This window comes from Passer montanus, unplaced genomic scaffold (genome assembly GCF_014805655.1).
Source record: "Passer montanus isolate IOZ18808 unplaced genomic scaffold, ASM1480565v1 scaffold7, whole genome shotgun sequence".
In the NCBI taxonomy this organism is placed as follows: Eukaryota; Metazoa; Chordata; class Aves; order Passeriformes; family Passeridae; genus Passer; species Passer montanus.
The window spans coordinates 6,783,261-6,838,939 of NW_024372147.1; the positions used below are offsets into that span (position 1 = coordinate 6,783,261).

Genomic DNA, 55,679 nt, shown 5'->3' on the forward strand with positions numbered 1-55,679 from the left:
ACAAAATTCATGGCCAACATCTACACTAAGTTCCTATTTTTTTAAAGTAGACATGGAGTGCCATCTAATTCCCAAACCTATTTTTGTTTTTAAATATTTAGCATAGGATAATGCTTTCATAAATGATGTGGAATTTATTCAAGAATATGTTAGCTAAGTGTTTGTCCATGAGAAGATACCAAAATATTTTCATCAAAAAAATGAATGCATTGCTCACATCCAACTAAGAATTTAGTAAATACATATATAAAACTAAAAGTACTTACTTACGAATAGCCTTGGCTTGTGATAGATCCACTACCTAAACAATATTGCTAGCGATGGTAATTACAGGTACATTAAAAATGACTAGTGGAGGAAATTCAAGCGAAGTTACAACAGTAAGCAGAATTAAGAGGCCAACTGAATGAGGATAAACATGGCAAGGTGCTAGGTCTTTCCCTTGGGGCACAACAACCCCGAATAACACCACAAGCTGTAGCGGACAGTGTGCCTGGAAAGCCTCCTGGTGGGAAAGGACCTGGCCGTGCTGGCGACAGCAGCTAAACACGAGCGAGCTGTGTCCAAGTGGCCAGGAAGGCCAATGACATCCTGGCCTGTGTCAGCCATTGTGTGGCCAGCAGGACCAGGGCAGTGATTGTCCCTCTGTGCTTGGCACTGGTGAGGCTGTGCCTCAAATCCTGTGCTCGGTTTCGGGTCTGTCACTCACTGTAGGACAGACACTGAGGGGCTGGAGCATGTCCAGAGGAGGGCGATGAGGCTGGTAAAAGGTATGGAGCACAAATTTCATGAGGAGCAGCTGAGGAAACTGGGGTTGTTAAACCTGGAGAAAAAGAGGCTCAGGTGAGACTTTATCACTATCTATGACTATCTGAAAGGGAGTTGTAGCAAGGTGGGAATTGGCCCCTTCCCCTAGGGCAGCTAGTGACAGGACAAGTAGAAATGGCCTTAAGTTGCACCAGAGGAGGTTCAGGTTAGACATGACAGGGAATTTCTACCTGAAATAGTTATCAAGCATGGGAATGAGCTGCTGGAGTCACCATCCCTGGAAGTGTTCAAGAAATGACTGGAATGGTTCTTAGTGCAATGGTTTAGTTGTCACAGTGGTGTTTGGTCAAAGGTTGAACTCCATGATCTTGGAGGTCTTTTCCACCCTTAATGGTTCTATGATTCTGCATCAAAAAGCAAGAAAAGAAATTTAATCACATTGAATTATATATGTACTTTGAAGCTTTGTGAGAAGAGCTTGGAAGATCAGTTAAGGGTTAAGTTATGGGTTAAGACTATCAATAGAAAAATGCTGAAAAGCTGATAATGCCATAGCTGCTAAGAAAGAGGAAGATTAGTAGGCTTAAGAATTGTATACTTAGTGACCGTAACTGTCCACAGGTCACACCCACTCATTTTTTATTTAAATACAGATACTCTAGAGTTTGTCTAGAAGCCAGCAAACCTGAGCAGTTTAAGTTCGTAAGGGTTGTCTTTGAAAGAGGGAGGAGAAAGTAAGCATGAAAGTCATTCTATGAAAGAAAATACAAGATTGTGAGGCTGTTCCACCTGAAGGAACAGAGTGCATCAATGCTATTAAGTTGCATGTACTCTCATGGTTTATACTGATGCTGAGCTTACAAATACCAGCCTTTTCACAGCATGACATTTTATTTTTGTATTTTGATTCAGATCTGAATGAACCATTTTCTGCCAATAACCTAAGAAAATAGGAATTTTTTTTTTGTCCAGAAAAGGACTGACATAGAAGAGTGGCCTCCAAACCCTGAGAGATTTATTCAGTGCCTGTTGGAACCTGTGTCTGATCATTAAGGGATATTAGACAGATCACTTGCATTCTAATCCAAAGTTTAGTGAAGTTAATAACAAGTTTCTGATGTATCTTTTAAGTCTGAGAATTAGGACTGTAAGAAGTGAAATGCTTGTTTAATAATAACAACAAATTTAAAAGGCCCTTTTGCTCCTAATTAAGTTCTTCTACACTTTATTAATTATTGGTGCAAAATCATTCTGAATATCATTATTATTTAGTGTTATTAGCATAATTTCCATAAGGAGAACCATGTTTTGTGCTTTAAATAGCGTATAATACATTTGAGAAGTTCATATGGTTTTGGAAAGTTACAATTTTTTTCCTTGGAATTACATTTTCAGATGTCACTGTTAGTGGTTCCAAAATTTTAAAGTTCTTATGAAACAATAGCACAGAGTGGGTTTTGTTTTGTTTGTTTGTGGGTTTTTTGTTTGGTTGTTTTTTGGGTTTTTTTGGGGGGGAGGGGGGTTGGGGTTTTGTTTTGTTTTGTTTTTTTCTTTCTTTTTCTTAGTTTCAGCTGCTATAAGAAATATTACATGTCTGGAAAGGAAGCCATGATGTCTGTTTACTGACAGAAGCTCCATAATTTTGAAGCTTTATCAGAAAGAGAACTTTATAAATAGGCCATGCTAAAGAGATTTATCAAAAAGTGAGGTACTGACATTAACTATTTAGAGGAATAAATTAATGGATTTCTGCTACCTGACTAGTTCTGTCCTTACTATTTGTGTAAATGTAGTTACTGATCAGAGGGATCAGCAAGTAAAAATAAAAATCAGGGAGGAGATACCCTAATTTGTGACTCTGTTGTCCTTCTTTATTTTTAAAATCAAGGGTGTTGGTTTTGATACAAAAGACTAGAAATGTACAAAAAGAAAGGAAAGAGAAACTAGAGGAAAGGTCAAAGATGAAGTATTTAGCAATTCTGGTAAATACATACAGCAGTCTGGCAATCTTTCTGTCTGTCTGACACATCCCACTGCTTTACAGAATAGAGGGGAAATAGGGACTGCTGACTTCACTCAGGAAGCTTTTTGTCTGCTGACTCGCTGACTCACTGTTCACTTTGAGAAAAAGTGGTTCCATATGAGAAGAAGACTTCACAATTAGCTGAATTGTTCTGAGGAAAGTCAAGGAAAAAGACACCATGATTTTGAGTGTAAAGGAATAGGTTTTATCTCCACATGATATGGTTTGGTTTTTTTGGTTTTTTAAACGCAGCATAGCTAGAACAGGAATGATGACTAAGCCAAAAGCGTACCTGCTTAGTGCAAATAAAACCTGATTGTGATAAAGCAAGAAAAGTTAAAGAAACACAAGCTTTTGGTAGATATCAGGAAAAGACTAGACATATTTTTGTAAGTAAAGCTTAAAGTAGATTTCTCTTGCTTAGGGTACTAAAGAGAGATACCTCCCTTATAGGGAGATGTCTGTAGATGTTCAGAAAGTAGTTACCGTGGAACTCTCCCATTGCTGGAGTAGGAAGGGCATGGCTATTCAAATGGCTCTTTGCATGCCTTCAGATTCAGTGCCTGCTTCCTGGGATTTGAGTGAAAAATCGCTTGTTGAGGTCTCTAGTTGTTCATTCTTATGTGATGCTAGCAGTCATTTAATGAAATAATTGTTAGTGGCTATCTGTCATAATTATTGTTTGAAAGAGCAGTTATATCCTTAGCACTATTTACTTACTAAGCAGCTAAATTGGGGTGAATTTATAAATCTATTGTCCTAATCTCTTTAAGGAAGAGACATACTGTTACCTTTTTTTAGAAGGCATGGAGTAACTTAGAGAATTAATTTCTGTTTTCTCTTTGTGTCATCCTTCTGCTTTTAAACTTAAATACAGAAATCTTAAGTATCTGGCAGAAAAAGGAAAAAAAAACCTCAAAGAAATCTGGAAAGAGCAAGAAGTTGGCTTGACAGAAATAAGAAGAGCTCTCAGCCCTTGAGTTAGTTTTTTTTCTCTTCTCAGTTGTTGTTGGTTACTGGAGCTATGAAATACACTTGTTTAAAGGGCCCTGAGACCATCCCTCCTCCTGGAGGTTTGGCTTCCTCAGGGCTAATTTAAATCATTGAGGACTGTCCCTTCTCTCTGGTAAGCTTGGAGAGATCCCTCCAAGAGACATCCCTTGCAGACAGCACTGCAGAAAGTCCTTACCTTCCTGTGGGAATTGACCTAAGGTGCTGCTCTAGTGATTAGATCCTACCTGAGCTACAGGCGCTACTACATCACAATCCTGTCTATGCCTGGCCTTTAGCCTGCTAATCTGGGTCCAGACCCTTGGGCACTGGATGATGTCCCATCCTGACCTTGGACCTCCTCATCACTATGGTCCTGTCTGGTGATCACTTATCTGGTTATCCTTACAGTGCCTGGTCCTAACTCTGAATTGCTGGCTTGTATTCCTGGCTTTCCCCAGCCCTGTTTCATGACCTTGACCTTGCCTATGTCCTGGGCTCTGGGCAAACTTCTGGGGTCTCCTTCATTCAGCTCCCAGCTCCCCTCCCTAACAGAGTAGCTAGTCTGTGCAGCATGGTGACCTCAGACTTTCCTGAACTCACAGCCTGGTCAGCCTGTGAGGAGGGACACACTTACAGTACTTACACTGGCATACATTAGTGTGTCAGTTGACACAGGCAGGCAGAGGAAACAACCACAGACTTGTGACTTGAACACAAAGAGTGAATTAATTTCTGTTACCCTGTGAACTGGGGTATCCCCAAAGCAATATCTGCACAGAGGTATACAAGTGGACATGCACGCACTCTTAAACTCAGTCCATGCTAGAGGATCACTGGCCTGCCCTTCATATATGCTGTCCAGAATAATTCCCAGCTACAAAGTCATTTGAGCAGTTTACAATCCTCCTCTCCAGTCTTCTACTTTTTAATCTATTTGCCACAGTAATCACACTAATTAGTGTGTAAAAATTGGACAATTATTTTGGTATTTGAAGCAGTCATACTGAATAGGTATCCTGGGGGAAAACTGTACTTGTGAGCATACCTAACAGTCAGCACAATGGAAGGTGTCTCCAGAAAATTAGGAACCAGATTTCAGTCTGGTTGTAGAAAACTGTTGCCCAAAGAAGGGAACTATAACAGTCTGTAACTGGCACAAAGGTACACGTGTACCAAAGGCACATATGCCTTCCAGGAACAGCCAGGATTATCTAAGAAAAGATATATTTTAAAAAGACCCATCAAAATAGTCAATTTTCAGTTTCACCTGGCATTAATATGCTCCACAAAAGAGCCCAATAGTCTTGGTAATTCCATTACATTCTTCGCTTTTGTGTTGTACCCTGCTTTGTTCTTTACATGTTCCCTTGTAAGAATGGAAGATGTAGTTCCAACAAATGACCTTGTTCTGTACACATAATTCAAGCTGGCTTTACTTGAGTCCTGGAACCTTCTATGATCACAGTTTCACTGTCTTACTGCAGAGTTTTTCATAGACTCAGTACCTATTGTTCATTTGATTACAGAATAGGGCTTTACAAAGAGAGTAGCAGGGTACTGTGCCAAGCCCTCATTCCAGCTGTTCCAAAATTAAATCCTGGGAGACCATGTACGAAATTATACTTTGGTGAGAACGTCATTCTTCCAAGTTCTCTTCTGTGATGATTTTACTGCATGATTGCAATATTTTACAGGGGAGATACAGCTTCTTTTTGTTTCACCAATGCTGATGGAACAGATTGTTATCCTCTACTAAGTTACAAGGGTGTCAGATCTAGAGGTTGATCTTCTTGTGTAAATTATTCATTCATTAACCCACATGAGGCAATGTGAGATGAGTTAACAATGTTATTTAAGCTATCTGAAATAACCAGGTGTAATTTGATGGACATGGGTTGGGGAGAATTACACAATTCTCTCCTTTGGCAGATCTGAGAAGGTGTTGACTTCTCTATCTACAGAACAGGAGCCACCTGGGGAATGTTAAAGTAGCAATTTTTTCTCTATTTCTTTGTACCATTTTACCTCTGTATTTAACCTGCCAGGGCATCAGAGAAATAAGAACGTGGTGGTTTTGTTGACAAAAATGCCTTTCAGCTCCTCTTTAGTACACTTTGTACAGGCTTCAGAATATTGTCATCATACCCTCAAACAAATATGCTCCTCTCCATAACAAATGAGGCATTATTATCCAATTGTTGTGCTATCCAAATTCTGAAGGTTCATGAGTGATGGAATCCTGCCCTGGTGGGCACATGGGGAAGACCACATTTTTTAACCTTCAGAATATACTTAACAAAATAGTATAAATGCTAAATTTCTAACACTTTCAGAAATTCAACTAAGTTTATGGAGATACTATTTTTTTTTATCCTACATGCTTTTCTTCTCCTTCTGGACTCCATTTCAGTTTCTGATGCAGGTTTGGACCTTTGAGTATTTTCTGATGTCTGTTCTTCTGTTTTTTAAGAGGAAACAGAAGCAGGCAAAGAACAACCTTCAGCATCTGCCTGTTTTACTAGCTTTCCTTGAACTTCAGATGACAAAACATTGAGAAACATCATCCCACAACCTCATGCAAGTTGCTTGTTATCTGCCTTGAACCTGTCAAGGCAAGCTTAGCTAGACTTATCTTGCCAGAAGTAAATTAAGAAACACTCTCAGCAAGTCCTTTAAGGAAGAAGTAACCTCATATAGCAAAACAAAGATAAAGAGATTGGGAAAGAGTTTTCCACATGCTCTTAAAAAGAAAAGGAAAGAAGTATTCTTAAATTTGCCTACTGATTGTACAGTCAATGAAGGTATAGTTTTCACACAAATTTACAGTTTAACTGTCAGGCTTCTTACACTATCCCACTGATATGAAATCTACAAATATATTTGCTTCATTAGGACTTTTGGTTAGTTAGTTCAGATGAAGAATGCTTTCTTACTCAGATTAAGAAAACTTTTCCCCCTCCAGTTGTAAGATAAAACTGTAAGAGTGCTAGATTAGATCCAGAGCATAATATCAGAGAATCATAGGATAGTTTGGGTTAGAAGGTGTAGTGCAATACAACAAGAAGGGATCTTAAAGATTATCTAGTTACAAAGATATAAGACTACAGATCAAAACTTTCCCAAAGACTGGAGGTCACTGTGTGCATTTCATATTTATTTGTTAATAACAAAGTGAACTCATAATTTTAATTTTACAGTTGGGAAAGCAGAAGCACTAAGAGAGCTAGAATCCAGCTTCTAAGGCAATCTGATTTTGAATATCTGAATTGGACATGCCTTTCAGAGGTACTGAATATCCTGTTAGAGCTGAGGAAAATTTGCCCTTGTTCAAAGCTGTGTTAGCTACCAGCACAGGCTTGCCAATTTGAAAGAAAACACTACTAGATTGTGAAGCATAGTAGGCTATGAATCTGAAACCAGTTACATTAACATTCCTGGTTTATTGAGTTCATTTTACTTCTAGTTTTGAGCACTGGAAGTGAGTGCTCTGTTTCTGACTACAAGAATAGCATTCAGAAATAAGCAATTAAACAGAAGTAAGAATTTTTTGAGATTATATGGAGAAACAAAATAAGTAGTTATAAATTCTGTAACTTAGGGTATGTCAACACTCATCTGTGAAAACAGATGACCTCTGTTTTCACAGCATAATGCTCCAGTCTGACAGGAAGCCATGTGCCCCTGTTAATAAAATTGTATACAAAAACTCTGCTTCTTACTGGAGCTGGTGAATTTGAAATGAATGGCATGCTAACATAGCAACAGAAACTTCCAGATCACCAGTTTTGTGTTTAGCAAGTATGGAATCTAGGGGAGACCTTCATTGTTACCAGTGGATTTTGAACCTAGATCTGCTGCTTTTCACTCCCCTGAATCACTGACCAGAATACATAATCTTGTGTACATGCATTGCGCAGCACCATTAAGCAAGAACCTAATGCCTGATGTAATAGTGTAAGACAGTGTTTGATTTAGCAGGTTGGTGAACTCTGTACTGAAAAAAAGATGTGTCAAAACGGTCAAGTGGGCCTTAACCAGGGCATGTGAACATTTCCATGTATGAGTTGCATATCAGTAGCACATATTCAAAGTAAGTATCTTGTCAAGAGGACCATTTCCAGTGCTACCCAGGAATGCTAAAATGCTTCTAAGAAAAAGACATTTTCCTTATTCAAGGAAAATAAACCACTAAGGCGAGGAGCTTGTGGAATACTTAGAGTATCAGGAGTATCCTCCACAAACATGGCAGAGTAACATCAAGGCTTCCGTGGAATCCTCTTTGGGTTCAAAAGAAGAATGTCTTCCACACTGTCAAACCTGAGACTTGATTCTCTCTCCAAAGGCTTTTGCCACAGGATCTTTTGCAGCTAAATCAGAATAGAACCCAGGAAGTCAGTAACACCAAAATTATTTCCAGCAACTGTCTGGCTCTCTTTCCTCTTTTTGTATCAAGTCAAAGAAATGTAAGTAGAGAAAGCTTGGATGTTTTGTAGTGCATTCACCTTAGACTCTTAGGTAGTATACAAGAATAAATATACATCTAGTAAGGAACTAGATTTTTTGGAACTTAATAAAGGAAACTCTCAGATCCATATAAAGAGAAATTATTAGTTGCTAATAAGTGACTTGTTGATAAAACATTAAAAAAGAATGTGGTTTATTTAGACGGAGAGTAACATCAAGTATCTCAGGTTTTGTGGTGGGAAGGTCTTATAGTAGAGCCATTATAGTTTTAACAGCTACATTTTAATAGTTGCATTTTAATTAGTTATTAGTTATATTAATAGTCCTAGAAGTTCTACTTAGTTCTAGAACAGGCCTGGACATTTTTGTTCTGTGCATTTTGTATCTACCAACAAAATCCTTATCCATACCTACATCTCCTGACTGTTAATGAAATACAATGAAATAGTTACAGGATCTTAGCATAAATACAGTACTTGGTGTATTGTTTAACTGATAGTACCTAGATAAAGGCCAAACAAGGACATTTTCTTTCTGATAGTAAGTTATGAAGTAATTTGTCTTTTAAAATAGACTGCTTTATTGATAAGTCCTGTTATGGCCTCATCTAGTATGTTTTACTATGTAAAGGGTGAAAACTAAAGGGGTACACATGGGCTGATAGGATTTACATGTCACATGAGACATGAAGGCTTGCTGTTATCTTTCTGAAGTGCAGCATGACACTATAACAGGTTGCTGCCTAGCCTTCTGATGATATCTGGGAGGGTTATAGATGAACTGTAGTTAAATAAAAAAATCCTGTATAATATGTAAATATGTATAATTGACTCCCTGTCCTTATCAAGCCAGCATGAGTTAATTCCATTCCTGCTTCTTCTATCTTAATTACACACTGTGGGGGTGGGTTTATAGTGCCTGTCTGCCTGTAATTGATGATACTGTTGCTCACTTTTGCCTTTCTTTAAGTATTCAGAGGAGAACTAAGTTTGGCCCAGTTACTCTCTTTTGAATCAGATGTCAGGTTAATTCTGTTACAGACAACAAAATATAAGACACACTGAAAGACACACCTTCCAGAAAAAAAAAAAAAGTTAAAGTACATAACTTTTATTTATGTTATAAAGAAAACCTTCATGTTGTGTTACTCAGAAACAAAAGGTGGAGTGCTTTACTTCTGGGCAGAGCAGAATAAGGATGCTATTCTTTCCCAGTACAATTAGTGTGCACTTACAAAAGGAGGATCAGGCCTCACAAATGTGACATCTTCTTCTGGAGACAGGAAAACTAAGTGAGTCACAGCAGGAAAACTATTGACATGATTAATCAAGACAAGGGAAAAGCTTTTCATACAGGAGCATACAAAAGGCTTAATCCCAAGCCCAAGGAGTAAGGCAAATAAACAGTTTAGGTGAATAAGAAGTTAGTTGCAAGTTCCAAAACAGAATGGTGTAAGACAGGATTACAAAGACTAGAAAGGAATTACTGTAAGACTGGAAATAAAGGGGAACGGTGAGAAAGCTGAGAGAAAAGAGACTTTGACAATTGTGTTATTTCACAACAGTTTCAGGGTGTCCAACACAACTAAGTTGATTCCCAATTCAGTAGAATCACTTGCATCTCACATGACATCTCTAAACAAGTAAAAGAAAAATGTTCTTTGAATATTAGACATCATTAAGATCAAATGAATGGGTGTAATGAATTGAATTGATTATTTATGTTATGGACCCAGAACCATCCATCCTTCACAGCAGTAAACACCTTCTTTTCCTTTGTGTCCCTACAGCATTCCTGACTGCTGGGAATACTTCAGTGCTTGTGCTACTGGCAAGAACTTGAGGAAAAGAAGGCATGTCAGTTTTCTTGTGGCTCTAGCTCCCTACTGAGAGCCTCAAAAACTGTGTCTGGAGGCAATCCTTCAAAGCCTGCCAGCTTCCTAGGGCTGTGAGTGGACATAATTTGTTGACAGCTCCAAAAGGCCACCCTTCTCTGCTCTCTGTGTGCAGGCCAAACAGATAGTTTTTGGATAGTTTCTCATTACATGATCAGGAGTATGACACTATTTCATTGTTTGAACAGTCATCCTAAAGACTGAGAAGAGGCTATGGCTAGCTATCTTGATGTGCAAGCATGACTACATTCAAATAAAGTGACCTCAATTTGCGGGGATTCTCAGTCCCCCATTTTTTGAGTTCCCAAGACTTCCCTCCATCCACCAGCTGTGAGGTCCCTGTACAGGTGAAGATCCTTCTATCAGATCCGGTTAATACACTAGAACTCTTGCTGTCAGTCAGCCGTACATCCACCCACTAGACTACATCTTTTCCTAAAGGAATATTAGCAGACTACTCAGGTCCTTTCAAACTTAGCACTGCTCACCCCTTTGGCCTTTCTGTCACCTTGTTAGGGAACAGCTGATAATGTGGTCTCAAGACAAGTGGAAGTACCTGTCCCCTGCTGGATATGTTGGTGAGGGCCTCAATGGCATGGACAGGGCTTACTGTCCCTGCCCAGCTCTCCCTAGAGCATTCCACATCCTGCCATTTCAGCTTCCCAGGGCTGCCAGCCCCTGCCCCAGTGATGCCACAGGAGGGATGCTCTCTGGCTACCCTGAGCACTGCTAGACCCTGGGGTTGATGTTCCAGCAGCTCCTTCACTTGGCAGTACTATGATGGTAAGAAAAGCTGAAGGACCCAGTTATCTGTTGCTGCTATCTCTGTCAGAGCTGTGTTACAGAGATAGAAGACTGGAACCTGAAGGACATTAAAATAAGTTTAAAAGAGATGCATCAAAGGATAAATAGGTTTATTGTGTGATCAATTAACTCATATCTTTAATTTTTTTCTGCAGTTAAGGATCAGTAGGTGGAATTGTTTTCTAAAATGTTAATTAAATTGACTTGGATGGATGAATATACTGATGTATTACTGTGAGATACTTCTTCAAAGAATGAAACTTAGATGCATTATGCGACTTTAAACACTTGCCCTTGCCTCATGGAAGAGAACGGTAGGGTATACTATTATTGCCTTCCTCTTTTAGGAAAGGCTGGTGTGTCATGCTTTTGTGTTATCTGTTACTACTGCTTTTCTTGATACTCTTCTGCCTTCCTCTTCATCAGTCTTGACATGGACCACACCACTGCTCTCTCTCTTTTATGATATTTGAGGAATTTGGTCAATCCAAGACGTAATGCCATCCTCTCCCCCTTCCTTCCCTCTGCCTTCTCCCTGTCTGCCTGCCTGTAACAAAGGCAATGTTCTCAAGAGGCATGTTTGTAGATTTTCAAAACTTCAGATATGTCACAGACATATTTTAGAAAAATACTTTTGCCAGGACCTTTTCTCCTAAGAAGCTGGGAAGCTTCAGCTTCTCCATGTTTTGCTGCTTTGGAATGTGATTTGGAGAACTCTTTACACAGCATGTGAAATTATTTTTACTTGATGACCAATGATAACCACCTGTATCGACGCTGTGAGCAGTCACAAATTTTGTTTTCTTTTCCTTTCCAGCCTTCTCATGGATCCCTTTTCTCTATTCTTTTTAGTATAGTTTTAGTATAACATTTTAATGTAATATCATAACATAGTCAATCAGCCTTCTGAAACATGGAGTCAGGATTCTCATCTCTTCCCTTGGCCTGGGACCCTCGAACACAACCATACAGATAAACCCCTCCAAGTTTATAAAATACTGAAGGGCACAGTTGTGAAGAAAACATGACCACAATCTACATTCTTAGCTTGCCAAGGACTGTCGGGGGGTTGGTAGTATCTCTAGTTACTGCATTCTGGCAGAGTGTGTCACTGGGCCGTGAGAGTCTTGGGTGTTTCTGTAGTACATAAAATGGTGCTACTTATAAGTAAATAAATCCCTGAAAAAGTCTAGAATTCTCAATAGAGACCCTCATGACAAAGGGTGTTAATTTATTTTGTGGTAGCCACAGGCAAACTGAGTTGTTTACACTTGAGAAGCCACATGACTGGGAAAAGAAACAAATACAGTTCTCAGATGACAACCATGTAATGAAAAGAGCAGAGTGCATGTGAGTGTTTGGTATGCAGAGGTGTAATAAATCTGTTCAACTAAGTGAAAAATTCTGGTTTGTTCCACTTATTCTGCTCTGCTGCCAGGAGAGGTTTAGGTTTAATATTAGAAAAAGGTTGTTCACCCCTAGGCTGGCTGGACAGGTGAAAAGGGAAGCTCCCTGCTCCCCAGGGCAGTGGTCACAGCAGCAGTGTGCCAGAGTTCAAGAAACGTTTGGACAGTGCTCTCAGGCACACGGTGCGACCCTTGGGGCTGCCCTCTGCAGGGCCAGCAGCTGGATTCGATGATCCCTGTGAGTCCCTTCCAACTCAGCATATTCTGCGCTTCAGGGAGCCGGCCGTGCGCAGGACCGGCGGCCCTGGAGCCGCCCTCAGCAGGGCGCTCCGGGCAGGGCAGGGCAGTGCCCTCCCGCTGACCGCCGCCGCGCTCCCTACGTGTCCGGGCCCGCCCCGCGCCGGCGCTGACGCGCGGCGGCGGTGACGCCCCATAAATAGCGGGGCAGGCCGGCGCTCCCCACTCCGCGGCGGCAGCGCCCGTGCCCGCGACCCTGCCCGTGCTCTCGTCGGCGGCGGCTCCGGCTCCTCCTCCTCGGTGAGTACGGCCGGCCCGGTGCTCCGGAGCGACTCTCGGCGGCCGCGGCAGCGCCGGCCCGCCCGCGGGACTGACTCCGCAATATGGTGGAGCGGAGCGGGGCGGGCGGCGGCGCGCCCCGTGTGCGGCGCTGAGCGCCGGGCCGGCCCGGCGGGCTCCGCTGCGCTGGCCGAGGTTCTCCCGGGACCAGAAAGTTCCGAGAGCCCCGACCGTCCCCCGGAGCGGCGTTGGAATGCCCCATCCCGGAAGCGGTCCGTGGGGACACTTGGGAAGGTGGAGCGCTTTCCTGCTTTGGGTACCGCGGAGAGCCGGAGCAGGCGCCGCGGCTGCTGTGCGTGGCTCATCGCGCTGCTTTCCTGCACTTCTTTCCATAGGGAGGGGCGAGAGTAGGAATGAAGTTTGTGATGTAGCGTGTGTGCTTTAGTCTCCAGAAACTGTTGCTGTCTCTGAAATGTGCTTGGCCTTGGATTCCAGGCGTCTCACTCACCTGCTCCAGAGGATGGATCTGACATTTTCTAGGGCTGAACACACTTTCAGGGGGTCTCTGAAAGCGTGCAAGATTCTAGTTGTCTTTCTTGTCTTTAGGAGCAGGAATAACTTTACCAGCTAACTGGACGGGTTCATTGGCTAAAATTCAAATGCATGGCCTGTATGGATTGATTTTATGAGACACACTACGAATATTGAATAATCCTTGTAGTAACAGCCCTTCTTCCTTCGAAGGCGAGATTCTGTGGCATTAGCATCTTCTCCTGTTCTGTAGCATGCTTTACCATGTAGCATGTCATGGTGAAATACAGTTGTACTTCTAGTGATCTGATTTGTAATGCCATGTGAAAAACATAGCAAGTTCCTATAGTTATTCAAATACTTGGTAAATTAAATGAGAACTTCTTTGATGCCACCGTAACCATTGTCTGTTACTTGTTTTCCTTGTGTGTTCCACATACAGTGGTTAATCTCATTACCAGCATTACTTTATGGCACATGTATGTTAATATGTGCAAATATGCCTGCAAAATATTAACAGGATGCCTTTGTCCTCATTGCCTGTTATGTAATGGGTAAATGTTTTATTTTACCTCAAACTATTAACATGTTCCTTTTCTGCTGTCATACATATGAGACAGAAAACTGCTGTTGGCTCTTTGACAAACCTAGCAAACCAAACCTAGCAAACCTTGTAAACCACAATCCTTTTGAGCATGGACTCCTAGTTTACCTTTTTGTTGCCTTCGTTCATGCAGATTCTTCTGGAACTTCAGCATTTTGTGAAAGCATTAATGGAAAATGTGCTTTTTGCAGATTTAGTTCAGCCTGCATCTGTACATAGGATGACAATGTGTTTCAGTGTGTTCTCCTTATGTAGTACTGCAATACCCTGCCCCTTCTATTGGGGTTCTTGTGGTGATTTTTTCCATGGAATATGTGTTGGAATGCATGTTGAGTACTGTAGATTTGTTGAATGACCAATGTTTGCAAGGTTTTTTCAGTGGGGAATGTGTAATAATTTAGTCCAAATTATCATAAAGGAGATTTATTTTCTGCAGTAGAGAAATCCAGTGCTCTCTGTGTCCCAGGAATGCTAACTCCTTAGCAAGCAGAACAGAGTGAGCCTTAGGTGGGCTCCCTAGAAGATCGAATCTGATTAAAGCTATTGGTGGGGGGGGGGTTATTTGTCTGACTTGGACATTCTAAACTAGATTTTCAGTAACTTGCAGGCTGGCTTTTGTTTGTCATGGCTCAACAGATAAGTCTGTCTTAATTCTTCTAGAAAAAAATGACCCAACCACCTGGTTATTCATCAGTGAATTGCTGTGCCTTAAAGCCTGTCTCGTGCATATGCTAGACTTGCATTAACTAAACCAAGTTTTGGATTTGTAAATTGTTCCAATAAAATCTAATTCCTGTATGCATGAATCCTGATCCCAGTAAATGGGGTGGACCACAAGAAGGTTGTTGGTTTCAAAGTTTGGTGCTTAGATGAGGCAGATACGATGTCGTAACTCATATATATATGCTTCTTTCACAGGCTGTGTAAGGTTCAAGACCTGAAAAAATGGCATTGGCAGCAATTGATCCACAGCAGGTATGTCCAAGTTAGTCCCATAATTTCCTTGTCTGACCTCCTTCTAGGTCAGAAAATAGGAGTCAACTAATACCGTTCTCTTTTAAAACAGAACATTGTATCGAGGGTTGCCAACCTTCCTTTGGTGAGCTCCACCTATGATATGGTGTCCACAGCTTACATCACCACAAAGGATAACTATCCTTATCTGAAGTCAGTATGTGAGATAGCAGAGAAAGGAGTGAAGACGATTACTTCAGTAGCCATGACAAGTGCTATGCCTATCATTCAGAAACTGGAACCACAAAGTAAGGCAAAGGTTAAACTGTTGATAACTTTAGTTTAATTGATTGTTTTTTGTATTCAGATGCACTTATGGTTTAACATGGTCATGCTGGTCTTGAATGCCGTTTCAAGTAGCTGACTGAACCTGTTGCTCGACTTGCTGAGTTGAAAAGACTTTAAAAAAAAGAAGTAATAATCCAGAATGAAAGCAGATTCCAGCTTTCATAATACTAAATTGATTGAAGACTTTTAAATGTGAGACGATTACGCAATTTCTTGCTCAACGCCTTCCTCACCTTTCACCTAGTTTCAGATGCTACTTTTGTGCTTTCTTACACTGAGAACTGGTTAAATTTGGAAGCTGTGTCACAAGGGTGTTGTAACCAGAAGCCTGGTTTCATAGAATGGCAGAGGAACAGGTGTTTCAGATTCTGCCAGTTGCTTGTAAATTATCAAATGAATTTTCTTTGCCTGCAAGTGAGGATTTTTTTCCTGGCACTATAAATCTGCCTTTTTTTTTGCTTTGCTGACTCAGATCTCGCTGAGAAGAGGAGAAAACTACTTCAAGGGTGTTGCATGAATTCTTTTTCAAGGGGAATTTTCAGTTTGATTTTTGCTAGGTGAAGAATAATTAAAACCGACTCTTGTAATTTCTTTTATAGTTGTAGTTGCCAACAACTATGCCTGTATAGGTCTAGACAAAATTGAAGAGAGACTGCCTATACTGAATCAACCCACCGACAAGGTATGTTCTTTCCATTTATGTATGCTAAGCAGAAAAACTATAAACCCTTCTTTTCTATTATCACTAAAACCCAAGGGAGACACATTTCAAAAGGCTGTGCCTGAAGCACAGCTTGGAAGCAATAAAAAGTCAAAGATTTATATGTAAAACTATTTGTTGCCTTTGGGAAACCATTAAACTTTTTTAAAGTATTTTAAATTGCCCACTATGTGACAGCATTTCTCTACCAGTGCAGTTCACTGGTGGGTGTTGTTTTAAAACTTTAGTCTTTGTCTCTTTCTTGCGTGAAGTGCCTGGATTAAATTCACTGAAGTTTTTTGAAAATTTCAAAAGCTGTGTGGCAGTCATGTTCTTTTTTTCTCTTGTACTTATTTTTTTAGGGCAAATTTTCTCCTAGATAACCAATACTTGTACAAGCTTTAGCATATATTCATTATTCCTGGATTATGTAGCTCTCACTAGTTAATACTTTTAGTAAATGCACGTATGTCCTGCCGCAGGTTGTTGCCAATGCCAAGGATGTAGTTGTTGGAGCCAGAGAAGCTGTAACAACCACTGTGACTGGTGCCAAGGAAACTGTTGCTCACACAATCACTGGAGTTGTGGGCAAGACCAAAGAAGCAGTGCAAGACAGTGTAGAAATGACCAAGTCAGTTGTCAATGGCAGCATTAACACTGTCCTGGGAAGTCGTGTGGTGCAAATGGTGAGCAGTGGTGTTGACAATGCTCTCACAAAATCAGAGACCCTTGTAGACCAGTATCTTCCACTTACAGAAGCAGAACTAGGTAAGTTCACTTGAAGGTTTGATTTTGTCGGAATGCTTATATTGGAGAGAAGTGAGCAATCATCACTTATGCTTACTCATAGTGGGGAAGGGGGCACGTGCTTCCCTGTCTTTTGCCTTGCTGGTTGTAATAGCAGCATCTTCACAAGGAAGCAGAATGAAAGTAAGGATTTCTCTGTAAGGTTTCTCTGTATTTCTATCAGTCTAATCATGGTGCTAAAGGACTACTCAGTAAGCCCTTTATTCAGCTGTTACTAGGCAGATAAAATTGTCTCAGACCTCTTAATTTTTCCTCCAGTAATCGATTTGCTTCCTTTCTACGTACCTAGAGAAAGAAGCTGCAAATGTTGAAGGCTTTGAAGTCGGAGTCCAAAAGCCAAGCTACTATGTTAGACTAGGATCCCTGTCTTCAAAGGTCCGCACACGTGCCTACCAACAAGCCTTAAACAAAGTTAGAGATGCTAAACAGAAAAGCCAGGAGACAATCTCTCAGCTCCACTACACTGTTAGTCTGGTAAGGAAACTTCCACTTGATATATAAAAACCATATGTTGGCTTTGGTTTAGAGTGAAGAAAACAGCTGGAAGAATTGCAGGAAAACTGGGATTACTCTCTGACTAAATGCATGAATACATTATTACATTAAATACAAAGCATTTGCCATGAAGTGATATTTGTCACCATTCAGGAGAGTTCCAAATCAGGCTAAGCTGTGAACTAATGAGCAATTGCTTGTAGCTGCAAGCACTGCAGAAACAAAAGTGACACTTTTAAATTTACTCCCGTTTTGTAGTGCTGGATTTGACACATACTTCATTCAATGAAGAAAGTATAATGCAATTTAGAAACACATCAGTCCTTTAAATCCTTTTTATTAGTAAAGTTTCAACTTCTTTTGGGACTTGCTCTCTTGCTGCTTCTGTCTCTGAGCATTTCTGGTACTTCAGTAGGCTTACTGAAGTATTCCAGCAAGTACCTTTATGTACATGACAAACTGCACATAGACACGTGGCCTTCTATACAGTTTCAATTCTTCCTGTAGGATGCCAGCAGGGGATAGGGAAATAGTCGAGGCAGAGGGGGAACACTGCACAACATCTTAAAACTGCTTTCAGTTTTCAATTCTTTGATGAGACTAAACACACTCTTATACTCCACAAAGCTGTTTATACTGAAGTGTTTTAAAAGGAGGTTACAAAACAGTCACGGTAGAGAAGCCCTAAAGGAACTGTTTGGACTCTTGGCTCTACTTCCTTATTTGGTTGTATTTCAGATCGAGTATGCCAGAAAGAACGTGAATAGTGCCAATAAGAAACTTCTTGGTGCTCAGGAAAAGCTTTATCAATCCTGGGTAGAATGGAAGAAAAATACAGGCCAAAATGATGGTGATGATCTGCGTAGTGCTGAGGTAAACAGATGTAAATACACACCAGAAATAAATGTATTTTATCCTACCAAGGTAATGCAAACTAACAGTCCCTAAAGTGTGTAACAGAGAGGCTGCATGCTGAAGCTATGGACAGCTGACTTCTGAGAACTAGGGGACCTGAACTCATTTTATAAATGAGTCTGCTTGCTGCAAACACTCCGGTTCATTCTCAGCTCTTGAGAATACTCATCCTGTTTAGCATGTGAACTGATGTTGGGATATCTGTATGAAGATTCGCTAGAAACCATTTATTGATGTGTGCAGACCAGAAATAACAATTTGTCAGCAGTCTTAGGCACAGACTCACTGCGTCCTACACATAGCTTTCAGGAATAGTTCATTGTTTAGAAAGTACTTACCTGCTGTGACTTGTTACCCGGAGTTGAAACAAGAATCTGCTTGACTATTGCTGAGTAGAAGCTATCAGTTTCTTTTCACAAAGTACTTGAGTGTTGAAGAAATATCAAGTACATGTAAGTCTTTGATGCTTCAGACTTAAAACCTGGTTTATTGTCTGCTATGGCTTTATTTCACCTACGTCCCCTTTATTTTGCTTCTTTAGGTATCTTGAACAACATAAAGCTGCTTCAGTCATAAAAAGACACTAATGTGCTGTTTTGTTTGTTCTTTCTAGCACATTGAGTCAAGAACTTTAGCTATTGCACGGAGCCTCACTCAGCAGCTTCAGACCACCTGCCTCACACTGGTCTCAAGCCTACAGGGGCTGCCACAGAATGTACAGGATCAGGTTTACAGTGTTGGGTCAATGGCAGGTGATGTCTACCAGAGCTTTCGGTCAGCATCCTCTTTCCAAGAATTATCAGACAGCTTTATTGCAGCTAGCAAAGGACAGCTGAAGAAAATGAAGGAGTCTCTGGATGATGTGATGGATTATCTTGTTAACAACACACCACTCAACTGGCTGGTAGGTCCCTTTTACGCACAACTGCCTGGCATTCAGCATGCTGAAAGCAAAGGTGAAGGGAAGGAGAGTTCCAGCCAGAAAGACAAACAGCCTGAACACACTACTGAACAAGCTGCATAGCAGGCATGTACTCTGCTGACTGAGCAAATGAGTGGCTTTACTAAGTGTAGCTGTCAAAAAAATCTATTTTCACAATTTTTTGGTGAATAATTCATAAATACAGGAATAGGGGAATCTAGAGGCCAGGACACTTACACATGGGCTGTATTGTCCTGTGTAGTTAAGCCACTCTTAAAAATTCAAACAAGATTCAAGTGCCTAAGTGTTGGCAGCTGACAGTTGTCAAGATGCCCTGTTAGTCTGTCAAGCAGCTCGTTGTGCTTCAGTGGTATTAATACCATTAGTCTAAATGAAACCCACCATAGCTGAAAGCCTTTGATTTGTTGCTTAATCTCTATCGGAATGATATAAAAGCCTTGCATACCGTGAAATGCATTTAACAGCTCTACAGTCTAGCTGTGTACACTTAAGTGCTATATTTACTGCAGCCCATTTGATAAATATGCATCTGACTATTTCAGATTCTATTGTTACATCATTCCTGACAAAAGTTCTGTGAGTGTAGAATGCCAAAGCTGAAAGTAGGGTTTCTGAATGAGTCACCTGGAGTAAAATGCTGTGACAGTGTTAACATTAACTGTACAAATTTAATTATTGTATAACACAGTAACTTGACCACAGAATCATAGAATATCACAAGTTGGAATGGACCCTTAAGCATCATCAAGTTTGACTCCTGCTCATTGCAGGACTACCTAAACACTAAACCATATGATTAAGAGTATCATCTAGATGCTCCATGAACACTGTTCCAGTGATTGACCAAATAATTATCAACACATTTTTTAATATGCAGTATAAACACAAGATTCATGCTGTTTGTACCCAGGTGCCTGCTGTTGTGTGTGTGTGTTTTTGTAGCCATTGTTTTGTAACTCATTTTTTGTATGTTAGTAATAAATGCTTTAGTAGCCAAAGCCTGTCTCCTTTGTTTTAAAACAATGTAACTTGCTTTTCTGTGACGCTCTCAAACTGAGTCTAGCAGAAAGCAAGTTTGATGTGCAAATGATGTAGATGTGCATTGAAAATGTTTGATGGATAGGTAAGATACCACTGCAGCATTTCCTTCCTTTTGAATTTCTGTATGTCTGTCTTAGCTTTACTGCTGCTTTTGCTGATCCTTGCTGTTGTCATCTTTAAAGATGACCTAAGCTGTGAGCTGCTGTATGTTCTAATATTGAAAAGAGATGGATATGGACAAAAGAACCCTCTTGTCCCTTCACAGTACTTGTTGTATGTGCTTGGCCATCTACCAGCCTTGTCTTCTGACTCCCTCTAAACAGTGTTTGCTACATCACCAGTTTTAACTTAACTTTATTTTCCTCTTGAACTTGAGCATATATTAATGCTCAGCTACTTCAGAAAAATTGTTCTCAGTAAGTCCTTTGAACACCTCCACTGGAAAATAAGTAGTTACTAAGAAGTAAGCTTTCTTGGGTTAGGGCTATCCAGGTAAGTTGTATTGTTTTTCCTGATGCATGCCCTATACAACTTTGAGTTGTGATCATCTAGTGTAGCAATGCTAGCCACCATTTTCAAAGAAGTCACCAAATACTGAGGCAGAAATGCAGTTCAAAGAAAACTTATCACATAGTCGCACATTGCTACATGGAACAAATACCTCCACCTGGTTTGATGTAGGAATAAAGCGGATTTAATGTGAGAAGGTTAGCTGTTAGATCGGGGTTGGCCTAGAAGTGTGAGGAAGACTGTTTTAAGCACAGTATTAAATGAAACGGTAGCAAAACAGGATTGCAGGTAAAGGTTCTGTAGCTTACAGTTTTTAATACTCACTTTATATAAGGGTGGTGTTTAATATGAAATTAACATGAGATGGTGAGACTCCTTTCCAGCTAGGGCCTGAGTTAAGACTTCTGGAGACATAGCGCTTTCAGGAATTAATTTATGTTTACTTTATTATTGCATAGATCCAGCAAAAATAGCATCTTTATCTCCATTTGCAATAATATTTTTAGATCGCATCCACTATTGTAGATTGCTCAGAAACTGAATGGAACTAATTAGTGGTGGGAGCAGTGGGCTGTCCAAAGAAGGGAATTCCCATTCTATGCGCGTTTAGTTGCTCTGGGACTTCATTCTGATGTGATCAATCAAATAAAATATTCAAACTTTTCAATGTCTTTTAAGGACTGAGAAATAACATCATTTAGCATTAGTGCAGGAGCAGTCCATTGTGTCTATTCTGTCTTGTGTTACTGGTTTGTATCCTTGCATGGCTGTCCAGCTGTACTAAATCTCAGCAAGCAGATGAAGTGGAAAGCAAGGAAAACTTGTTACCAGCCTAAGACCTCCAAAGCATTTCTTCATTACCAGGCACTGTTGGGTGGCTTCTCTTCATGGCAGCTGCACTACAACTGGTGGCTGCAAACAGAGCAAGACCTGGCTTGTTAATGGTTGGGCTCCTGTGTCATGTTGTTGTGATAGGTGCTTGTTTTCTTGGATGCTGCCCACCCCCCAAATGTTTTTAAGTTTCTGTCCATACACACACAACCCCCCACCCCCCATCAGAATTAGGAACTCTTCCTTAGTGGAAGAGACAGCTGAGTGTAGCAAATTGCTATGTTCCTGTTTTTTTTTAAATATAATAAAGTTCTGTGGTTAAGATTATTAGTCTCTGCTAATAAGGAGAGCATTGTATGTTTAAACTGATTTGCAACTGATTTTGCATGGGTATCTCACTGCATGTAACTTAGCATAGCATATTCCACACTCCAGTCTAACTGCAGCTCTACGACAGAACTTAGGATTTTTCTCTAGTGCGGCTAGAGAGAGACTGTTGACATGTCCACTGGAGGCAAGAATGATGCCTTCCAAAGTCTTGTCTTTTTGCCGCTGTTTTTGACTGAAGCTGAGATGCTTCCTCACAAATAAAGAAGGGAAAGCTGAGATACTGCCATCTTACATGTTTAACACTATATATTATATAGCTCAGCTGTACTGCACAGAAGCTTACTTCCTCTTAGTCCAAAAGTCATGTTTGAGGATATAGCTTGGGCCACAAAACTGTGAGGTTTCTCTGGAACCTTATAAAAAACGTAAGACCAGATGTGTTGAAAATTACAGGAAGTAGATTCAACAAGACAGTTAAACTAGATTAAATGGAAGAACATCAAAGGCTTCTAGGCACACAAACTTGGGATGGTAAAGGTTAGAATACTAACCTGATAAAAAGATCGTTATCACTTACAAGGTTATTTAGGGTTTATGTAGAATTTAGAAAATTGTTTTTTCTCTTGCAGAGATCACTCAAAAATTGTTCATGCTAGTTGACATTTCCCAGGTACATTTAACAGAGAACAATTATTCTGTCATTGCTGATAATTGTTTTTTTTAGAAAAGCTTTCAATATAAGCATTTGTAAATAGCTCCCTATGGTATACAAGTTTTGCAGAGATATTTATAGCATTGGTCAAAGCCAAATTACAAGATTTGTATGAGGCCTGGAGTTGCAGTTAGTTTGCCTCAATCTGAGGAAAGGTGTAAAGGTTTGGAAATGTCTCCTTCAAGATTAATATTTTGCAATAATCTTTTCCAGATTTTAACTTAGGGTAATATTTTATACCTCATAAAATAGGTGAAAGGATTTGGGAACAACTGATGAATTATTTCTCATTATTTAAAAAAAGCAGTAACTACCACCAAAAGGCTTTTTTAAACCCTCAAAAAGATGAAATGGAACGGAACTTATTTTTAAGCATGTTTGGTTAGTAATTTGCATGATCAGAGAGTCTTACATGCATCAGCTTGCTGGAGGTATTATGCACGATGTTCATAAGTGAAGCTATATTTGTTTATTGCTAATTCATGGCAATTTTATTTCTTTTGGATAATACAGTCTCTTGATGACTAAAAATAAGTGCTTGTTCTGAAAGCTCACAAAATGAGAATGCTGTGTCAAAATGCTAATGGCTCAGTTCTAAAAACTTAGCAAAAAAACAAGAGATTAAATGCTGATGTCAATACTAACAACTTCATGTATGAAGACAGCAAAATGCCATAGTATTTTTTTTACACTGTTCTATGTAGGGATTTTGCAAGTGTTATATCTTTGTCAATGATTTACTGAATCATACAGAGAAATTGCATGAAGAAGAGCTTTATCTGGTCTTACTCTTTTATTCAATAATTGATAGGATCTACATAAGCAATCCCATAACATCATGGGCATTGTTTTAGTTAGACTGGTGCAGATTTGTTCTAATACACTCCAATTTGAAGTTCTCTCATGGCTATCAAAATCTTACTATTACGTTAAAGGAGTCAGGTTCTTCTACTGCATGCATTAAGGAGATGAAGAAAGCAGAAACTTAAATTTGGGCAATTACTCTGTTGTCACTAAGAACAAAACGGATGTAAGTAATTAAAATCTCTTAAATGCATGATAGAGAAAATTCTTACTGGTCAGACACACTTACTGAATATGACTGTGTCCTGATCAGTGTAAATATATAAAACTATCCATTTGGGCACATTCTTAAAAACTGCATATGGACTACTTAGTCTTTTTAGGACACCTGTGTTTGTACTGCAGTATGAAATACAAGATCATGTGCTGGTAATGGGGGAAGCCTGTTGCTTTCTCTAAGTGCAGTAATGAGAATTTTAGGAAAACTGCCATAAGTAGAAAGATGCCAGATAACTCTTGCTGGTAGAAAGATGTGTTTCCCTAGTGCCTTTTGATCTTTTGGGAAACAAAAATTACTCATCTTATTTTGATCAAGCTTAAGTTCCCAAAGTGGTACATGCATTTCATGGTATTCACAGCAGTGCCTGGTTAGTCACATGCTGCTTAAGTTCTTCTAAAGATCAGTTTTAATAAATAATTAGTATTTCAAAGATCCCTGGTGTCCAATGACAACCTACTCTGTAAGACCAGTAAATTGCTGTGTAGTGCTTCTGTATTGTGTACATTGTACCTGGTAGCGGAAGCAGTAGTCCCTTTATTTGATATATTGTCTGCCCTTCTGACCTGTCATCATAGCAGGCATAGCACATATTTTTCTTCCTTACTGTCTTTCGTTAAAGTAAGTCATAAGGTGTTTTGCAGTTAGGGAATGCATTAAAATGCCTCTTTAGTCAGTGCTGAGTTTAAGTTACAGAAATACCTACAAGCTGCTGTTGCTTTGAACATGCAGAACCAAGGTCTTGTCAAAATGCAGCAGTAGTTATTTGCTGATGGTGTGTTTGTCTCCAAGTATGTCACATCACCAACATTAAAACTAACCATTAATCATATTACAGATGTGAGTATTTTTCACTGGGGGCAAAAAACTTAGGAGTAAATTGCTTCATTTTATTCCATTTTTCAGAAGTGCCTAAGTAATCTAAGTCCTACTAAGGGGACTTAAGGGTTGGGACTTAAGCTCCTAAGTGTCTTAGCCAACATTTTTAGAAGTCTGTTAACATCCACGTATCCACTGATGTCTTTCTGGCAATTCCTGAAACCCTATGCTGCTTAGCAGTACAGAATACTATACATGTAGTTAAAACAGAGACCAAGGTGAGATTGCAGTTCCAGGTATTTGTTTTGTCAGAAAAGGTTTGATGCAGTAGGCAAGCAGAGCAACACAGAAATCCATATCAATCTCCTCAGGGCAGATTACTTTGTGTAGGGCATTGCTTCAGTGAAAAGAAGAAAGGCAAAATTAATTTGAAAACCTCCTTTCTTAATTTTCCAGTAACTAGTTTCACTACATTCAGTTCTTTTGCATCTCTACTATAAAATCTGACCTTCTTAGCAACTGATTTCCATTTTGTGTAGTATTTCTTAATGGTTTCTGTTTCCTTTGTGTCTGAGCATATTCCACTCTGTAATCAGGTGTTTGGTCTGATTTCTAGAGGTGCTGAGCACTTATGGGTCCTGTCTTCAGTGAAGGAGTACTGCAAAATTTGTTAAGTTTTACTTTTGAATTGATTGAAATTTTATTCCTACACAGGTTCCAGATTTCGCTATTACAGACCTGTCTTCAGAGTCAGATGATGTCCCAGACATTTTGGATTTGGATGAAGAGGATCAACAGGATTTTTCACGCACAAATGGTCCTTACACTACAGGGCAAAGAGCTGAATAGAGAAGCATGAAAATGTCTTTTTGATACAATGTACCCTTGCCATGTTTAATTTAGATTTCTCCTTTTTAAAGATGAACCTGCCTAGTTTAGGGATTATGGGGATACTTTTTTAAAAATCAGTACTGTTTCACTTAGCTGCATCAAAAATCTGGGTTTTTCAATGTAAGGAATGCACGCTACATTAATTGGTTATCACAGGTGTCAAGCTCCAATTCTACAAGCCAGGTATAGCCTAACCAGTATATCCAACTAATCTGATCTTTATTGATGATTTGTTCTCCTGCTGGTAGCAGCCATGAGAACACCCCAGTGCTTTGCATACAGGGCTGCCAACAAAAGGAGTTGATGAGGATTTGCCCACTTTCAGTCTATGTGAAAAACAGTGCTGCATCTACCTCTTTGCTGCTGGAAGGGGTAAGAGACTTTGTCTATCTCAGATTTTCTCAGGTTCTTTTGTTAGGCTCTGCACCTACAGAGCTTAGACGCTTAGAGCTTTCCTTTGGCAAGAGTGCTTTATGCACAAAAGGACTTCCATTCTTTCCACATGCCTTGTGTGTGCAGATATTATGGCGGGCATGATGCTATCAGTTGTGGCGCCTGAGACTAAATGGAGTAAATGCTTCAATATTAAAGTGTTTGGGGTATAAGAATAGCATTTAAATTAGAAAGGGGAAGAGACTGTAAAAAGAAAGGAAAACAGAGAGTAAAGAGATAAAGACTTTGGACAAAAGAAAATTTGAGAAAAAAAAAGGGAATTGAATGTAAGGAGAGTTGTGGCAACAGTGATTTTTAAAAAAAAATTAATAAAATCTCAATCAGTTATTTGCTAAGGGCTGGTGAGTCTGCATTTGCTCGCACACAGTACTTTTTCTAGGAATTGGGAAGGGGGGGAGCGGGACTGGAGGCGGACTTGTTAACATTTGTTTCGAGGAGCAGGCCGAGCCGCGGTGGCAGCGAGCTCTCCGTGCGGTCGGTGTGCGGGCGGCGCCGCGGCCTGCTCCCGCCACACCGGGCCTGCTGGGCGCCCGCGGGCCTGCTCACTGAAATGCCTTGCAATAAAAGTGTGAACCGCACAGCACACTTCTCGGCGTGAGTTTTTCTTGTTAGGGTTTGGGTTTTTTGTGTTTTTCTTCCTTTTTTTTTTTTTTTCCCCCCTTAAATTTGTTTTGTATTGTTGGTTTGTTTTGGTATTGGGGTTTTTGTTTGTTTGGGGTTTTTGTTTTGTATTCTTTTTGGTTTTGGGGTTTTTTGCTTGTTTGGTTTGGGTTTGGTTTGGTTTGGTCCCCACCCCCCCGCGTAAATTCTGCAATCCGATTATAAAAACGAAAGGCCCTCTGGAGGGATACCGGCACCGGGACTACACCTCCCGTGAGGCACCGCGTCCGGCTCGCCGCGACTTCGGGCGCCGGTGGCGGACGGGAGGTCTCGCGAGGGTAGGGGAGTGGTATGGGCGGGCCCTCGCGCGGGAGATTTTGGCGGGCTCGGGAAGATGGCGGCGTCGCGGAGTCGTTTGGACCGCTCGGCGCTGAGAGCTGCCGCGGGCGCTCAGTGGGAGAGCGATCACCTCTGGATCTGTTTGCTGGCCTTGGGCTTCGACCCGAAACAGCACTGTGGCATAAAACTAGGGAGGTTAGTGCTAGGGAGAGCCGGGGAGGGCGGAGGCGGGGGGTCCGAGCGGGCCCCGGGTGTCATTCGGGAGCGCGAGGCGGGAGCGTCTCGCCATGGCCGCCGAGGGGCCCGGTGCCCCTGGCGACAAAGAGCGCCCGAGAGGTGCCCGCAGTGCCGCCACAGTCCACATTGTCTCAGACTTTCTGAAGAAATGAAGCCCAGGAATGGTGAGAGCTCCTGCTCCCCCTCACAGACCTGTGGGGAAGGCGAGGTGAGGGGCTTCCTAGCGCGTGTTTTGGAAACTTGCCTTCAAAGATAACACTCTTGCCGGAATTGTTTCATAGCACCGTGACCACTGGGGGGCTGGAATGGACCTTAAAACATCACGCAGATCCACCCCTCCTCCATGGGCCAGGTTGCTCAAGGCCTTCCCCTGCCTGGCCTTAAACACTGCCAGGATCGGGGCATCTGCAGCCTCCCTGGGCAAACTGTTCTAGTGTCTCACTGCTGTCACAGTAAAGATTTTTTCCCAAATACCTATTTCATAGGCACGAATTTCTACCATATCTCTAACATACCTAACCTAAATTTTCCCTCTTTCAACTTGTATCCATTACTCCATTTCTTCCACTACAATTCTTGACGAAGAGTCCCTCTCCAGCTTCTCCGTAGGCCCCCTTCAGATACTGTAAGGTTGCTATAAGGTCTCGATGTAACCCTCTCTTCTCCTGAACTGCCCCAGCTCTCTCATCTTTGTAGGGGAGGTTCTCCAGTCTGCTTTTCAACCTCGTGCCCCTTCTCTGGGTTTGATCCAACAGTCCTTGTTTAGCTGGGGGCACCACAGCTGAATGCAGCACTCCAGGTGGGGGGGTCTCACAAAAGCAGAGCAGAGGGGCAGAATCGCCACCTTCGACCTGTTGACCACACTGTTTTTGTTGCAGCCCTGGATTTACCCGTGTTAAATAGGATGAAAGGTGTATACTTTTACATAGCAAATACAGCATTAAATTAATTATTCTGTAATGTAACGCTGTTTTGTAGTCTTTAGCAGTCAGTAAAAGTGCTCTGTTAATTTGTTGCCATAACTACTTCTGATGTGAGTATTTGTTTATTAGGAATATGTTTGCTAAATCGAACAGCAGAGCGTTTTCTGTCCTTGCCCACTTCTTGTTTACCAAGCTGGATAAGAACCGTGCAAGACAAATTTTCAAGTAAGTGTTTGGCTTCTGAGGTTACTGCTGTGCCCTTAATTAAGAATACGTTTTATATAGTTGCTGGAGGGGAAGGAGGTGGTTTCTTGGGCAGTACTTTGGAAGAAGAGCATACAGGCAGAGAATTTGTTTTATTTTGATCAATTTTGATCAGTCTGAAACCTTGCCTTAATTAGTTGTTTCTGTTACTTAGCAACTTTGATATAAATTTTAATAGCTGATAAATAATCTACTTCTCCCATTCTTTCTCACCAAACAGAAATTAACATTTGCCATTTATGGATTGTTTCCAGGACCTTCAACATGGCAAGAACCTTGTGTACTTTAATAGTTTTTTTATTGTATGACAGAGCTGTTTCAGCTTATGCATTTGAATGCATAAGCTGAAACGGCTCTGTCACACAAAAAAAACCTGTTTCCATGCATGGCAGGAGGAAAACCAGTGATATGAAAAAGGTCAGGGTTCTGCCCTCTTTTTTTTTTTCTCTTCTTCCTCTGTCCCAAGTTAGAAAAAGCTGCGGACAAACAATCTGAAATGATCTGTAATTAACTTATGGAAAGAAAACATTGTCATTTGACAAACCTTTATCTCTTCTTGGTCTAGGGTGTGTATACTCCTCATTTTCTGGCTTGGCATCAGTACGAAATCTGTGTCTTACTCTTGTTTTTACAGTGGTTAATTAGGAATCTGAATATTTGAATGTGTTTTGACATGGCTCTTTTTTTTTTTTTTCCTCCTCCTCCTTTTTAAATGAAAAGGCGATGTGGAGTCACAAAACTATCAAGTCCTAGATGTAGGAAGCACTGCTCTCTGTGGCTAAAGGAAATTTCAGTGAGTATGATGAAATTATGCTCTACTAGTTTCTGTGACCTTATTCTTTTTTTGAGGGAACTGTTTTATATCAGAGTTTTAAATAAGGATTTTTTTATCAAAGAATTCAGTTTTGCCTTGTATATTCTTTCATATAGTTTATCTTGGGCTTCCTTAAATAAAATATATTGGCATTGGGGAATTTACAAGACAGAGACCTGGGTGGGTCCTAAAACTGCTGTGGCTTTCTTTTGGGTAACAGTATTTGATTAATGGAAGTCTAGAGAGTTCCTTAGCCCTGGGTGGGTATAAGTTTCTTCAGCTTGAGGGTTTTTGTTTAAGTTGCCTGGGAAGGTGTTTCTTATTGTGAAAGCTGACTCAGATGCATGAAAAACTTAATTAATAGTGTTTCCTTGTATATGGGAAAGGGGCTACAATGTAAGGCAAGCTTTTTAAAGACAAAGCAAAAACGTTTCAAGTATTGTTGGTTATTATGTTGCTTTCTTATGCTGCCTTTGTTTTAATGATTGTTCTAAAAATTTTGTCTTTATGCTCCTCAACACGTCACTATTTTAGTAACAGTGGGTAAGGTGAAAACCAATGATGCAATATCTTTAAATATGATTAGAGTACACTAATTCATGACTTCAGTAGAAAATAAGAAAGAAAACTTGAATGTGTTTTCAAAGGTAGGTGTTAAGAATTAGGAATGAGGAGGGCACCAGTTTTTAATACTTATCCAACAGTGATTTCATTCTTTGCATTGAAACCATCTTGTGTACAGAACAGAGTGAGTGTTGGGAGCATTGGAAAAAGCTTTATACTCTCCTGCTGACTACAGCAGGTGTTAACAGGGGTGGACAAAGTCATTTAGCTTTGCATCAGGCTTGCTAATGGGCAATCTGCAGCATTTTGGTATGCAGACCAGTTTTTGATTGCTGTTGTTTATGCTTTACTTCTCAGATTAGTTTTGTGTTTAAAATGACTGTACTTTCCTAGCAGCAGAAGGAAGTAAGTCTCCCACGGATTGCTCCTTCCGCACTGATTTGTCCTGGTGGTGCTAAATTTGTCCATGTCTTCTACTGTTTTGCAAGATATGTAATGACTGAAAACATGAAAAAGCTCTTTGTAGGTAAGCTGTATGGGACAATAAAAATGCTTCATATGTTGTGTTTGTAAATTTATCAAGTCTTTCATATGTGACAGGTGCTTTAAGAAGTTCTTAGTTGGATGCTCAGGTGAAAGTCTTTCATGGGGTTCTGTGTATTTGCATAGAGCTACTGCTGATAGAACAATGCAGATGGTTTTACTCTCTATTGCTTTATGGGTCTTGTTCCAAGGTTCACCTGTGCAATGCTCTGCACCATTACCCACACAAGTATTGGTTTGGTCCAAAAGTATTGGACAGCTACACTATTTTCTTTCTTGGCACTTGAGGAAGTCTGAAGAATTAGGTCTGTCTGTTTCAGCATCTTGTATTATTGTAACCTAAAGAATGTAGAAAGGGAATGAGAGTGAGGGAATGAAGATGTGTGCAACAGAGAGAAAGGCAAAAGTGGCAGTACACTGCATGCTGTGTTTCAGTCCAGGTAAAAATTAGCATCTTGATTTGTGATTCTTGCAGTTTGATCTAGGTAGATTAGGAAGTTGTCCATTTGCTAAAATAATGTAATCCAAACCCTGGCTTTTATTTAGGCACTGGTATATGTTTTGCTGAAGCTGTAATGCGGAGGCCTCGGGATATGTACATGGCAAGAGCAAGACACAGAGTTGCATACAATAAACTGCTGCAAATTCTTCAAAGGGGAGACTTTGTTTTTCAAGAATACAGGAGAAAAGTACAGTAAGTAATTAAAAGAGAGTCTTTTCATAAAAGCTGACTTGTGTATGTGTTTTTAGCAGGATTTGAAAAATCTACATATGCTTTACATCACAGAACTCATTGTGTTGAACTCCTCCCATATTTTCCCCCTTTGCTTTCTTTCATCAACAGTTCTGCTTGTAGATCTTTTATGAAGCATAGTAGTCTAAAGAAATGAATCATTTAGGAGATGCTATATGTTACTTGGGCATTAAAATGGTTAGGGAATTCTACATGTATAGGAGTATGATTTCTTCTGAACGGTCATATCCTAAAATAAAACATTCTGAAGATTAAACACTTGGTTTTGTTTATTGACTGTGAGACACATTTTATTTACTTAAACCTTAATTATTTCACCAAAAGTATGCCATTCTTAGTTCTTGTTTATGGCAAATACTCCCAGCTTGAGAAATGTTGTGAGCTGGAACTTCTTCTGCAAACATAGAGCTGTGTTTCAGCAGAATTTACAGAATTTGTGTAGGATAGTTTACATGACTGGAGCACTGTCATGGACAGTTGTGAGTTGTTTGGTAAATGGCAGAAAAGGGCGAGGGGTTGCACTGTAGGTAAAAGAGCAGTGTCAGTAGTATATGTGCATTTAGTATAGCTCCATACAAGAGGACCGGTCACGTTTCATGCCTTTGGATGAGGGTTTAGAATCCAGGGAGACCTTGTGGTGGCTTTCTGCTGACCTTGATTCTTACAGAGGACTTCAGCTTACCCTGGTATAAACTGGGAAAGTGGTTCAGTGATGCATTAGCAATGTAAGAAGGGGAAGTACCTGGAGGATGACTTTGTGATGCAGTCACTAAGTGTGCTGAGTAGGAGTAGTACTCTCTTGAACTTGCTATGTGTAAATGAGAGAAACAACTTTGGAGACGTTACAGGGCTTTTATGGTTACTGCAGCCAAGACTGTAGAACTTTAAATGCAAAGGAATGCGAGGAAGATGAGGGAGACTGATGACATTGGCCTCATAATTTGAGTGTATTTCCACTGGCCTAGGCAACTGGAGGAGGTTTCTTGTGGAAAGCAGGAAAGCTCATGAGTGACAGGATGCTTTCAGAGATCCTTGCTGAAGCTCATGTGTGATCCATCTCCTTAAGTCAAAAAACAAACAGGTGTAACAAGGACCCAGCCTCATTAAGACAGCGTAGAAACCTACGGAATATAGAAAAGGGAACTGACTCTTAAAACACAAACACAGAAATGTTTTGCAGGTGTGCAGTGATGTATCTAGGAAGGCCTAAGTTCAGCTAAAGCTCCAAGAGCCTGCTAAGAGCTTGAATAAAGAATCCTGTAGTATGTTAGTAGGAGGTGGAAGTGCATGGAGGATTTGGATCTGCTTCTGAGCACAATGGTAACTTGCAAGTCTCACAGGTTGGAATACCCAATATGTACCTTGCCTTGGGCTGTATGGGTAAGATCAGTAGCCCAGACTGTGCCAAGAAGCAACAAAACAACTGATAGCAGAAGACAGTAAAAGAAAGGTTTCATTGCTTTCATCCAAGGGTACAGGGATACTTACCTGACATTGTCTGAGACCTTATCTGACATATTTGGAAACACAGAAGGCTAGTTAAAGGGGTGAGCCCAAAGGGTGACAGTCCCTCAAAGTTGCTCAAGTAACTGGTCTATGAGTGGAGGTCCTATGAGGCTGGTGCTGTGTCTTCTTAAGGAGTATGGATGACAGGCTTGAATACAGACTCACCAAACTTGCAGATAGTGCCAGACTGTGAGGAAGGAAGATCCTGCAGTGGGGAAGCATTTCACAGTGAGACCTGCTGGGTCTGGAGACTTGCACAGCAAAAATAGTGTGGGGTTTAACAAAGACCAGTGTGAAGTCCTGCACCCGAGAGAGAGAATAGTCCCCAACAGCAGCACAGATTTGTGGGTGATTAGCTGTGGAGCAGCTCTGCTAAGAAGAATCAGAAGTGAGAGTAGTGTGTGGCCACAAGCTGAGCATGAGTCAGTGTGTCCTGGTAATCAGGATCAGCAGCATGCCATGTTGTATGGGAATGAGCGCTGGTCAGCAAATGGTGAGCAATTGTATTATGCGTCACACATTTTTCTTCAGTTTTACTATTTTTTATCTTTTTCCTTTACATCTGTGTTACAGTATTTTTATTTCAGTTATTAAAGTCTTCTTATCTCAGCCCATAAATTTTACCATTTTTCAGATTCTTCCTATTCTGCTGGAGCTGGGGAGGTGGGAGGTGAGTGGGCAGCTATATGGTACTTAGTTGCTGGCTGGAGGTGGTAATTCTAATGCCACATGTGGAATACTATGTTTAGTTTTGATCAGTCCACTTGAAGTTAGAGAATGAAAGATGGGAGAGATACTAGCAGAGGACTGCAGTGGATTAGAGGATTTCAGAGTGTGAAATGTGTGCATAAAAGCTGTAGAAATTTGGTTTGTTTAGCTTGAAAAAGGCAATGCTAGGGGTTTAATCAGAGTTTCGGTATGTAAAAAGTAGTTGTAGAGAACATAGAGGTACTCTTCACAAAGATGTGTCCTGACAGGACTAAGCAGCAGGTATTTTGGGGAAAGCTCCATCTGGAGATTTTAAAAAATCTCTTGTGAGAACAATTAAACTTAAAAAGGTTGCCTTCAGAAGTGAAATATTGGAAATATTCAAGACTTGGTTTGACAAGATCATGAGTAGCATAATTAAAGGCTCTGCTTTCAATGGAAGGCTGAAAAATACAATTTCCAGAGGACAAAGTCTCCTAAATGTCTCCAATTCCTGTAATTCTTTGTCTCCTATGACCTTGTTTGGGAAATATTACTACTGTTTACTCTTTGAGTGATACCCTTCAAAAATGTAATTCTTTATAGGTTTTTTTTTTCATTCTTGACAACGCATCTGAACTCTGAAGATCTGTTTGAATGCAGCATGATTTAGGCACACAATTTTTCTGAAAATCAGACTACTGCATTTTTACATGCTTAAAATGTCAATAAAAGCTCTTTGACAAAAGATCTTCTGTGGTCTATTGTGGAAAGTCTAGCTGCTTGTACTCCAGTACAAGTATTCTGTTCTCTGGTCTTTTGAAAGTGGGGAATTTGGATGCTGTGGAATTGCTGAATATATTTGCAGTTCACATTGATAATAGATACTTATAGTAATTATTGCTGCTGGGATGAGAAACAATTGATTACTGACTGTAAGCAATTCTGATAAGCCTGTTCTAGTTGTTGATTTTTTTCCTAGGGTTTTAATTAGAGAAATAAAGCGGACAAAGAAGAAATATGCAGTTGTGCAGAATCAGTTTTGCAGGTAAGTGCAATTCCTTGTAACTAAGTTCGGATGTATGAAATAGATTAGATGCTCAGTTTTATGAAATATGAACTGTAATTTCACTGTAGTCTGCTTGAACTTGTGTTTTGCATGTGCATATAGGATGAAGCAAAATGACCAAAACAAAAATGACACAACTGAGAGAATTCAGAAGGTGAGCATTTTGTTCCTGCTGTGCCAGTGTGTTGATTTCTGCAACACCTACTATCAGATATTTTCACTTGTCTACCTGTGATTATGCTAGCACTTTCATCTGCCTTCATGCTGTTTTGATACTCTGTCATTATAGGTGTTACAGCAAACATTTTAACAGTGTTTTTCTCCTTTCCTGTTAAGGTCCGAAGTATGTGGACACTCATAACAGAAATGCTTACATCTCTGAAAAAGGAAAAGGAAGTTGTGGATTCTGTACTTGAAGACTGCGTTAACCCATGTATTCTGGATGGAACTGATGTTGTTTTGAGTGTTCCAGCGTTGTTGATTTACAGAGTTGAAAGTAACTTGTATAGTGTAAGTGGTTTTTGTCCTTCTTGCTGAATTGCTAAACTGCTTTCATTTTGTCCCCAGTGATGCAGCTAAGTACCTTAAAAATTAAAAAAGTACTTAATGGATTATTAGAAGTAATTGCAGAAGGATGCATGAAAAACGTATAATTCATATGCAGAGATTTCTTATTATTACAGTGCTATTTTGTATTTGTATTTGTTATTTCTAAGCCGTTAACTTTTTCAGTTTAGTAAATACATTAATAAGTCTGCTTGATTATAGTACTTGACTTTTTTATGGTTTGGACATTAAAATTATGTTGACTGTTTTAAATTGGTGGTTCAACTAATTGGCTTTTTTTTCCATTTTGTAGTATATGGTGTTGTTCAGTTATGGCATTGGTGCTTGGGCCATATCTTTTGGGGCAGTGGTCAAACAGAATACCTCATTGTTGGAGTTTTCTGGGCTTGTATTGCTTTAACTTAGAATGTATTTTTTGAAAAACAAAACTATCAGGACCTGAATCTAAGTAAAAAGTATACAGTGTCCTGGCTCTGACTGCAGGAGACATAACTTTCTGATATTGGTACTGTTCACTAATTATTTTTTTAATTGCTTGCTTCAAGTTTTGTACAGGAAATTTATATGAAGATGGAAATCTGAATTTCTTAACAGTTATTCAATTGCTAAATGAAGCCCTAATGACATTGAGAGATGAATCTTGTCCATGTGAATTAAAAGAACTTCACAGAATTGAGGATGTGGCTGCATTCTACAAGAATGCGCTACGGGAGTTGAACACGGCAAGGTAATTGTTGGGGGATTTTCTCTAATTACTTGTTCTTAAATGGTAGGATCATATCTACTGGAGTCTTTTCTAGAAAGATGTTACAGCAAAAACATGTTGGTTCAGTATTTTTCTTATGCCTCTGGGAAAATTAGTGTTTATTCCAATTATTTATGTGACTTTTTATTGAGATTCTTCACTAGTTTGTTTCATCTTTCTGCCTTTGTTTCATTAATATTTTGGTCTTTGTTTCTGGGGATCTCATTTGCTTGGTGATCTGATTTTTTTTTGTCTTGTTGCATTAATAAGTTCTGAGATTTTTAAAACTTTCATCTGTAACTGGCTTAGGGAAATTTGAAGTGTTTATTGTGTATGTTTTAGTGTAGTTTTTCCAGTTTTGCTGTAAGAAATACGAAGACTGCCTAGCAGCAGCTTTTTTGGTTATGAATTTCAGTTCTTAGTGTTTGCATAAATGCATGAATAAATTGATATATATCAGAGGTTTGTCAAGATAAGGGAGAACATGTAATACTTTCCCTCTTTGTGTAGAATTGTTATCTCTACGAACTGGTAGAGATAACATTCATTTTCCATGTTTATATGTTACAGTCTAAGAAGAAAGCAAGAGCATTGTGAGCCAGAGCATCAGTCTCTTCCCAGAAAACAGGAAATCTGGGAATCAAAGTGGGAAACTATTCTTGGCCAGTGTCCTTTTAATTTAATCTTTAAAGACGATCTAGTAAGTAGTATTTGTTTTATCTGATTCTGGGAAAGAGAAAAGGGTGAAGGTGAGAGAGGATGTAGGTCTAAACTAGTGTGTTCTGTTACAACACTTCAGCTTTATATGTAAGGTTAGGGGACTCATGTAGTGCAATATGCCCGGTTCTGCTTTAAGAAATACAGAGGGTGTTGTGGTGCACCAGTTTTAGTTGTTCTCTTGCACTGGGTGATGGGGAATTTGCACAGAATAGTTTTATGTTGCACTGTATTCAAGAGAACACATGTTTCTTAAACAAAATACATTTGACTTTATTATAGTGATGTATTCACTGGAGATGCCAAGATGGTAGATCGGCATAAGAGTGAGCAGATTGGTTTTTGTTTCGTTCCTGTGGAAGCTGAGCTCCTGTGGAGCATTTAGTATGTTCAGTCTGAATATTTGATGATTTCTGTTTTCCCCTTTTAAAGCAATGTATTTGATGAAGGAACAGTAATTTCCATTTTGATGCTCACACTGACAGAAGTTATACCCTTATGTAGCTACCCAGCAGACAGAGGAGAAACTTCATGTTGAGTCTGACAGCTGGTTTACAGGAAAGTTGTTTTAAATAACTGTCTGTTAATTGCTGTTGATAAACTGACTTTTTCTAAGCCTACTTACATAAGTTTTTCTTTTCCTTTTGAAAGCAATCAGCTCCATCACTTCAATCTTCTAGTTCTTCAGACGAAGACACTGTCTTTTATCAGTCATTTTCAGGTGGGTGAGCAGGAGAAACTTGTTTTCCTTCTTCCCCACCACCACAGCTGCTAAAAGTTATATGGAGTCAAAAAGGCTCCCTTCTTGCATTTGCAGTCTGTGGTAATTGGTTCTTTGCCAAAATTGCCTTGCATTTTTCAGCCTCATAGTATCTTGGAGATTCACTGAAGCTCGGCAAAAACCCAGTGCTGAGCTGTTTGATATTTTGTTGTTCTTGCAAAAAGGATGTCGAGACAGATGTCCATGTACAAAGGTTTATTCCTGGGTTCGAGAGAATACATTCTGTCTAACTGTAAAGGTTACTTAGGGTTGCAGGAGTAATAAAGAGAGAAAGAGGGTAAAACTTTTGCCATTGACTATCTAGGAAAAGAAATTGAAGGAGTCCTCCCACGTAACTGTCTTTCCCTGGTGCACTCTGAAATACTTTATTCCTGAGTAACTGCCATTTGGTCAGGACTTCACTTGATTGGTGTTAGTTGCATTCAGTCATTAGGTTAGTAGTGTTGATCAGAGCTCACCTTGATCAGGCATGGTTGTTGCACATGCTAATTGGCTGATGATCTGATGGTATTTTACTGTGTGACCTCATTTTACTTGTTGACCAAGTCTTGACTGTCACTAGTACAGAGTTACAAGTTAAAAGCTACAAAGCAAGGAGGAAGACTGCTTGAATCATATCATTTGGAGTTCCTTTTAGGAAAAATGGAAAAATGGCGTAGCAGAGGTGTATTGGAATTTCAAGATACAAAAAAAAAATGGTGGGAAGACGCTTTTGGTTACAAAGGTGAAAGCACTGCTCCAGCCATCTGAATATATGTGGGTATAAGGCTAGAATCTGCAGAGGAAAGGCTACAGAATTGCATTTGGAACATAGTTTGTCTTAAAAATTTAAAAGATTGAAGCAATGTACTATGATGCTATGAGCTGGTAGAATCAGAAAGCTTGAGATAAATTGATTTCTCTGACATTCTCTCTGTGGTTGAGATGTATTGTCTGATAATACAGCCACTAAGAAAACTTAACTTCTGTCTGTTGATAGGGTCAATACCAAAAGGAAAATACTGACCTCAGCTAAGTACTGGAAGTGAGCTTGGATTTTTCATGTGTTGAGTTGAATATGACAGGAAATGCCATTTATCCCTGCAGAAGCTGAAATAGAGGATTTGTAGAGGTTAACTGAGGTTAAACTTTGGCTGTGTATTCAAGATGTGCCAGAGTTTATTGCATTGTTCTAGACAGTCCATGACTGAGGTGTGTGCACTCCAATAATGTTCAAAGCATTTACTTCTGTAACATTTGCTTATGTAAAGTTTCGCCTTGCTTGGACTGAGGCAGCAAGACGGATGAGTATATGCACAGAGATATTTATTGATTAATGCAGTTGGGGTAAAAGGTGGGTGGAATTGTGCTTTGTGGAATTGATGTACTGTACAACTGAGGTGTATGTGGAAAAGAGGGGATAATGATGATGTGGCTGGGACTGTAGTTTGGAGGAAGGTAAAAAGTCTGATTGATATGTGCAGGGCAGCAGATAGATTCATGCTTCATGTGTTCAGGAGCAACAGAAAGAGGTGCTGGCTACTAGAGGCATGTGTTACTACAAGTACTGCCTGAGCAGAAGGATTGATAGTGCTGTCCTGCTGATGTATTTATTTTTCTTGAAATATAAAAGATGTAAAATCCATCCGGTGTGTAGTCTACAGAAGTAGTGTGAGTGAGCTTGTGTCACATCAGAAGCCTAAGTGAAGAAAATGGAAAGCAATACTAAAACTTTTGGGTTGCTTTTCTAGGTAATTATGACTATCATCATGAAGAATGCAATGAGGAAAGTGATGGGCCTTTGGAAAACATGCTCCATACAACATTAGTACCCTCAAGATGGTATGCCTAATGAGAATTTGATAAAAAAGCAGTAGAAAAATTAGAAGTTTACTTATTGGACCTGAATATTTTGCATCTCTTGAATCTTAATGAAATATTTCAGTAGCCCATTCCTTACATCACAACTGCTTGCTTTAGCAAGATAGTCCTAAAGTAACTGCTGCTTTTTCTAGCTGATGACAGATTGATCATCTGGTTGCTGCTCAGTAGAAGGAGTAGCAGTCAAATTGCAAAGTTTTTTTCTTGCTTTCCAGCTATGTTTGAAGATTTAAGAGACAGATAGAGAAAACAGAAGCTTCTTCTCTGCAAGGCTTTTTTCATTACTTTTCTTGAGAGTTACAGTCACATTGTTCTGTAGCTACTCTTCCTACACTACCAGCAAAGGGTTAAACACAGAACAATGGTATCCTAGAAAGTTTTTTCCGTTTTGTCATTTGCTTAGTCCAAGAGTATTTCATGGCCTTTTGAATAATGCTGTCTTTTATAATACGACTCCTACAAAGCTTTGAACATTACCAACTAAGAGACCAAGGGAGTTAGCAAAGGAATGCTATCCATTCTTAGACATCAATAGATGTAGTTGCATATAAGTCTCAGAGGCTCTCAAAGTAGTTAACAAATCCTGGGTTTCTTTCAGTGACTTCATACAGCATGGAGGCTTCATACATGCTTGTCTGAGGCTAAGGACAGAGAACATCAAAAACATTTTAAGGTTTGCTTTTCCTAGCAAGGGAGGACTGTGCAGTTATGAGAGCTATGCAATTGGCACGAAACTTACTAGAAGTGATAAAGCTGAAGTTTTTGGTAGCCAGGTGATTGTTAAATTTCAAGTTTACATAGGAACAGACTTGTGAATGCCAGAAATGGTTCAGAAAAAGACTACATAGGAAAAATAATGTTGTCAAGTGCGCAGAAGACTTTCCAGTTATCTTTCATAGTAGAAGGTAGAAGACTTGTTTACAAGTGTTTTGAAAAATCCCTTATTTTTCTGTGTGCTAATCAATAGCGGAATTTATTAATTTACTGGTTTTGGGAGGCTGATACACAACTAGGGCTAAAGCTGCTCTAATTGTCACACTGTTCTCCCTATAGTAAAACTGCTTTCTGATGACCGGGACGAATTGAGGGAAATCGTAACGGACAGATACGGAGCACACAGTGTATAATAGCCTTCTAAGATTTGCGTTCCAATTGTTTAATTTGTCTCTAAAATTGTTGGGGTTTTTTTGTCTCTCTCTCTTCTTGAGGAGCTCATCGGTGCCATCGTCGTCAGAAGGATCTGAAAATGGAGACCTGTTAATTAAAAATGTATATATCTTTGAAATAAGTTAAACTTATGACATGTCCTTTTTATATTGATTGAAACTTAGACTTTGTGGAAAAGGGTTTTGGGGTGGTTTTTTGGGGGCTTTGGTTTGTTTTATGAGGTTTTTGGGATGGTTTTTTGTTGTTTTTTGAGCAGTATTTTTACACATTTGAGTTAGTCTGAGAAAATTGTAAAAGCTAACTCTCAGTGACTTCACTAAGCTTTAGGAAAGAACAATAGGAAGTAGGTGTCCTTGTATCTGACTTCCTGTATAACATAGAGTGTGTGACTGATTCTCTGTTTGCTGAAACAGGCTTTTGATCTGGGCAGTGGTCAGACTTTGTTTCTTTAAGTTGGAAGTTAAATTTAAGTGTGAAAATCTGGGGTAAAAGCAACTTGGATGTACAGTTGTCCAGTGCACAACTGTTCACTGTACTGTGATCAGGGTTGTTGCAAGTGAGTCATCTGTGTTGTATATAACACCTATCCTAGTCACTACTTAGGCCCTACTTTGAATACAGTTGTAAAAATATTTTGTATTTAGTTAGAATTCAAGACTGAAATATTTTTGTTGACTAAATACACTGAGGCCATTGGAGTTCAGAAATTTTACAGCAGTTTATGCTTTCTTGATTTTAAAACTACTAATAATTCCTTTGCATTCCTGTAGAACTTGAATACTTGTGTAGGAAATGAAAAACCTGTGCCTCAAAAAAACTTAAAAAATGGAAAGGAAGAATTCCCTACTTCAGAAATGGAGGAGAATGCAAGTGAAAATGTTACCCAGCCAAAGTCTCCTGTGAAAAGAGATGAACTACTTGAGAAAGCCAGAGATGAACTGGCAGAAGAGGTTAGGATGTATTTTTTTTTGTTTTTAAGTAAATGATCATTAAGTTTGGAGAACAAATCACTAATTATGGTAAAAAATGTCTCTAGTCCACATACATCGAAAGCTACCTTTTTGTGCTAGATAGTTATCAGTCACAGAGTTTTAGAGTGGACTGATAAAGTATACACTGAAAGCATGGAGTTTGTGCAGGTATCATACTTAAGTCATGGTGAAGTGAATAGTATGTTCAGTAGAATCATGGTATGATTACACTTGAGTCTGTGAAGTACACTGCATATATTCAGAGACAAAAAACTGTTGAATTCTTAAGTTACACATGTTAAATATTTAACAGAGACTTGGTAATTTTAAGCAGGAATGTAAATATTTTTTCTTTTAGGTATTCTATTTAATATTTGAGAAATTCCTTCACAAGGGTTACTGTAAAATGTGCCACTTCTTATTTTGGAAAGTAAATTGCATTTTTAACTGAAATGGGAGTTGTTTTTCATCTGCTAAAATTTTTGAAATACATATCTCTGGTCTTCAAGCTTATGCAGTTCTTGGCTAATGTCTTAAATATATTCTATCTGAGCACACTTTCTTATTTGAAAGGTGGATTCATAGATGATGAGTGAGCTGAGAATGGAATCTGATTTCAGTCCCTTATCTTTGTTTTGTGTTTGTAGCCTACTATGGTCATTGTAACCTAAGTAGTAAATAACAGAAAAGTTAGAATATTCCAAATTCTCCAGATAATTTGGAGAATGAGATTTACTTTTAACCATAACTGACAGAAATGAAGAGGTTATAATTTTGATTTCTTAGAATTTGCTGTTCTCTGACATCCTACAGATTGCAAAGTCGGTGATGTCTGAGTCACCTCACAGTGGTGAAGAAAAAGGAATGACATTAGATGATCTCATTAGCTCACTGTGTTTTAACCCATTTATAACAAGGAATCAAATACCCCGAACTCCCGAAAATCTGCGTGAGTTTGAAATTCTGTTTTTATAATGCTTGTTGATAAAAAATGTGGTTAGTTCATTGACTTATCACAGAAGAAGAAAATTATAATTATTTCAATGATGTTGCATGTTTTTCTAATAGCTCTCTCTAATACAACACAGTAGACCTAATAAGATGTGAATACTTTGAATTCCATTTAAGAGATTTTTTTTCTTATATAAAATTCCCTTTGTGTTGGGGAAGGAAACAATATAAAGCAGCTATACATATTCCCTCTTGGATTGCTTATGTCACTGCGGGGACTGAAAACAAACAGACTGATTGAAAGTACTAAAATTTTACTTTGGTTTGTTCCATTTAGTTACTGAAATCAGAAGTTCGTGGAGAAAAGCTATTCAGACTGAGGGCTCATTAGACCTAGAGCTGTCCTCAACTGGAGTGATGACGGAAAAATCTTCAATGAATGCTACACTCAGTATGCAGGAGGAGGTGGACTTTGTGTGCTCTAAGCCTCTGTCTCCTGTGTCTGACTTGGATCCTCCTGTATCAGAAGAGATGTCTCAATTAAATTCTACAGAATCTGGTTCTCAGTCTGGAATTCAAGAAAGTGAGAGAATTGAATCAGAGGAACTGGATTCTGGTTTGAGTGGAAGTTGTGTAGAAGATCAAAGCCAGACTTTTCAAAATGTAAAGAAGAGCATGAATACTCCAGATACTTGTTTGAAAGGTGGTAGTAGAACAAATACACTGCCTTCAGACCACTGTCGCAGTTTTCTGATGGATAAGATGCTGTGGTGGAATGTATCTGCATTAAATTCTGCTGACATGGGAATATTGGGTGAGACACTTCCACAATGTGATGATATGGATCCCAGCATATCTGCAGACTCAGTCTCCTTTTTCTTTACAATGGACAGTGAAAATTTAATGGATGACTCAGAAAATAATGAGGATGTTAAAAAATTGGACCTAGATATACAGTCCCTGTCCAACTCACATGAAGTGCTAAAACAGACTGCATCTAAGAGTGAGGAGGAGCTGCATCAAACACATAATGGAGACAAATTTCAAAGTAGTAGAGCTAAACTAAGTATGACATCAGAAGAACGAGAGGAAAATGAGGATTATCTATCCATGGACGAAGAATTTACCAAGATGCCATTGCCAAACTCTCCTGATGAGAGCAAACATTCCCTGTCATCTTTGCTGGTATCCTGTCAACAGATGGATGGTACATGAAGTCCCATTAGACTTAATACATAAATTGAAGGGTAAGTGTCTGTGTTTTTTATGCATCAAGATTTTGTCCATTCTTTCACTGGCTATACTACCATGAATAACCTCTGAGTAGTCGGACTGTGCTGTGGAAGTGGAGTGAAACAAATTATTTGTATGCTTGTTCCTCATGGAGGATGAGACATTAAAAGTAAAGGAAATATGCTTCCTCTAGTTCTAGAGTTCTATCAAACATCTTTCAATAAAAGATGTTCATCTGACTTTCTGCTCTAATCTGGAGTGTTTGTTTTTTTTTTTAAAAAAAAGCCTCAAAGTGCATTAACTGCAATCTGCAGTTAGATTTTGAATAATCTGAATTTAGATTTTTAGAATTCACAAAGATAGTTCGAAGCTTTGTGTTTACTCTGAACAAATTTGGCTATTCAGAAATGTGTCGTATGTCATTTAAACTTCTGTGAGTTCATTAAGGTGTTGATAGAACTATCCTGCCTGCCTATCCCCTTATCCCATTTCCAACAGAAGTGTCAACTATTTAACCAGTATTGCAGTGTTTAGTTACATGTGAGCTTAAATCATTGAAGTGCATTGATAAAAATGAATTAGTAATGGAGGACTTCCATGAAAACATACAGTACGCAGGGATGTGATGAGGCAGGCCATCACCCACTTGGAATTGAGGCAGGCCATCACCCACTTGGAATTGAGTCTGGCAAGGGAGGTAAGTACGTCAGGAGGAAAAGGGGGATTAGGGAAAGTGTGGGGCCATTGTTGAAGCAGACAGGTGTCCTGGTGATGGAAGACACAGTGAAGGTGGAATTAGTGAATGCCTTCTTTGCCTTTAGTCTTTACTGCTGAGGCTGTCCTTCAGGAATCCCAGATCTCAGAGGTAAGGGAGGAAGGCTGGAGAAAGGAGGACTTGCTCCTGGTCGTAGAGGGTTCAGTTAAAGTTCAGCTAGATAGACTTAATGCCTGTTAGTCCACAGACTCCAATGGGATGCTCCCATGGATGCTGAGGTAGCTGGCAGATGCTGTTGCTAAGCCATTCTCCATTATCCTTGACAAATGGAGAACAGGAGGTGCCTGATGAGTGGATGAAAGCCAACATTACATCCATCTTCCAAAAGGGCAACAAGGAGGAACCAGGAAACCACTGGCCAGTCAGCCTCACCATCATCCCTGGAAAAGTGGTGGAACTGATCATTCAGAAGATCATGACCAAGCATGTAGAAGAAATTGTCATCATATCAGGATGGATTCACCATGTAGTCAGGATAGCCATTGGGAGTAGACAGTTGCAAATCATACTTTACCAATACCCTTCTGAGATGACATGGTAGAGTGGGTTGGCTAGGGGAGAGCAGTGGATATTGTTTGCTGTTAAAGAAACTTCCCAGTCTGTCCATTCATGAGACTCCCTGGTAGTGACATTCCCAACGTCAGAGACTTTCACTGTTGGGAGTGAAGCCCCTTCACAGTGGGTTGCTCCAATGAGCTGATGGGTGCCCTGCTTGACTCCTCACCCAGCCCACCCTCACATGCAGTCAGACCAGTTTCCTTACAGGCCCCGGGTTTCCCATGGCAGTGTCTCAGATGTCTCAGTCCACAACGCCATTTATTCACAGTGCAATAACACAGAAACAGCTCGAGCTGGTGCTTCTGAGCAGGACCCCCAGCGAAGGAACCCCAGATCTTTTACATCCTCAGTCTCCCCACATGCAAGTCTTCCTCTTCCTCCTGAGTCTTCAGCTTCTGTCCCCACTCTCTGTGTCAATCCACCTAGATGGTGTCACCAGTCTTCATCTCCTTTGTTATCCAAAAGGTAGGCAATTCCCAGCTCCTGATGTGTCTGTCAGCATCCATTCACCTGGCTGCTGTCATCCATATTCATACTCATTATCGTGAAGTTTGGCAGTTCACAGGCTCCCACCCAGAGCTCAGATTACAGCTCAGTCTTCAGCTTGTGTGTCCATCTGCCTGGATCAGATGGTACCAGCACTACCTTAAAGAGAGGATCTCACCAATACATAGGAATGTCTCAAAGATGGGTGTCAGGAGGATGATGCCAGACTCCTTTCAGTGGTGCCCAAAAAAGAGGCAATGCGCCTTGGCCACAAACTAAAGCACAAGAAGTTCCGCTGTAAATTGAGGCAGAAATTCTTTACGCTGAAGGTGGCAGTACACTGGAACCAGCTGCCTGGAGAGGTTGTGGAGTCTCCCTTTCTGGAGATACTCAAAACCTAACTGGACACATAGAAATCTGCTTTAGGTGACCCTACCTTGGTGTGGGGGGGTTGGTCTGGATGATCACCAGATCATCCAGACCAACCCCTTTCTAATGCAACTCCTTTCTAATGCTAACTGTGCTGTGATTCTGTGATTTAATGAAGTACTTGGAATTTAATATAAACTAATCTCAAGGAGCAGTGAAACTTCATTCTTTGTGCAAGAAAGGTTTCATTTAGAACTGCAGCTGTGTTACTAGCAACTGATGGGAGCACTTATCAAATGGTTATTAGAGTACCATTTCATATATGCTTTATTAATACATGTGAAACAACTTCAGTATTTCTGTCTTAATAGTTGAATATTATAAAGTGCAAACTAGTGTGTTTTCTCTTTCAGATAAGAACAGTTGAGTTGGAAGCTGGGTATGAATGAACCTTCATCAGGATTGAATTTGTAAAGCAGCAGCATAACCAGAGCAATGCATTTATGGTTTATGTAGCATCTTCTCCAAGCGTTGTCTGCGTTTGGAAGTTGCACTCCTTTTGATGTGCAAGGTGACTCTATTCCAGTCTCCTTGTTTAAGAGTGTCACTTGCCTGCTCTGACACTGCCAATATCATATCATTCACTGTGGCTTTCTGTATACTTTCTATATATTTCTATATTTATATACAGAACTGTACTTTCTTTTTGAAGCATATTTTGAACAGTAGATGTTGAGTAAATGGCATAACCCTAGAAAATGGAAAAATTAAATGTCAAAAGAGAAATAGTGCAATCTGTTAATTTGCTCCTAATCCACATCTCATACCCATCCCAACCCTCAACCCAAAAGACTGAAATTTTTCTTGGTGCTCTACATTCCATTGCATTCATCTCTCTTACTGAGATTTCTGGTCTCTATTGCCATCAATTCTACTGTTGATAGAGGCTGTTCCCTTTTTCTAAGCTTCACTGGAGTGCATATTTCTTTAGCTATATTACCAAATAAATGCTTTACACTAAAGTTAAAAAAATGTGTTGCTTGTAAAAAATGTGTTACTACTTGATATTAATGTTATGTTGTGATGTAAAAGGTAATAAAGCCTGTGGTAATGGGAGAAAGTACAGCTCTAGATTCCAAGAGGTAAATTTATTGTTGTAAAAATACTGAATCCTAACCTCATGTGTTTAGAGGCATTGTTAAATATAGTTGTTTTTCTGTTCTGGATTGTCTTCCTCCTTTCTTCCAAAACAGTTACCTTGGGGTTAAGAAGAAGCTCTGCCTGTATTTGACATCTCCCTTGTAAAGAGAATTTGACAGGCTCTGTGAAAAGGCATGTGGGTGGTTGAGGAAGCTGTAATATGTATAATGGCTGTGTACATTAACAGATAAGAGGAAAGTGCTGCTTAGTAGCCAAAGGCCTTTTCAAACCTAAGTTCTGTGATCCTGTTACCATCTTAGCTACTGGCTGCCTGGAGCAGGCCCAGCTGTGTTCTGTCCACACCTGGACTCTAGAGCTTGGCACTGGTCACTTGTCAAACATTGCCCAGGTAGCTAGATGGGCTGTAGGCTAGCTGCATGTCTTAAGTAAAGTTAAACTGCACTTTGTGTGGTTACTGATTGGAATTTAAAAATGGCATTTAAAATTTTTGAGTTTCCTGTGAAGACCTGGCCTCACATTTTGAGTTATGTATAAAAGCAGAATCTTTCCTCCTTGCAGTTAAATGTAACATGACTTTTGTATTGTAAATAGTAGCTCTCCTGTCCACTGGTTTGTGTTGGACACTTAGGAAATTTTTGGTTAGGCTTATATTGGAAATCCATCATAATTAATTTGAAATTCTAGGTAAAATTCTCATTTAAAGCAGTAATTTACTGATTAGTAAGGGAAGTTGAGAACAGCAAGGTATTATGAGCAGCCAGAAATACAGCTCTGTCTGTATTTCCCTGACTTCTTTAAACATAGGTATTTGCTGAAAATTCCTGATGTACAGTGTTAAATATCTTAAGATATCTGTCAGAAGTTCTTGCCCATTAAGCCTGGAGAAATTCATTTTCTCATTAACTTCCTAATCAAAAGATTCCTTTGTTCAACTTCCTAAAAGGATGTAATTTGGGCTTCTGAAGTTAGATGCACTGTATCATCATTAGCTGAAATATGATGCGAGGTACAGTACCTTGCTTTCCTCTCCAGAGGGGGGTATGCTGCAATTTTGTGCAGCACTGCAGAGCAGCCAGTATTTCACACTTCTAGAGTCACCTATTATTACTATGTGAGCTCCAAAAGGATAGCTTTAGGAATTTCTGTATTCCTTGGTCTCTTTTTTTTTTTTTAACTTTGGAAGATTATACTTAGTTTTTCTTGCCAGAGCTTATATGCATTGCTCACAAGGTTTGATGAAGTGCCTGGAATATTTTTCCTCCAAGTTCTATAGTATTTATTATATCATGAGCAATGTGATACATGGAGTTGGGCCTGTTCAGTCCCAAGAAGAATCAGCTGATAAGGGAGGTCATCAGTGTCTGTGTCAGGGGAGGGTGTCAGTGCATGGATCCAGGCTCTGCTTGGTGGTGCTGAGCAATAGCAAAAGAGTCAACAAACTGACGTGCAGTTAGTTCTACCTGAACATGAGGAGGAACTTCACTGTGCAGTGACAGAGCACTGGAAAAGATTGCCCAGAGACGCTGTGGAGGTCTCCATCACTGGAAATAGTCAAGACCCCATCTAGAATTGATCCTGTGCACTGTGCTCTGTGATGACCTTGCCTCAGCAGGGAGGTTGGACCTGCTTCTTGTTTAAGCTGAGACCCCTTGTGCGAGGACACGAGAGGCTCGGCACGGGATCGGCCCGCACCGGCGCCGCCTGCACCGTTGCGAATTCAGTTGCCGGCGGTGATGCAGAGGGAGAAGGCACGGAGGCAGCTCCTGCAGCTCCCGGGGACAGCAGCACAGCCGCGGGCCGCGGCTCCGGGGAACCATTGCTGTTGATCGCGTTGCCTGGCAACACGGGCGGATTGGCGGGAGGCGGTGCTTCCGGGTGCCGCGGCGCAGGCGCAGTCATCAGAGCCGGCGGGATCGCGGCGTCCGCCGCCTGCCGCGGGGCCGGCTGAGGCGGAGCCGCGTCCCCCCGGGGTGGGGGAAGCGGAGAATTCCGCGGCGAAGCGGGCGGGGCCGGCTCCCCATCCCCCACAAGAGAAGGAGCGGGGGGGAAAGGCAGCTCTACCTGCTTATGCTCCAAGGGAGCGGAGAAAAACTTTTGCTCAGCCGTGGGCAATGTGGGGGGGCTGCGAACCCGAGGTTCGTCTTCTTTGAGAGGCTCCTCTCGTGCCGACCCTGGTGGGAACGGAGCGCGGCCACGCCAGGCCACGACGTCCCCCGCAACCTCCCTTTTTCTCAAAATACAGAAGACGAATCGGGACACTGTATACCTTCAACACCCAGGAGCTCTGTCCACTCAAAAGCAGCCTCCAAGAACTCCCAAAGATCTAAATCGAGGGTGTATGCTACATTTGTAAAAAATCTATGAAATTTTGCCCATCTGAAAAACTCAACACACAGTCTCTCCCACAGACTATTAACTCCGTCCTCGCATCCCCATCTGTGCCAGAGTTTAATAACTTTCTCCTCTGACGCAGTAAACGGAACCTGAGCTTCCGAAGGTACATTTTTCCAACTTTCCTCCCACCTTTTGCGAATGGCAGGATCTTCAGGAAGGGAAAAAATAACAGTACCTTTAGACAGTGTCCTTGTGGATCCAGCTGTGCAGCTCTGCTGCTCTGCGGTCTCTGGACACAATCTCCAGGAAAGTCCAACAGGTTCTCCTGTTTGCCTTGGCTGTGAACTCTGCCCATCTTCAGGGTCTCGTTTCTTCAGCTCCAGGCTGGACTCCGTGGTCACTTCTGGGGTGACCATCAGCTTCACACATCCAGGGGTCACCAATTCTTGTTTAAGCTGAGACCCCTTGTGCGAGGACACAAGGCTTGACTCCATTTTCATGGAATTTTCACTAAAATATCATGGCTACACCTGCTGTGTGGTTACTTGCAGTCTGACCCATTCTGTGATTGTATCGTCTTATGGTCTGGTAATAGCATATCCAATAATCAACTTGTAGCTGTGACAAAACATGAATTGCTCTAAAGTTGTATACAGGATGACACATAACTTTGCAGTCTGTGCTTTGTATGTTCTCTCTGTTCTCAGCATACGTTAATCTTTTTATTGAAAAGTAAAGCTGAAAGAACGTTTGGAATGTCACTAATTCACTGGGCATTGAAAAATGCAAGTACAGTCCTGTGAATTAATTTCTGCAAGTAATGGGAAAGAATCAGAAGGATGAAAACTACAAAATTAGTGGTTTGAGCCCCGTGCCAGGCACTGAACAAAATCAACTCTACCCCAGCCAAAACAGATTGGGGGAAGATGGGATGAATAGGGATTTATAATACAAGTACTTAGATTAATTTCAGGCAAAGAGTCTTTTAGCAAGCCTGAATTACATTAATGGCTTGACAGTTCTGATTCCATCTTGTGTTACAAAAACTTTGGAGAAATTACTCTATTGATAGTGATGTCAAAACACTGTAGGAGAGCTCTGTCTTACCCCCTGCAGTGTTTAGGTTCAGCTGGGTTAACTCCAGTGGGGCGCTGTTTGGAGGTAGCTCTTCCCTATGGGAATGCTTTCAGACCACCCTCCCTGGAGATACATACTACACTCTGTGTGGAGTTGTTCAGCTGTGGCTGCTGGATTGTGCACGGGTTTACAGCTGGGGAATTCTGTGTGTAAGTGGCAAAAAGCATGACCAGAGTGTTTGCATACCTTTTTGTCCCTATTGTGGGCATTTTATCACTTCTAAATAAGATCTTACTTTGGATGGTGTTTTTCTGTGGCACAAACGCTAGTTTCTGATTATTTTATGTGTAGGCAGTCATCCCAAGGTGTGAATCTAATCCACAGTCACACATGGTTTTTATGTTTCTGTAATAGCCTCTCTATTACAGCTGTATACATTTTACTAGTTTGCATGTAGAAATACCAGTCAGAGAAAGCTGCAGGAAAGTTTATCATATTTATTATAGAGTACTCCAGGAGGCAGGGACGCAATAATTTCACTGGTGTTGGGACATTATCAATTGTTTAAATAGTAGATTTACACACTGTCTTTTTTTTTTTTTAAAGGAGTTCAGTAATGACACAACAGTCATTGTTCCAAGAGGCTTTCAGACTAAAATCTAGTGAAGAATCCCACTGACCCATTTATTCATCCTGTTGAGATCCCTCTTGATGGCAACACACACAACAGGTGTATCAACCACTTCTCCCAGTTTTGTATTATTTGCAAACTGCCTGAAGGTGCCATGTATCCCATTATACATGTAATTTATAAATATATAATAGCTTTTACCCCATTTGGGATCACAGTTGGTGGTGGCCCTCCAACTGAACTTTGTGCCGCTGATCACTACTTTTTGAGTCCAGCAGCTCAGAACATTATTTATTTTTGCCTCAGGGTCCGCTTACCAGGCCTGTGCTTCTGTCAGTTTGTTGATGAGGTTGTTGTGAGTGATAGTGACACAAACCTTACCAAACTCAAGACATGCAGTATCTACTGCTCTGTCCCTCATCCTACAGAAGACTGTACCAACCCAAGTCTTCTTGTAGAAGGTTTTCAGTTTTGCCTAGGCATGATTTCCCTTTCATGCTGACCGCTCCAAATGATCTCCAGCTCACTTGACAGCCAGTGTCGGGAATTGGTTTTCCAGGGTTATTTACTCAACCATCTTTACAAGACAGGTTGAAGTCTTTCTTGCCTTTCTTGAAGGCAGGAATGATGTTTACTTTCTCCTAGACACAAGGAACTTCTGGTTGTCACTACCTTTTAACGATAGAGAGAATCGCCTCAAATTTACATTACAATACTCCTGTATTGCTCGCGCTGCTCCATGGACCCAAGTGCCATTTGTTTAAGTGCCATTTGTTTAAGTGCTTCCTAACCTGTTCCTCTTCCTTGACCCAGTCTTTTCCATTGATCTCAGGAACATGGGGTTGCTGAAAGCTAGCCAGTAGAGACCAGGGCTGAGACTGAGTCAGTGGTCACACATTCTCTTTTCAATGTATTTTGTGTAGTCAGGGAGCATGAACAGCCAGTTCTTGCAAATCAAAGCTGTTGGTCTTGAAGAATGATAAAAGCATTGGTGTGATCCAAGAATGGTTTCTAGGGGATTGACCAGCTGTGCTGGTTATCATTTTAGGCAGATTTTCTGCAGTAAGAGGAACAATCTATGTGTTAATACTGGTCAGGCAGGTAAACTTTACTCATCATTTATCTCTTAAGTGCTCTCCCTGCTGCTTAGAAGGTTTAGATTTGGAAGCCTGTATTAGTCATCAGTTAATATTTCTGGCAACCATTGTTTTTCAGTTAGTGGGAAGTGCTAGTGGTTAGAAAATTGTGACTGTATCAGGGACTTACAGTTTAATGCTCTGACAGTAATCTTTTAGCTTACTGCTTAAGTAGGAGGCCTAAATTAGTGTCTTTCTACATGTTATTTCAAAATAGAAATTTTGAAAATATTTACTGAATAGAAAAATCAAAACTTACCTAATTGTAACACAAGTGGATTAAGAAAGGATGCTGAAGACACCTTGTCCATCTGACCGCCCAGGTTACTGCATGAATGGTAAAGGGTCACTTAAAGGGGATTTATGAAAGGGATCCTTAATCCCTGTAGGATCAGTGACCTTCTTGTTCTCTCTGCATAATTACTCCACAAATAATATTACATTTTCTTCCTGTGGAATAAAAGTCCAAGATAATGGGAACAATTGTATTTGCTGTTGTTTAATGTCCTGAACTTTTCACCAGAAGATGGCAGCAGGCTGATGTTAGTCACAAATACTTCTACTGCTTATTTTTGGATAGACGTGGAGATACTGTGCTAGATACTTGAAAACAAATAGCTTATCAGAGCTGACACCAAGAAACCTGGCATGGCAAAGTGTTGCATGTGAAGCCTTTTTGTGGGTTTCTAGCTCTGGCTGGCTGCTGGTCTGCAAGTCCTGGCCATTGCTCAGTGATGTCCTTTCAGCTGATAGTTTTTCAAGAGCATTTATTTATATTAAGAGAAAGCAGAGCAGGCAGAACTGTTGCTTTAAGAAGCTGGAATTGTTACATATTGCATTTCAGCTTAAAAGAAAATTTCATTCTGTTTCTAGAATTAACTTTTCTGTCAATAAACTTCAGTTAAATGTGAATGTATGTTTTCTGTGACAGAAACAGCAAAAGTGAAGAAAGGACTGGAGCTGATACTGGATGGTGCAGAAATAATTATTGTTTTCAGTGAAAAGCCTATGTAAATAATGTTAAAATATGTGGAATTCAGCAGCTCTAACAAGTGTTTTGTGGTATTTTTAGTGGAAAACAAGCCAGGTTAGCCAGAGAAACAAGGATGGCTTTTACCCTGTAGCCATAAGTTAATACCATAAGCTATGGTATATGTTTAATATAGCCCAAATGCCAGAGCTAGATACACTTACAATTATTCTATTTTTGATACATTTGAATATTGCAGAAAAAATTCACCATTGCAAATCCATCCTGTCAAAGAATGTAGGATGTAGGCACAGGAAAATGCAGGTTTTTCTCTTAGAAGTAAAACAGCAAATCCAACCAGTGTGATCCATGGCACCATGGGTTGATGAAACTTACTGTCAAACCTTTGTATTTCCATGTTGTATTTCCTAATTCACATCCAAAACAGTGATGTGCTTGCAGTTGTCTTTAATGACCTATTTACAGCAAAACATGGTAGCAGTTCCAAAAAACTCCAAGAAAAGTACAAGATACAAATGCTTTTAAATTGTGGCTCTCAAGTGAATCTTCATCTGTGGAAAATTTGATGTTTGTTGTCTAAATTAAATTATACCATACTCCATATTGACAGCAGGTCTGGACTGATGTGCTACAGACAATCTTAATTTCTGTGATTTCTGAGCTGGGGGGAAACTGGTGGAATTTCTCACTGCTTTTATTCAAAGCACAGAGAGAGATAAGGACTCCAGTGCTCTGCGAGTTATTGGCTTTTGCAGAGAGGGAGAGAGGGAGTTTTTCTTTGCTTTTTTCGCTGGTTTTCCTTGTTAGCTATGGCAAGAAAGGTTTTTCCAGGACTTTCCAGGTCTTTTTTCTGGAACTGTTCAGCTTCTCTCTGGTCCAGAACCCCAGACCAATCGCCAGAGGGGCTCCTGAACTGCTGTGGGCCCAAGCCCCAGAGGGACTGAGAGAGACTGAGTGAGCCAAACTGCACCCCATGGAAGGACTCTGAACTACCGAAGGACTTTCTGAATTTGCTACCTCTTCAGAGCAATGAGAGATTTATTCATTTATATTATTCATTTTTTTCACGCTTGTGAGTACTTTGCTTGTTAAATAAGCAGTTTTTTTCCAATTTTCTCCAAGGAGATTTTTTTCTTGAACTGGCTGGGGGAGAGACTGCTGGAATTTGCTTTTAGAGGAGACACCTTCAGGAAGTTTTGTCCCAAATCTGTCCCAAAGGCTTATTGGGAAAATTAAATATGAAAACTTCATGTTTCATTATATGAGAAGAGCCTTTCCAAGCATATTTATTAAAAAGTAATCACAATGTCATTATCAAAATAGTCCTTTCAATATGCAAGACGTCATTAATTTGTGACATTTGGTTAGTTTAAGATATGCACTTGCATTCCCATTAAAGCCAGTGATGAGGTTTCATGTCTGATGAGCAATTTAGTGTAAGCCAAAAAGCAGGAATGAAGAATGTCAGATTTCAAATGTTCGTGTACATTTTTATTAAAAATATTTTCATGCACTCTACTTAGCGTTAAAAGGTTTCACATGGGTGTACTTCCAGTATGTTCTGTTTGTTTTTTAAAGGGGACAAGTACCTCTGGCTAGTGAGCTATCATGAATTCATGCACCTGCAAGTAAGTGCAGTACTGTAAGGGTGTTTTAACAGGCCAAACACACAGTGTATATTTTGCCAGACTTTTCTACAATTAATGAAAGCTACCTAGTTATATAATCAAGTTGATCACTGAAAGCAAAATCCAGGTTTCCCAAGTAATGGCTCTTCCTAGTGTTACGATGCCACTTTTCCCTTCTCGCACACTTTGTCCTTCCTCCTTAAGTCCTGGATGCCCCTCTGAGGGTTTTTCATAGTCCCCTCCTGTAGCAATGTGGCCCCTGTTGACAGAGTGACAAAACTACCCTTTGTCCCCTTAAAAAGGAAAGAAGCCCAGAAGTTTCTCTCCTCAATTAGGTGAAAAGACATCTCACAGGACCTGGGGACTTCACCTCAAACTTAAGGATAGCTAATTGGACAGAAGCCAAAAAGTCCTGCCTGAGCAATTAACTAAAAAAAATAAGCGAACAAAGAAACTAATCGCTTTTGGGACGTGTTTTACCAACAGCATGAACCTGTTGTACCTGGCTCGGTTTTTCTCTGTAAAGAGTTTTGTTATTTTCCCTTTTATTAAAACTTTTTTTGTTTCCAACACTACCACAGAAGCCATCCTGCTGATTTTATGCCTTCTGTGATAGCTGAGCTATCTTGGGTGTGAAATGGATCTCCAAGAACTTATGAGACCTGGCTTGAGGAGACCCCTATCTCACCCTCCAATATGTTCATGTCCTTTTACTTTATCTGTCCTCTTGTAAGGACAGAGACAGTGCCTTCAATGTTTCTCCCCAGCCTCCCTCTAATCATATTTGCTGCTTCTAGTTTCTCCTAGAAGTTCCTCTTCTCTGCTTACAGCCTGATTCCTTGCACATACCTGATTCCTGTAGAGACTTTTCTGATGGAAAACTTGTGGGAACTGCATTTTAAAATGAATGAACAAGGTATACCTTCTGAGACCCTAGCTGTCTGTCAAAAGGGCTGGAGGAGGTCCTAACTGGACTCACAAATTATTTACGTGCTTACATCCTGCTTCTTCAAAGCAGAAAAATCCTAGAGAAAAGCTCCCTTACATTTTCTAGTGTTTTCAGAAACATCTTTGAGAATATCCATGTGGTTTGTTAATTACATTGTGTATCAGCTGTTCATATAAAGCATTGTGCCAGTGAGAGATATTGTTCTACACTCTGGAGTTAGCCTAGGGATTCGATCAGAAATGCATGTATACTGCACTAAGACAGCAGTGACTGCGTAAAACTTTCTGAATCTAAATTTCCAGAATAATTTGAATTTTTCTTTATAGGAATGACTGTATGGAAAGCAGTGGCAGAGATTAGGGAAATGAAAATCAAATAATTAAAATTCCCATCAGCAGTGTATGCCTGTAATACAAACCTTGGAAAGTTTTACATATGTATGTAGGAATAACAAAGAAT

General features: G+C 40.1%; 2 protein-coding genes and 1 non-coding gene across 5 annotated transcripts; all 3 read left to right on the forward strand.

Annotated features, from left to right (window-relative positions):
* Positions 1-12,754: 12,754 nt before the first annotated feature.
* PLIN2 (perilipin 2) lies at positions 12,755-26,413 on the forward strand. 2 transcript variants are annotated; one of them, XM_039729585.1, is made up of 9 exons: positions 12,755-12,889; positions 14,922-14,978; positions 15,070-15,265; positions 15,905-15,987; positions 16,488-16,773; positions 17,102-17,286; positions 18,046-18,180; positions 18,836-19,126; positions 25,204-26,411. In XM_039729585.1, exons 2-9 carry the CDS (start codon positions 14,949-14,951, stop codon positions 25,336-25,338), a joined length of 1,341 nt encoding a protein of 446 aa, XP_039585519.1. In that variant the 5' UTR covers positions 12,755-12,889; positions 14,922-14,948; the 3' UTR covers positions 25,339-26,411. The 2 variants fall into 2 exon arrangements, with proteins under 2 accessions (XP_039585519.1, XP_039585520.1); XM_039729586.1 differs by lacking the exon at positions 12,755-12,889 and adding an exon at positions 13,381-13,612 and having other exon boundaries at positions 25,204-26,413.
* A 354-nt stretch (positions 26,414-26,767) lies between these two features.
* On the forward strand, positions 26,768-46,534 carry HAUS6 (HAUS augmin like complex subunit 6). 2 transcript variants are annotated; one of them, XM_039729860.1, is made up of 17 exons: positions 26,768-26,967; positions 28,062-28,157; positions 28,917-28,989; positions 29,968-30,100; positions 30,664-30,811; positions 34,047-34,112; positions 34,236-34,287; positions 34,470-34,643; positions 35,246-35,427; positions 36,016-36,145; positions 36,814-36,883; positions 38,674-38,764; positions 40,012-40,072; positions 40,741-40,920; positions 41,755-41,890; positions 42,230-43,139; positions 44,727-45,038. In XM_039729860.1, exons 1-16 carry the CDS (start codon positions 26,828-26,830, stop codon positions 43,105-43,107), a joined length of 2,610 nt encoding a protein of 869 aa, XP_039585794.1. In that variant the 5' UTR covers positions 26,768-26,827; the 3' UTR covers positions 43,108-43,139; positions 44,727-45,038. The 2 variants fall into 2 exon arrangements, with proteins under 2 accessions (XP_039585794.1, XP_039585793.1); XM_039729859.1 differs by lacking the exon at positions 44,727-45,038 and adding an exon at positions 45,727-46,534 and having other exon boundaries at positions 26,778-26,967.
* LOC120512108 lies at positions 39,795-39,925 on the forward strand. Its single transcript, XR_005629934.1, has one exon.
* Positions 46,535-55,679: the final 9,145 nt, after the last annotated feature.

Bases quoted from the DNA above. Each gene is read 5' to 3' on its own strand.
- HAUS6 (XM_039729860.1), top strand. From the start codon at position 26,828: ATGGCGGCGTCGCGGAGTCGTTTGGACCGCTCGGCGCTGAGAGCTGCC. The intron at 26,968-28,061 runs GTTAGTGCTAGG...TTTGTTTATTAG, and splicing joins TGTGGCATAAAACTAGGGAG to GAATATGTTTGCTAAATCGA. The intron at 28,158-28,916 runs GTAAGTGTTTGG...TTAAATGAAAAG, and splicing joins CGTGCAAGACAAATTTTCAA to GCGATGTGGAGTCACAAAAC.
- PLIN2 (XM_039729585.1), top strand. From the start codon at position 14,949: ATGGCATTGGCAGCAATTGATCCACAGCAG. The intron at 14,979-15,069 runs GTATGTCCAAGT...CTTTTAAAACAG, and splicing joins CAGCAATTGATCCACAGCAG to AACATTGTATCGAGGGTTGC. The intron at 15,266-15,904 runs GTAAGGCAAAGG...TTTCTTTTATAG, and splicing joins TCAGAAACTGGAACCACAAA to TTGTAGTTGCCAACAACTAT.